Genomic DNA, 72,089 nt, shown 5'->3' on the forward strand with positions numbered 1-72,089 from the left:
TCTAAGTTGATGCAAGTCTATGTCTCCCAATTGAAGGCCTTATATTTCCAAATTGGCAATGTTTTAGAGGTGGAGATGATGGATAAATTCCTATGAGGTTTGAAACATGAGGTCCAATAAGAAGTGAAATTAAGAAATTCACAAATATTTGAAGAGATAATTTTGATTGCAGAGAGGGTTGATGCTATAGATTTCAAAAATTGTAGAGCAAGACCTATAATATGAAGTCTTATGTTGCTACCTAATACTATGGCACAACAATCAATGCCTATAGAGATTAATGTCTTATAAGGATTATTAACACTACAAAGATGATAAATATTAATAAAAAAGGGATTATATTTCTATTATTGGAAGCCAAACCATCAAATTAAAGACTATCCAAAATATCAAAATTCAAGCACCAACAAAATAAGGTAGATTGATAGTCTTAAAATTCACCAAGTTGATAATAAGACAGAAGAAGAAAATAGAACTTCGCAATAAAAGTACCAAAGGCAAGTACTGGGAATAGCTAATGTCTCTCAAAGATAAGTAGCATAGCCTTAGACAACTAAAAAAATATTAGACTACTACATCTAATAGAACTAGTAAGAAGGCAACTATGTCGAGTGCTTGTAGATTGAGGCTCTATAGAAAATTACATCTCAACTAAAATTACCAATCGACTTGGATTTAAAACTAAAGCAATCAAAGGAAGAAGTATATACCTTACAGATGACTAAGAGAATATATTAAGTGAGACATGTGAAGAAGAAACCTTGGAGTTGACTGACACCTATGTCTTAAGAGAGAGATTTAAAGTAATAAAGCTAAGATATGATGTTATCCTTGGTATGCTATGGCTAGAGATGGAAAAGAAGCAAATTAATTGGATATTAAGGATAATCTTTTTTGAAGATAGTAGATGCAAGGTCACTCTTTTCACCTCTACATTAAGTGAAGAAGAAAGACAATCTACAATCAAAGACTTACTTGTAGGAATGATCTTCATGAAGAAAAAAATATAGTATAAGAAATTGGTATATATGGTCATTGCAAATCTTACATCAGTGGTAGAAAAGATAGCCAAAGGAATAGAATGATCAAATCAACTCATACGAAAATATTAAGATGTCTTTCCAATCAACATATCTAGCAGCGTGCATCTTGATCAATATGCCTTCTTTCAAATAGAACTAGTACTTGGAGCCAAACAAATAAGTCAACCAATTTGTTGCCTAGCACCAAAAAAAATTGAAGAATTATCAAAAATATTTAAAAAATTCTTGAAAAAAAGGCCTCATTTGAGAAAGCACATTACCATAGAGAGTACTTATATACTTTGCACTAAAGAAAGATGGTGGACTTTACCTTTTCATTGACTATCGAGGCCTTAATAAGCAGATTATTAAAAATACATATCAACTTACATGCATGGATGATCTTCTTGACCAACTTTGAGGTACAATCATCTCTAATAAATTAGATCTTTGAAGTGGCTATTCGTAGACATCTATTGCAAGAAAAGATGTAGAAAAGATGACATTTTGTTACACTAAGGATATTTCAAATGACTAATTTTACCTTTTGGCCTCACGAATACTCTCACTTCTTTCATGGGCCACATGAATAGATTGTTTTGGAACCTTTTGGACAAGTATGTAGTTGTCTTCATTGATGATATCCTTGTATATAATAAAATCCTTGAAGAGCATGAGCAATACCTATAAGAAGTCCTATACCAATTACAAGATAGTCGTTTCTATTGCAAGCAATCAAAATGTGAACTTTGGAAGTCAAAAGTCACTTTTTTGGAGTATGTGGTGTCCTCCAAAGGCATTGTTGTAGTAAGAGTCCACTTTGGATAGATACAAGGTTCTTCTTTGCATTAAAGTTGAGTCAAATATGCACAAAATCTTCTTAAATTCTCCTTTGAGTATTTATCAAATTATGTTTGTAATAAATCAACAAACTTGAAGCTTGAAAATTCATAAGCCAAGATCTAACCATTCAAATAAGCTTAAAATTTAGAAGTATAGAATATACAATTTTGATCATTATCACACAAATTCTTAGCCACAAATTTGTTACCAATCGTCTGATATCACCAAATCCTTAAAAGGTACTTTTGAAAGTCAAAACCAAATTAGAAGCTTGAAAATTTGTATCCCAAGTTTCACTTGTTCAAATAAGCTCAAAATTTAGAAGTAAAAAAATTATATCTTTGATAATCATTATAAAAATTTTCAGCTACAAATTTATTACTAATTTTTTGATATTACCAAAATCATAGTAGGAACCTTTGAAAGTCCAAACCCTAGATACTTGAGAATAAATTTCACCATTTTTCCTAAGTCAGAGTCTCAATTGATATGAGATTTTAGATATAGGTTTTTTATATCATAAGTAACATGTATACAAAAAATGAATTTCAAATTCGTCTTGAAGCTCAAGTTCTAGCTTAAAATCAAAACCCTCTATTTCTTTAATTTCTTCAAAAACTTAGTTTTAGTTTATTGGTTTTAATCAACTATATCTCACTCATTCAAGACTCAATTCTATTGATTATTGGATGTGAAATATTTAACTTAAAGCCTAGTTTCTAATTTAATTCTTCAATTTCTTTTTAGTATCTTAAAACTCCTAATATACATAAAAAATTGACAATAGATATAAAATTAGTAGCCTAAGTTTAAATAAGCATAACTCTCTCATCCGAGCTCCAATTCATGCATTTTTCTACCTAGACTTATGCCAAGAAGACCCTCTTTCTGAATATTTCTTCTCTACTTGCCAAAAAAGAGCTCTTCCTTGCTTCCGAGCTCGCCAAAGAAGTCGCAGCCAAGGACTTTAAAGTCCAAGTCAAAAAATAATAGTTTAAAGTTAAACAAATACCAAATCTAATCCTCCAAGTCAGCACTATTAATGGCAGCCAACTAATGCTATCCAAACTTCTATTTTTCCTTGATAAAAACCTAAATATAATCTCAAAGTCGAAGTTCTTCTTATATCTACAAATATAACTCTGAATCTACTAAAATCAAGGATTAGAAAGAAAGTAAAAGGAATAAAAGAAGTTTTCAAGGCTAAACCAAAGATAAAGTTAAGATTAAATATATAATAAAATTTAGCCAAAATTTCAAAAAAAAAAAAAAAAAAAAAAAAAGTGGTAATTTTTTTCTAAAACTATAGAAAAACTAGATTGATAAGAAGAAAAAATACTTAATAAAATTTCAAAGAAAAGTAATTCAAGCAAGGTTTCTATATATGAATATATTTATATCATGATAGCATGTGTATGAAGTAAGATAAAATAAAAGTAGTGGAGGATTGACCAATGCTGAAGGATGCTTCTAATATCTGTTCATTTTCAGGCTTTGTTGAATATTATTGCCATTTTTTTGGAAATTTACACACATTGATGTCTCAATAACAAACCTATTAGAGAAGAATGCTCCATTTGAATAGAAATTGGAGGAAAAAAGCACTTATGATTGGTTGAAGGAGGTACTTATTACTACACAAATATTGCAAGTGTATGATCTTAATCTTCTTTGTATACTTGATATTGATGCTTTTAACTTTGCTACTGGAGCAATCTTTCAATAGGACTTTAGTAAGGACCTTCAAATTGTAGCATATGAATCATGTAAGTTCAAAAGGATAGAGCTTAATTAATTTGCATGTGATTGAGAGCAATTAGTGATTATATATGCTACAAAGATGTAGCAACACTATTTATTAGAGAAGCCAGTGGTTGTTTGGATTGACCATTGACTCTTACTATATGATTTACATCTAGAAAATATGAAATCATGACATCATTATTAGGAAGTTCAAGCAATAATTAAATTAGCAATGAGCACAAAAAATTTAAAAAAGATTATATTTACCAAATTTTTCAGACAATCTCATCACAAAAATAACAATAAACTATGAAGTATTCATCTATATATATACTACAAAACTCAAAATAAATCCTCAAATTTATAAAAATATTTTTATTTCTTAAAATCTAAACCTACTAAATACATCATTAACTTTGAAAATCCTTGAAAACCTCAATATTAATCCAAATGATATAAAACCAACTTTCAAAAATCTTTTTTCTAAACTTCTCTCAAATTCTACTTTTTAATTGACAAAAGAATTCTGAAAATAGTGTAGGTACTTGAATTTATGCCTTAGGATTTAGTTTTGACCTTGGTTGGAAATTGGTCCTCTTTGAACAATGATTCTTGTTTTCTTGAAATAAATTTTACTAAAATCAACTCCTAACTTCTTTCTTTATATATCTATATTCTTTATTTTTTTAGTATACCTTATTTTTCTTTATTTATGGACATACAAAGTAAATAGAATCCATTTTCATAAAAAAAATTATAATACTATAATATTTTACTACTTGCTTATCTTTTATTTCTATTTTTTTACTATATATTTTTAATTAGAATTTTTTATAATAAAATATTTATTTTATTTTTTACTTCATGGCCATATTACTACATGATATTGTAAGATAATATATTTTAGAAAGCACTTGGTTCTAACATCTATATTTGAATACTTGTGTTCAAAGTCATGAATTGTTCAACTTATATTTGGTTGTCCAACAACTCTTATCTATGACTAATATTATTTGTAACTTCTAAAACCAAATTAGACATAATATGTAATTCTTAGAGTAAGTGATTTACAATCATATTGCTCTTAGCACTCTCATATCATATAAGATATTATGCAAGGAAAAATAAAATTTATGAATTTATTTAATAATATAATGAAATTAACATATGTAGTATATAAGTAAAATTATTTTTTGGATGTTTAACTTTAAAGCTCAATTTGCACTTATGTGGCAAGTAGATATATAGAGTGACTAAATGATATATCTTGTTAATAGAGCATTGACATGTATAACATCCAATATCTAATATAAAACATCTAACACACACAACAACCTTAAGGTTGCTCTAAGATAATATTTAAAAACTTAGTGTACAAATTCGATAGAGCCATCTATGATCTAAAACAAGCATCATATATTTAGTAATGAAAAATAGATAGATTTTTAAGTAAGTATATGATGAAAAAATCATCATTACATAAAAACTTATATTACAATTTTGAAAGAGGCAAAATAATAGTACTAATACTCTATATTAATGATCTATTTATATTAAACAATGATATTTCTAAAATTTGATAGCAACAAGAAAAACTTTATAAAAGATTTGAAATAACTTATTTTGGTCTTTGTACAAAGTACTTAAGTATTGAATTCAAACAAATCTCATATGACATTTGTCTTTACTCGGTCACTTGTGTTTCTAGCATTATTCAAGAATTTAAGTCACACAATTGTAATCCCTCCAAAAACATCTTTGCTGATTAATCTCAAACTTATCCAAGACATAAAATCTCTATATATCAATTCCCAATACTATGTACATACAATAGGTAATTTTTTTTTCTTAACCAACACTAGGCCAAACATCACTTACTTTGTCAACTTAGTTTCTCATTACATGTCCTCTCCTTAGAGAGTACATCTTAATGCTATCAAATCTATTATTTGCTACATAAGTAGAACCTTTATTTTAGACTTATTTTATCCTAGAATTCCTTAATTGGCTCTTATTGACTTTAATAGTGCCAACTAAAAAAGAGAACCTTGATGAACACATATCAACAAGTGTATTCATATTTACAATAAATTAAATGCCAATCAGATTGTATGCTAAAAAAATAAATTGATATAGCTCTTTCTTTTACTAAATCAAAGTATAAATTCCTTATTGAAGTAACAAAAGAAGTTATTTAGATACAAAAATTCTATGAAAATTTAGGATTCATAAAACAAAACTCAATTCTATTATATTGTGATAATTAGAATATAGTTAATATATTCAAAAATTACTTGTATCACACAAAAATCAAGCATTTCAAAAATATACTTTCACTTTATAAGAGATATGGTAGCTAAAAAGAAAATCAAAGTTTCTTATAAGTGACTAACATATTCACAAATATACAAGGCTTCATAAAATTTAAAAATTATAAAAAACTACTAAAGATATTTGTTGATTCAAAACAATAAACTCAACTTTGCAAACAAAGATAGCTCTCAGTTTCCTACATGCATAGAAAACTCTTGTACTCACAACCTTAATAATCTTTGACTTTTATCTCACAATTCATGTAGGTTACATTAATACTTATATTACGTCCAACTCAAATTGCATTATACCTACAACAACTTGAAAGATAAACTTTAGATCCTAAAATTGACTCATAATTAGAAGGCAAAACTTTATGCTCCTTTGATGTTAGTCAATCTACAATTCTAGTATCAAAATCCATTACGTGACTTACGGAACATAGCAAAAAATCAAATAGCTAATTCAAAAAAATTAAAAAAATTAAAAAATTAAAATTAACCAATCACAAAGTTAAAAGTACTCAACTTGAAGACAAGATGTATTGTATATTACCTTTTTCAATGCACATTGTACTACTAGAAACACAAGCTTTTCCATCAAAATTAAAGATGCAAAAAAAAAGTCAAATTACTAACATTGAATGTTGTTCAACTCTACACTCTAACATATAGCACTCCACACTAAATGTATTCAAGTAACTTCTTGTTGCAGTCACTGAAGTGTACTTTAGATCAGACATTTTGATACATCAAAGAACACCCATAGTAGTAAAAACGTCTTTCAAAGAAGGTGATGGGCATAAATAGATATGAGTTGATTTGCCACTCCAATTGATTAGTATCTCAAGTTGTTTAAATACACTATTGACAATAGGCATCTTTATGCTTCTATTTCTTGAGCTCAAATTTAGTCAAATGTAATTTTGGAGTACTAATATGTATCTACTTGAATTTATTTTTTGTTGTAGGTGGCTACAAGTTGTACTTTTGGCTTAAGAACTAGATACAACAAAGCATAGTACATTGTTGTAGATCAAAACAAAGCTTTAAATATATATCTATATATATATATATATATTACATATTTTTAACAATATAAATGCTAGTTATAAAAAATACAATATTATACATAAAATCAAGATCAAATTTATTATAAACCAAAAGATAAATATCAATTATATTCTTAAGTTTAATGGTTCTTTAATTTTTTTATTTTTCATTATTAGAATTCTTTTATTAAAAAAACATAGTTATTTGATATGAGATTGTAAAATAAGACTTTCTAAGAAAAAAATATATGCAAAACCAACTTACTTACAAAGTAAGATGTTGTCTATATTTATGCATGAGTCTTTAATGAAAAATAAATAAATAAAAGGAAGTACACATACTATATAGGTTTAAAACCAAAAAATAGATGTGTTCTTAAAAAAGGGATTTTATTTTTATTTTATATAGTAAGATTCATATACTAAAATATGTTTGTTCTTGAGATGATTTAATTTTTAATCTTGTTAAAAGAATTAAATTTTTTTATATAAAAAAATATTATTAAATAAAAAATAAATTATTTAATATAATACACAACCTAAAATTTTCTAAATAATAATTATTTATCAAAAAAATTAATTATATAAGAATTTTTTTGAATAGAAGTTGGTATTATTTCTTGCTCAAAAAATACAGATAAAAAATAATAATATGTGATTTAAATATAGATATAAATAAATTAGCTTAAATTGATATTTAAGAAAAAAAAATCTATTCAAGAAATTAACAAAATAGAGATATAGCATGCATAATTAAGCAAAAAAAATTAAAATTAATTTTTTAAATATTATTTATATATATATATGTGTGTGTGTGTGTGTGTGTGTGTGTGTTCAATAGAAAAATTTTAATTTATATAAAAATATTTAAAGAAAAAAATAAAATTATGAAAGATTTATTACAACTAATACAAAAAGAACTCTTAACCAACTATACTTGATCTATCTTAATATATATGGCTAAATACAATTGGCATATTTTATAAATTTATACTTAAAAACTATTTAGTAATTAATTTTAAAAATAAAACCATATATATTTATAATATTAATTGAGGCCAAATGGCAATTATTGAATACAAAGAGATTTTTTTAAAAAAAAAAAAAAAAACAAAACAAATCTTAAAGAGGCTGAAAATGAAATATTAGATTATAAATAATAAATTTCTTATAAAATATTTTTTTTATAGAAATTTATATCAATCCAATAACTTTTCTTTAAACTCATTTTAGAAGATTTTTTTATCAAAAAAGTCTTTTATTTTTTAGTATAATACTTAAGAAAAACCTATTTACTTGCACATGTTGCTAAAAATAAAAAAATAAATAATAAATAAAAAACCTTATTACTTTGTAGCATTGGCAAAAAGATATGGTACTATGTATTAAGTAGTAAATTAAAATTGTGGTTGTATTAGTAGCTATTGTTAGAAAGTTTTTCCACATTGGTTATAAGAATGTTAATAAGTATCTCATTCTACAATATATTGAAATTCTACTAATGAAGCATCAAACTTATAGCAAAATATAATCTATGAATAAACTAAATTTAATACTTATATATAATTTGATATACATATATATAATATAAATAAATAAATAAATAAATATATTGAAAAGTATAAAATGTCACTTAAAAAAGTATTAAAACAGAATAATTAATTACAACAACATATACCAATAACATTGAATCCTACTCAAAAAGTCAATACATTCTAATTACTATATAAATCCTTAGCATGATCTAATTATCTTTAATGCATTTGACACTAGATTAAAAAATAAGTATATAAAACAAAATTGACAAATTAAAACTTATGAACTTAGAAACTATACAGAATAATGTAATATTAAGCTTATGAGTACAAATATAAGTATTAAAAACATGTGACTATTTGTTTATTTTATAAGAAGGAATAGTATGTTGTAATATTTTAAATGCATAGATATATTAGATATAAATTTTCCTAAAAAAAATGTAAAATATATCTTTATAAATAGTCTTAACTTTAATTTAATTTTTAAAAAAACTTTGCTGAAGACAATCTTTATTGTTGGTACTATTAAAGTCAAGATGACCCTTAATATAGCTTATATTACTAAATATATTATCTTTATTGATTAAAAAATATTTTTATTGCAAGACTTTTTTCTATTCTTTATTAAATCTGGATCTACTATAGAGTTCTTTTTATTTTTTTTCTTATTATGAGATTGAATAAAGTTTTGAGGTAATGAATTTTAAAAATAAATTAGACAAGTATTTTTCAATAATTTCTAGTTCTATTAAAAACATTATTTGTTTTCATTGTATTAACCTTTTTAAAAGATTGGTTTAAAAATATATTTTTTATTAGTTTTACCTTATTTGTTGTATGGTACTATTAAATTAATTAATTTTTAATAAAAAAATTAATAGACCTATTTGTTAACAACATAAGTTATAAATTTGCTTTACTTTTTTATTAAACTTACACTTGATATATATATATATATATATATATATATATATATATATATATATATATATATATATATATATATATATATATATATATATATATATATATATATATATATTATAAACCTTCTATAATAATTGAATAAATTTTGGCTTATAGTAATATACTATAGGATATTTAGAAATTTTCTTAATATAAAATAAGATTTTATTACTTTTATTTTTTATACATTATAATTGATTGTTTTCTTTTGGTTTTAAATACTAGATGTATATAATACTAACTTATTTTTTATTGTATCTTTTCATAATATATCACATATTTTTTAAATCTAAATATTTAAAAATATTTTTTTATATGAGTGAAGATTTTGATTTAAAAAAATAAAAATAAAAAACAATAATTAGTGGTTAAATAAAAGAAATTGATATCTAATTCTTATATATTTTATATTAATAAAGATTTAAAACTATCATTTTTCAAATAAATTTTAATTTTAATTACCTCTATGGTTTTATCATAATATTTTCAATCAATAATGTAATGCAATATAATAGTGTAGTATGTAGTGACATTATCTACATTGTTTGTAACTTATGCTTTATATTTTTGGTCTTGTATATTATTTATATTCAAAAAAATTAAAAATATTTGTATTGAATATATATTAATATAGAAAATATTATGTTAAATATAGGATTACTTAAACTTTAACTAAATATTAGTAAAAATTTATAATAGTATTAATTTTTGATATTTTAAATATTCTTTTTTAAATGCTTATTACAATATTTACTTTGTAATTTTACAAAATTATCCAATAAAAATTTAATCAATTATTTAATAATATTATATGATAATATAAAATTTATGCAATTTTATCAATATTATGAATTTATCTAAATTTATTTTATTATATATTTAATTTAGTAAACTTAATTATCTTTATATTTAAAAATAATTATAAATAAATTATGAAATTGATTTAATGAATTTTAACCTAATTATTTCTGATAGAAACAATTTAATTATATATTATAAAAAATAATTTATAAATAAAATAAAAATTTTCTTTAAATTATTGTAAATTATTATTCTAATGGCATCAATATAAATTTACTTAATTCTTTTTATTAATTAATGAACCTTAAAAACTAAATAAAGATTATTTTTTTATTTCCCTCTAAAGAAGAATAGTGAGTACAATCATGTCTTCTATAGGTTTTCTAAATGATGTAATATATGCGTAACTTTGTCACTATGATTGTATCTATGTTTATGTTAATGTTAGTAGAGATTTACCAATATAATTTTTTTATATTTAAGCTAGCTTTGTCACAATTTCTTCAGTTTCACAAAAAAAAATATAGAAAATATTTTGATTTTGGAACTTTTAACCTCACAACTTTGATTCAATAGAGCAATTTATTTTCTTGTTCCTTCTTTAAAAATTAATATAAACCATTTGGGAGTTTATTTTGTTGTATGACCATGTCGTGGGGAAAATATACATTTTGAAATTATTTAATAGGGCATGTAGGATGGTGTGCCGCTAATGAGTGGGGGGTTGCGGTGCTTTGAATCGCATCGCGATTGGAAGAATTTACGTTGCAGGGAGTTTCGTGTCCATGTTCGATTGCTGTTGTCTCATTCACGACGCCCGTGCTTCATAGCCAAGCCTGCATATGGAGGAAACGGATACGGTTGCGAGAGAATTTTCACGCCGGGGAGTTCGATTGTTGTATGTGGCATGATCCCTTCGGCAATGGCTGTGTGAATTTTGTGGCGAAGATTGCGATGTTCCATTACTGGTGAAATTCGAAGCGTGCGTTTATCTTTGACGCGTGTGTTGCCAAGTAATGGACATTCAGCAGATCTATTCTAAGTTGAAAGATGCGGAGGTCCTGTTGTGCATTTAAGTCGTCTTCGTCCTCGTCTGCTATCCGTGAGTTAGATCACACATCCCGCTCGCAGGGACGGTTCTTGGCATCAGGAGAAGGGCCCGGCGTGGAGTGGGATGTTTCATTGGTAAGCGTTAGAATATGCTGTTTAGCTATTTGAACCTCGGTTCAACATGTGAAGACAGTTGTGGAGCTCGACAATGATGTAGAAGCCTTTAGAGGTATACCCTTCTTGATCTATTGTTCCTATCGAAGGAACAGGTGGCATCTCGGGCGTCAGCTGAATACTGGTGAAAAGACAATGAATCATGAGAATGACAATGCTTAAGGAAAGTAGAATCGACCTTGGAGGAATTTATACAGACAGTATACGTATGACATGAGTAAGATTCGACAAAACTGGTACAACAGAAAGAACGATGGATCTAAAATTAGATGTTATGTTGAGATAAATTGGAACATTACCAACATTGGAAACATGTACAAAAAGCATGAAAATTACATGTTAGTAGAGATAAACATTTTCAGCAAGGCATAGAGTACAAATTGCAGATAGCATTTTCTGTGGACTCCATATTTGATCGATGAACTAGAAACGCGAAAAAAGTAGGATTGCTGATGGAGTCAACAGAAAATGAAAACAATAGCAATCTTCGAGATGAAACACGAGAATCGAAGTTGTGAGGATGAGAATTCATGATTTGCGGCTCACAGACACTCTTTCCTGTTGAAAATTTCGTGAGCAGTAGTAAAAAAAAACATTTGAATTCCTAAAATTGAATCCACATTCGAGAAAGCCAATACGTATTCACTTTGAAGAACAAGAAACTCACAGTAATAAGAATGCTTGCGTTTTTCTAATCAAAAGTCACAGCCTTGCTGAGGGATTGCAGAGCAGAAATTTGAACCGCTTGGAAAGGTGTAGTGCTACATAAAGGAAAGCGACACCTAAACTACTGAATGGAGCTTAAGAAGCTTGCATCATGGGTACTTCTCATTCTAGTCGTGAATCCAAGACCGAATCTAATGTAATACGTAGAGGGCTGTCATACGAGCGAGACAAGGAGACATCATGCAGGCTGAAAACCGCTCTTTCACACCTCTCAAACAATGCAAGACTGATGTCCAACGGACACACAGGGTCTGTCATCGGGATATATCGGACACAACACTACCTTTTCAAGATTGAAGAGGAATTAGGCAACTTTGGGTTTCATCAATTGTGTATGTTTTATATTTTGCGTGTGATCTCTTGTCTTGGTTTATGCTGTTGCTAACAAGATTGCATGTGAATTGCTGATTGTATAGTAAATTTGTGGATACCGGAGAAGCCCCAAGGAAATACTTCCAAATGAAAAATTGGGGTAACTTGTATACGTTTCTGGCATATGCTTCATCAAAACTCTTAGTTTGAATAGAACTACATTTAAGCTCTTAGGTTTTCAAGTAGCTCTGCGTCTTCCAGTGTTCAAGGTCACTGTAGATCTACAATTAGATAGACAAGCATTGGCAATTTCAGGTATTTTAAACGTTGAATCCTAGTTAATCCTAATAACGATTGTGTTCTCAGTTTTCTAGCTGGAGTTCTGCTGAAGCTACTGTCTGCCTAGAAAGCTGTTGAGATTATGCACAAAACAGGTTCAAGACGTGTAGTAGTGGCGACCAAGCATCCGAGTCCTCAATTTTCTCCTGCTTTTTTTACATGGAGCGTTTTAGATTACTCCAACGCCCTTCTGTTCTGATATTTTCCTCTAACAATTACAAATGTATGTAGATTGGTTCCAGTCAAGGTCTTGTTAGATAGCATTTGCTTCTATTTACCTTCGGTGCGGTGGAGGCAGTGCTTTCTTCATCCAATTATTTATCGACCCCATAGCACTCCATGATGTGTATGACTGACAGAGTATCCAACTTCAATGCTTCACAGGTCATTGACTGCCATTCAGTATGACATCATCGATTTCAAATAAGTTCAACGCGCTAGGGTTTAGGGCTAGGGGTGTAGACCAAGGGATTAGAGTTTAGGGGACAGTCAACAGCCCTCTGTGCTGCAGATGTCAACGAACCTATGTCAACGGCCATCCCGGGAGGACATCCCTTGCGTAAAAATCGAAAGTTGTCTTGCCCCACCGTGTGAACAATCCTTTTAGAAATGTGGAGAGAGAAGGCGATTGCTTACTTGGCGCCGCTCCACATGTGACCATCTCCAGTTTCGCATGTCTCATCCTCGTGACGGATTCCTCTCAGGATTCTCTTGGTGCAGTTTACACTTGGCTGTTCCAATGAGGAGTATGTCTGGCCACCGGCTCTCAACCTTACACTTGCACCTTACCTTCTCGTAGATAGGTCGGAATAAGGTAGGTGAGTTCGACGCAAAAGCATGCTTTGAACTCCGGCTTAACGTTTGCGAGTTGGTGTCCTTGTCGGTTCTGTTTGCGAGTTGGTTTTTTCGTCAGTTTTGTTTGCTAATTTTGTGAACTGTGGCGTTGAATTCGGCTTTTGAGGTCGTATTGCTGGTTTAGCTTCTTTGGGTTTATCGTGGGTTTCTTTGAGAAAGGTTTCTACAATTTTGGAGCTTCGCTGCTGCTGGCAGGTGTGTAGGGAAAGCCCCAGTAGAATTGGTTCGATTCGAACTTTGGTTTCGGCCTTTTCTTTTTTCAATCGCTGCTTGTTCTCTTATCTTTTCTTCCTCTTTTTCACGTTTTGTGCATTGAAATGCATATAGTGCAGAATTGGAAGAGGAAACTGCTGGAGATTGTCGATTTGAGAGCTTTGACTTAGAAATCACGTAGATCTGTTTTCTCCTCGGAAATGTGATCGATTCGTGTGTGGGTTGCAGTTCGATATCTCTCAACAGGTTTGAGGTCATTATTTTTTAGTCTTTCAGACCGTTAAATAGCTGGAATATTCACTCCGAAGTGTCGCGTTCCACAATGTGATTGGGGAATGGGATTCAACAGTGGTTGTGCAGTCCATATTAGACGAGGGATACATTGTGGCAGCTTGTGAAAATCTTCAATAGAATATCAGGTTGGATGCATGGGTTTGTCTAGAGATTTTCAGCGATAAATTATTGGGGGAAAGATTTTAATTTCTTCCAAGCGCTAAATTCTTCTTCTGCGGACGTTTGTTTCTTTCCAACAGTTGTGCATGGAAAATGTGAGAAGTTTCGCTTTAGCAAGGTTGTGTTGAGGGCGGAATTCAATTGTTGTTTTTTCCAAAACCATCGCGATTACCATTCTCGACAGAACTTGTGAAATGTGGTTACATAAGGTATTTCACACGTTTGGTCAAAGCACAGAGTTCTAAATATTTATTTTCGTTGTCAAATACTGCGCACGTAGACCCACTAGTCTTGATGTTGGACTAAATTTTTTGGGGTGGGTATCGTGCGTTTGATATTGGCTTTTCCTCTCTTTAAAGGCAGGATATGAAGTTGCTTACGCGTGTGATGGTTGAGTCTATTTGTCGAGTTACATGATCGCACAACTGGTGTTTGGAGCTGTGCGTGTAGGTTGAAGGTGGCATTACGAGTCAGGACATTGGTTTTCGAGCTCAGTGTTTAGGGGTTTAAATACCCGTGTGCAGGAATGTCCTGGGAAAACTGCATTAGAGAATTCAACATGTCTTTGTAGCGCTCGTGACCTACTCAATCTGTGTCTTCCAGGTTGACAAACATGAGTACAATAGATCTTTGGGTGGATGGATTGCTATGTGCCTACGAGTTCATTCCTGCTCCTTCGAAAAAAATTAAGGTGGGAGGCGAATTCAACACTCAAGGGGCCGTTCAAGGCCAATTTGAGGCGGAAATATCTTTGAAGCAACCGCATACTTTATCAGACAACTCGAGGGTTGATTTGAACCAGTCAAATAAGTTCATAGCAAACAGCTCTATTTCCAAATCCGATGATCAAAGATCAGACTCTCCAGATTCGTCACCAGATAGTCTAGGAACTGAGATACAAGGGTTTATTGTGCGGGAGAGTTTGAAGGAAGATCATGCCAACGATTTAAATCCATCTAGTCCGAGCCACGATCCCTCACTTGATCATCAATCGAGTATGAAGAAGGGACAGAGTCATTGGATTCCTATCGGTTGGGATCGGCTAACAGGGTTATTTCAATCACTACAGGTGATAATAAAACTTACGTTCTGTATATTTTACGTCGTATTCAAAACTTATTGCTCCTTGGACATGTGGTTTTTCTTTTGGTAACTGAAGGTTTGGTAGGCATTGTGTAGTGTGTTGTTAAATTTTCCATTTCGGAGGTTTGCTTCAGTAAAAAAAGGCTCAAATATCAATTCAATGTTCCTCAAAGTACAGTACTGTAGTAATAAGGGTAAGTTTACATTGTTCCAGTTGTGTGGTGTTCATACGAATTATCTTTCGTTACGATTTATCATCTTTCATTATCTACTGTCTACAGACTGATACGGATTGGGTCGTGGACGAGGAGTTTTCTGACCAAGACGAGACTCTTAGTGTTGCTGACGTAGCCCAACCTTACTGGCAAAAGCGGGCAGGGCCGACATTCTGGTGCCATATTGACGCAAGGCATCCTAGTATCCAACATTTCTTTTCAAACGTTCAGTGGCTGCATCCAGCTGTTAGTGTTGCTCTTCTAGATGAGAAACGACTCATTAGTGACCGTATGAAACATCTGCTCTACGAGGTTCTATTTCTGCTCTTTTTTGTTTTTCTTTTGATATTGCTTACCTCGTCGAGGACATTTTAGAGCATAGCTTCGAACTTTACTAGATCCTCTCACAAAAAGAACTGATTACTTGTCCTCGTTTAGGATCAGGATTATTGACGCCAGGAGAATCGTGTAGGTACCGGTACGCGTAGCAGGAGGCCTGTTGTTTGAGCTGACTGGCCTTTCTGTGGGTGATCCAACTCGCAATGAAGATGATGTTCCTGTGGTCTTTCGTTCATGGCAATCGCAAAATTATCTGATTACATCAATGCATGTGAAGGACATTGTGCACAACCTTAACGTACTCGGTGTTTTGGAAGTCCAAGTACACCCTCTGCACTTTTTGAACTTCAGGCTGCTGATACGTGATGTTGCGTACTTTCATCTAGTTCATGCATGTGTCGAATATGGTCGGAGGTTTATCAGTACAACAGCTTAACTTGATCATTAGTAAGCAGGATTCACTAGGTTGATCAGCGCAGCTTAATATTTTTGCAGGATTTAGTGGGTGCGGGTGGCACTGAGGCCCCCAAGTCTGTACAAGAAGTTATTGCCCAGCTTGCTAGTCGCCTTGCCACATGGGATGATCGGTAAGTGGCAAGCGGACCAATATCCTTCAAATTTGCTGTGTATAAAACCCAATTTTTTTTGTGAACCTTGTGTAAAATGAGGAAGACGGTTGCAACTTGTTATGCTCTTGTTAACTAATCAAGACAATATCCTCTAGGAGGTTCACATTTTCCCTGAGAGATTTAATCTCAAACACTACGATATCGAACTTCATGTTTGCTAAGGTTCCACAATTGTGGTGCCATGAACGAAAGACCACAGTTAAGTTAGTTTGTGGTGCCAACGGCACTTTTGTTACAATGTCCGATCAGTATGTTGATGTCAAGGCCTCACAGTGACCATGCTTCTTCTGACGCTTAGCTAGATTCATATCTGTGATACATTCATATTGCAGATCTTTTGTGAACATTTCTGGATAACTTCTATGTGCAGGATGTCAAGGAAACACTTCTTTGGTGCAGCTGATGAAATTGAGCTGAAGTATGTCAATAGGTATGCGATGGAAGTTTGAAATATCTTGTACTTGTGGAAGCAGACTGACAGGTAGTGGCTAGTCATCTCAGTGATTCTTCTATTGAAATACATAGCATGGAATCTCCAGTATACTCCATTATGTCGTGCAGTAAACCTTAAGCTCCGTGTCTGTATCTATGATCAAGAATTGACATGAGCAATGTCGAACAGGCTGAGAACTATCGTTATATCTCACAATGTGGCACGTCACAAGAGTAACAATAGTGGGTCAATAGTAAGAAGACGTTTTTAAATTAATTTATTCAATCCTTCCCAAATTGAAGTGGTTCTTTTAAATATGATGCAGAGACTGACGTTCTCTTTTCATAGGGGTATGAAAAACTGCTCGTTTCTTTCAAAAATTGTGCAACTTAACCATTTAGGAATTCTCAACAGGAAAACAAACGAAGATTTGGCGTTGCTCAGTACAATATTGAACCAAGAAATTCGCCGACTTGCCACTCAGGTACACCCTATCACACGTGTCTCTGAATATGCATGCTGTGTCTTCTTGATTATTTAATGCAGATAACTGCTGTACTTTCGTTGCGTTCCATACACAGTCAGCGTGCTTTAGATTTGTTGCAATTTCTTCAAGCATCAATGTCGCTTATTTTACAGAAGTGTGTTTTTAAATCAAATATTTAATTTTGTGTGCGTGTACATACATACATACATACATACATATATACAAGTGATCTATTTTGTCACAAATTATATGCATGTATATGCTTGTATTAGTTAAATATTGTGTACTTGTGGAATAGTTTTCTACCATGTGTTCTAATTGCAAATACGAATACACCAGGTTATCAGAATAAAGTGGTCCTTACATGCGCGCGAGGAGATCATTTATGAGCTTATGACTCATTTGAAGATGGAAACTGCGTTGCATATTTTAAAGCGAGTGCACAAGAAAACTCGTGAAATGTTGACTGAGCAGGATGCAGTGAGGGATCGTTTATTCACGGTCCAAGACGTAATGCTGAACAACGTGAGGGAGAAACTGCAAGAGCGGAGTGTGCGTGTAACACACAATTTGTCAGTAATTGGTGGAAGTGGGCTCCTTCTTTCGGTTATTGTTGGACTTTTTGGAATCAACTTAGATGGTATTCCAGGGAACAGCCACTCCCCCTATGCATTTGCCGTATTTTCTGTCATTTTGTTTGCCCTTGGCGCCATCACGTGTCTGATTGGCATCCGGCGCCTCGGTCTCAAGCCTCCGCCTTCTGAAGAAGCTGTCATGTCCCGGAAAATAGAGCTGCAAGACTTCGTTCACAAGTTCCAACGAGCAGCAGAGGCACATGAGAAAGTACACCATATAAATTCTGATTCCTCTCTTAGTGACGGTGCTGAATATACTGGTGCCAAAGCCGACAAACGGAACGATTTTTACGTCCTGTTGGAATAAATGGGCATTCTCCTTTCTTAGTCACTAGTCATATTTACGGTATGTGCTGTTTGAACATCTTCATGAACGATACACACAACACATCTCTTACCATCAGATGTAGGCATGCCGCAATGGACTTTTTATATGCAGTTAGCAGAACCCTCTATTTTCGGTTGATGCCACTTGATATCATCACTCCGGTAAAATCGTAAATAGAACTGCAATTGTGCCGAATTTGCAGAACAGATACCCAACTCGCATTCTCACGATTTTATTTCATCCATGCGTTTGTAAAGACATTGATGTCGGGTCCTCGTAGAACTGTGTCCTTGAAACCTCCCAACTCAATCGACTGCCTCGGCCATCGTGGACGGTCGGATCGCAGCTGCCGCTCGGATTCAGTCTTAATCGCCGATCCAATTTCTGGGAACGGAGGGAGGGAACGTAGGGGAACTAGCTGTATTTGTTGTTGTATCGTATTTCAATTGGATAGGGTTAATGGTTTATTAAAATGTTTTGGTGCAAATAGCCGTTAGGATTATTCTTTCATCCAGTACCACGTACCAGCTGGGTATGTATTCCACTACGGCCAAATTGTGCTATTTTGTTCTATTTTGTGCAATTCGTATGTACTATTTTGTGCAGTGTTACTCTTTGGGGGCCTTTTTTTATTTTATTTTATTTTATTTTTTCCTTCAATTCCACACTCAACAGTACACTCTATTGAATTTCTCTGCTTATGGTCCAAGTTGTTAAACGTCTCAATGTCAACTAAGTTGAATTTTCTCTTGATCTGTGGAATTCATTATTCATTGTCAGCAAAGTAATCAAACTATTTTATTGCACGATGTGCCAAAAGAATGTGAGGCCATGACTGGTGTTGTACAAACAATAAATGTAAAATTCTGAAAACAAACAAACAACAAACCAATTATTTGTATATCTTAAAAATTATAAAAAAATAAACTAAAATAAAATATCTTCATTATTACTATTTACTTAAAAAGATTAGAATTTACAATAGAATATATTAGACCAAACTCAAGTGGACAAAACTTGGTTTATTTGATAGCTATTTTGTTTTTGGTATTCTTTCTTTGTTTCTTTTTTCTTCCTTCAATATCCTTTTAATAGTGCACAAGTTATTTTATAATTTTAGAAATGCTCCTTGGCTAAGAAGGCATAGAAAAAATCATAATATTATTTTTTTGTCATTCAAAATTGAGGAGATTTTAACAAGGCTGTTGTTTTGTAATAAAAATAATCTAAGCAATTTAGATATTAAATATGTCGAAGAAAATAAATTCTATGTGAAAACCAGAAGAAGATATGGTCAATTAATAAATTAACCAATACTATGTAAAAATTCATAACAAAATATTATCAAATAGAGATGTAATCAATGCATGTAGGAGTCCATGACGAAGTGGGGTCAAATAGAAATGTAATCAACACACATAAGAGTATTTAACAAAACACAATTGAACACACAAAATAAAATAAAATGAAATAAAATGAGAATACAATTGTCATCAAGTACAAATCCATGACATGATATGACTAAATGGAAAAAGGAATCAACATCATGTAGGAATTCATAACAAAAAATAAATAAATAAATAAATACTCCTAGAAAGGATTAGAATAGCACAAGAATCACAAAATTGTGAAGAAGAAGATGGAAAAAAAAAAAAAAAAAAAAAAAAACCCTCAAACGAAGGGATTATTGTTTAAACTACACCTACATCAACAATGCATAAAAGTATCAGATTTATTTGTACAAAACGGTCAAACCCAGTCCAATTTTTCACCCCAAACTGTCCCACCAAATGGTAATAAAAAATGAAGATCCATTTACGGTGAGCGTAAGGTACACGAGACGAGTCAGTTCCATTGCCGACAGGTATTGATTCCGATGCTCCCGGCACCGCGTTCCCGTAAACAATTCTTTTGCCGAAGCAGATCTGACACAATGGTCAACACTCCTTCTGACTCACTGCGCGAAGACTTCACAACGATGATCGCTGAATTGCAAGTGGGAAACTAAATACGCGTCGATGAAAGTCTGGCGCGGTGCTAAATTTGATACCACCCACGGCGTGATAGCGGCGATCATGCAGAAGAAGACAATGTATTGATCCCCATTTTCGTGAGCAGCTTCTATCGCTTGTCCGAACTTCCGGGTTGATTTTGATACTAATCCCTGTTTCTGGAGCATATCGGAAGATGCGTGAGCTTTGCGGCTCGTGAGAAACTCGTTCATTGTCGGGATTGTTTTCTCTTTCTGTTACCATATAGTCCCCACTTGCACATTCGTAGAATTGGTAGTTTTTTTTAACTTCTGGTTTGTGCATCCTTCTCTGGTAAGGGGTCTTGAAGTAGTTTGATCGGAATCAGGAAGCTGGGATTTTGTAAACTGGACTGGAGTTGCAGTGATTGCGTGCATTTCTCAGCGGCATTGGACAAAGGTCTTCGACGTTTTTGTAAGATTGCTTCACGTACTTTTTCGCGAGTTTGTCCTTCACTTATGTTCTTGTGTGTCCGAGTTTTGCACTGGCAATAGTCGTCGAAAGTAGCGGGTTATTTCGCTCGGAGTTTGGAGGTTTTGTTGAGCTTATGGGTACTTTATCTAGAGTTGGTTTGCACATACAATCACCGGTGTTGTTTTGCTACTACTCCAGTCTTTCCGGACCTGCTTTATTGCACAGGGTACTTTGCAGGAAGATGTTGCTCTGGGTCATGTCTTGTATTTGTGCAGTTTTTCCCGTGCCTGCTATGTCTTTCTTCTTACTTGTATAACGTTGAACTGAACTCGTGTTTGTGCAGTTTTCCTACTACTGTGAACTGTCTTACTGGTAGTCCCCTGTGCGATACTTCAAAATGGCCTATCCTGCCCCAGCCGGAGGCCACGGCGGAGGGTGCAGCATCCAAAATCAGATGCTAGAAGTCAATGGTTAGAATTCCTTCTCCTTCATTTAGAGTGTTCTTTGAAAGCATTCTCGTTGAACCTACATTTTCTTTCCCATTCTCGATTATTTAATCGATGCCTTTTCAAGAAAGTTTATTTTTTCTAGATGCTAATGAGCGGGTTTGTGGTCAATGTGCAGTTCTTGGCTGTTCTAACCTCAAAGACACGGAATGGTTTTCACAGCAGGACCCATACGTTCACCTCGAGTATGGGTCCACTAAGCACCGCACACGGACTGACACAGGTTTCGCTGCTACATTTGAACCTCCGCTACGCCTCCTCTGTAGCACATTAATTCAATTTACAGAATATCCTCTACCTTGTTGGTTACGTAGGCACAGTTTCTCCGGCTTGTCATGTGCATGCAGGGGCACCACAACTGTCTGAGTCCATGATCTCTGCTTTCATCGATCATTTCTTCTTCTCACTTAGAAAATTCGTTTCGAACTTGCAGACGGAGGCTTAACCCCCTCGTTCAACGAAAAATTTGTGGTAAAACTAATCGAAGGTTTGCGAGAACTTTCTGCTACCGTCTGGAATAGCAATACACTTTCCACCGACGATTTCATTGGCAGTACAAGGTAAAAGGTCATTTTCCAAGATGAGCAGGAACTTCAATCCTTTCAGATCACATAGCAGCCATTTCAGGGTGTGCACTGCTCGAGCTAGCAATCCATATTGCGTGCAAGACTAATCGTTGCTTGTCTCCCATGTAGGATTTCGCTCGAGAAAGCCATATCAGCAGGATACGATGACTCGACTTGGCCATTGAAGTCTCATAGTGGGAAGTATGCAGGAGAGTTAAGGTTGATCCTGCACTTTCACAGCCCAGGCGCGAGCGCAAAGGTACACTCCTAACTTCCTTCAACTTTACTTCCTCTCCCTCCTATGATTGTTATTTCATATGATGAAACTCCTCAATTCGTTCATTAGCATTGTAGCTCCTTTTCAAACTAATGCATCAGTTATCAATCTTCCAAAGGAAGCATTTTCTCATGTGGATCATCGCTTGTTCTGAGCTACAGCCGGGCAAACATGGAGCTGGTCACGCGCAAGGGGCGAGTGCATATCCTGTAGCACAGTATCCTGCCCAACCCGCATATGGAACTGCTGCTTATCCTGCCAATCCAGCTTACCCTGCCGCTCCACCTTATCCTGCCGCTCCTGGAGGTTTTCCTGTCGCTCCAGGAGGTTATCCGCCACATGCAGGAGGTTACCCACCGAGTGGACAGCACGCTGTTTATGCTCAAGCAACACCATCTGGCTACCCTCCCGCTGGTTATCCTCCCTCTGGCTATGCCGCAGACACTGGCGCACCTTGTCATGCTACCGCTCCGAGCTACATTCAGCCCGGCGCTCCTATCCATGCTCCAAATCCACATGGTTACCCTGGTCACGGTATTGCTCCTCCTTGTCTTGAAGGCGATAATTATATTCTTCATCTCCTTAAACAGTGGGCAGTGAAGTGAAAAGAACGATCTATGCATAATGTCTGACTGGTTTTCCTGGTTTACTGCAGCTGTACCGTATGCTGTTGCTGGTGTTGCTGGTGTTGCCGCAATTGGTGCAGCAGCAATGGGAGCTTATGGCATGTACTCTCAAGGCCATGCCGGCAAACATGGCGAAGGAAAAATGAAAGTAAAGGATAAGAAGGATAAGAAGGATAAGAAAGACAAATCTGGGAAGGGCAAATGGAAATAGGTGGGTTGAAGGCTTCGATATGTTGACTAGGTCTGGTTTCATTTCATCGCACCTTGTATTTTTCTACACATATTATGTTCGGGTTTGTATGTTTGCCGACCATGAAATCGATTTCATTTGTTCAATCCACGCAATGCTGATATATAAGTGTCTTCTACCACCGGGGCAGCCTTCTGACGCATGAAATGAACTCTGCGTTCTGTGACAGGTTCCACACGACAAGCCGTATCCATTGCATGGATTTCCAACTCCCTCACTTGAATTTATAGATCAACTGAACACCCAGCTGTGAATTCTAGTAGATGATCTTTATGTGATATCGTAACGATGTAGACATCGTTGAACTAAAACGCGATTGCAAGAGTGAACCTAAATCTCTGTTTCAGACATTTTCTGAGCCATCTGAAAGCTAGTACAGTGTAGACAAGCAGTGCAGATCTGTCATGCTGTAGAGGCTGCTATTACGACGGTGTTCATTGTACACATCACTTCCACTTACGGAAACTTTATTCGTAATTCATGTCCGCCGCTGGGCACTTAGCAATCTCCAACCGTGAAGGATTAAACTAAAATAATCGCTGCACTTTCGTTTTCTCTGTGGATTGAGTTGCTTTGGTACAATGAAAGATCTTCACACTCCATTGAAATCAAACTTTGTCTGTGATGCGTATCTCCAAAATATTGTGGGAACAAACTTAAGTGATTTGAAGTTCGTGAGAACAGGGATGGAATAAACCTAGTTTTTAAAAAATGAAATTTATGTTTAAAAATATACACTATAACACCTGAATTAAGCCTATAAATAACAAGGCTCTATTTGAATGAATCCCATTAATGAATGGCAAAAAGACAACAATCTTCCTTCTTGGTCAAGGGTAAATTTAAGGTGAGAACAGGGAAAGTCTTGATTTTGAATCCATTTTGTATGATTGAAGCAAGACCAGGGGAAGTGTCGGCCTCTGCCTCCAGTCATTGATGTCTTATTCCACTGCGTTGGATGCTTTGAGCTGCTTTGCATTCTCTTCAATTCGTCATTTTTTGCATGTAACGACAAGTAGTCGTTGTGGTCGACCAAACTCTCAGTGTCCGAGGAGTCGTTTGTCTCAATGTAGACAAGCTTGTGCACTTTTTCAGCACTCAACAAGTTTTCAAATTTGAGTGGATGAAGCCAAATATTGAGAAGATTCTTTCGGAGAATGCTCTAGATGTAGCTATCGTACACAACTTGATTGCAATGTATTGCAGGAATGACCATTCAACTCCATCGGCTTGCCAATATTACTACTAAATCTTTTGTTTATCGTTCAACATTTTAAACCGAAACAAATTCTCAAGCTTAAATGGTTGAGTTGAGATGACGTGAAAGGCAAATAGAGTTTCTCTTGCCAAATATCATTTACAAGAATAGTATCATCAACAAGAATTTCAAGAGCGTTTTTGAGTTGTTTTCTATTTTCTTTAATAAAATAGGGTCCAATAAATATGAGAAGCAATCAGCCTGATTGTTTATAAACTAAAATCTTTCACAAGTTGTATTTATTACATAAATCAATTCATTTATAATTAGAGTTTTTTCTTTAAACAACCTACCAAAATCTCTTAATAGTTGATGGAAATCAAAAAAAGTTTTTAGAAATAAAACATAAATCGCATTAATATTTGACAATAATTTGGTCAATTGGTCAAAAGATTTTTAGATTCAAGATGAACTTTGAAATCCTTTTTAGAAATTATATTTTTAATTATATTTTACTTATTATTTTATAGTATATTACAAATTATGAATTTTCATTTACATACAAGACTATGCAAAATAGATTTAGAGTTGATAATTGTAACTATGCACTTTTATAATGATTATCATTTAGTTGGCATATGCTATATAAAAATATAAAGTTTGCAAGACTTCTAAAACAAAGATATTCTATCTTTTACGCTATTATATAAATTAATTTTTTTTTAAAACTTTTCAAAGATTAAAAGTAATTTATTACAAATAGTCAAATGAATATTCAAAAGATAGCTAAGTTCTATATCTCCTTGTTTTTTAGTCTTTGCTACTGTAAAGATGTTTTTGACTAAAAATTAGAAATAATGTAATATACATCTTGGAAAAAATAAAAAAGATAACTTTATAAATAAGATTTTTTATATTTTCTTATTTTTTGTTTTATTATTTGTTACTACTTTATAATATTTAATATTTTTATTCTTTGTGACTCTTTTAATATTCTTTGTAATCAATTTAGAAATATGAACTTATTGTCTTATTGAAATAGATTCCATAAAAAGCTTCATTTGCAATAGAATTATTGCCATATGTCAAGGATAAGAAATTGATAAATACAAATAAATAAGTAAGAATTCTCTCAAATAAAAATGATAATATATATATATATATATATATATATATAGATCTAGATTGAAAGGATGAAAGTGACTCTAGATGAAGTCTATGTATTTGGGATGTAAATTCCATCTATAAGTAAAAGGTGATAGAAATAAGAGATATCTTTCTCCACACTTCTCTTTGAATACAATCTTTGTTGATGCTAAGTATTTGTAGCTTTTAGAATTTTTTTCTTCAATAGGTTATTGGCCCACTCACATTTGTTTGAGTATTTTTTGAAGTTCTTTAAAGTGGTTTTGTAAGTGTAGAATAGATCAAGTTGTTGTTGCTGATGTTTGGCTTTAGAAGTACCTAACTTTCAGATTCAGATCTAGATGTAGATCTTGGTTTACTCTTATTTGTGGTTAAGTGCATTTTGGTGTTGGTGTTTGGTTTTTTCACCTAAAGGCAAAGTTTGCATTGTACTATTGCTGAGATAGATCCTTGGTGATCTAACTTTATAATTTCATGTCCTAAACTTGTTGATTGTGCTTAAAAGGCCTCTTATGGTGTATATAGGTGATTTATGAGCATAAGAGTGATATTAGAGTGCAAAATCAGATTTAAGACACTTAGATAGGTCATCAGACTTGTGACAGTCTTAGAAGTGAAGTTGAAAGTATTTTTGAGAGTAAAAATATTAGTTTGTTCACAAAGAAGGATTCTGTGATTCTAAGATAGCAAAACTTTTTTACTGATTTTGAGAGCATTATGACTTCTTCTTACAATCTTTTTTGATAAAACTCTTCCTTAGATATCGCTTCAAGTGAGGGTGAAGGATTGAGAGTTATTGAGAAGTTTAGAGATGAGAATTTCTACCATTGGAAGGTAAAAATGGAGCTTTTATTGGCATCTCTGGATCTTTGGGATATTGTAGATGAAAGTGAAGAGGCTCCAAGCAAAGATGTTGATATGAAGGAGAAGAAAGAGTTCAAACGTCGCGGAAAGAAGGCTTTTGGATTAATTGCAGCCAATATGGATGAAGCCAATTTCTCCCACATTATCTCTTGCAAAGGATCAGCAGAAGTATGGAAGACTCTTTATAATATCTATGAGAGTAAAAACTTATCCAACATCATTTATACAAGCAGAAAGTGCTTTACTTATAAGATTGAAGAAGGTGAAGACCTCATGGCTCATGTCAATAACGTAAAGGCTCTTGCAAATCAACTAGCAATTATTGACAAAGCTTTAGAAGAAAGTGATATTGTCATGACCTTACTAATAAGCCTTTCCGAATCCTACAACTACCTTATTGTGGCATTGGAGTCCATCAAGCTAAAGGAGCTTATAATTGACTATGTGACTGCAAGACTTGTCCATGAAGTAACCAAGAAGAAAGAAAAGGAGCCCCAAAGTGAAGATTCAGCACTCTACTCATGTCAAGGCAAGGGCAACTATCCAAATTAACGAGGTAATGTCAAAACTTGCTTCATTTGTGGCAAAGTAGGCCATTTTGCTCAAAATTACTACAAAGGCAAAAAGATGAAGAAGGAGAATACAAATAATGTGCAAGATGAGTTTGGAGGATAAGATTATGCATTCACAGCAACAAATGGAACCTCTATGGCTGCCATGTTAAGATGGATTGTAGATTTAGGTTTTTCTAAGCGTATGACACCTTATAAGTGTTCATTTGATACTTATGAGGCTATTCTAGCATCAAACGTGGTGTTGGCGGATAGTGGCATATGTGAAGCTATTGGAATTGGCTCTATTATGGTGGAGGTGGTTGTGAATGGACAAACCAATAGGATTAGACTCAAAAACGTCCTTCATGTACCTAAGATGAAGCAAAACCTACTTTTGGTGAATAAACTTATAATAGAAGATTTTAAAGTTAAATTCGACATGAATGGATGTTTTGTAAGAACATTGAGTGGAGACAAGGTCTTCAAAGGCTTGAAAGAGAGAAATTTGTACTACCTCATTTGTAAGAAGGTGAATGGAGTGGAAGTAGGTGCATTTGCTGAGTTTACATCAAACCAAGATAAGTTAAATATATGGCATCATCGCCTTGGCCATTTGAATGTGAAGAGGATGAGAGAGTTCAAGACTATGTTAAGTGACTTAGATCTTAGCAATACAAGCCAAAATGCAAAACAACTTATATGCAAAGGATGCATACAAGGCAAACAACAAAAGGCCTCATTTCCAAGGAGTGTAGCAACATGTGCTACCAAGTTACTAGAGATTGTCCATTTGGATGTATGTGGACCTATGAAGAACACAAGTATTGGAGGATCAAGGTATTTTCTCACTTTCATTGATGGTTATTTAAGAAAGCTTTGGATCTACATTCTTAAAGCTAAGAGTGAATGCTTTTGGAAATTTAAGGAATTTAAACACTTATTGAGAAAGAAAGTGAATGCAAGATCAAGGTACTGTGTACGGACAATGGAGGTGAGTACATGTCTAAGTAATTTGATGTTTATTTGAAGAATGAAGGAATTGTTAGACAAACCACAACTCCATACACTCCACAATAAAATGGTGTTGCTAAAAGAGCAAATTGAACCATTGTAGAGATAGCAAGAAGCATGCTTCATTCTCAAAACCTTAGCTATGAGTTTTGAGTGGAAGTTGTGGTGAATGTAGTGTATACAAGAAATAGGTGTTCAACAAGTGCTCTTGCATCAATGACACCACAAGAAGCTTGGAATGGGAGACAACCTTGTATTTTGTATATGATGACCTTTATTTGCATTGCATATGCAAAAACACTAGATTGTATAAGGTCCAAACTTGATGCAAAAGGTACAAAGAGTGTATTTCTTAGTAAAAAGTATTGGAAGTAAAAGATATCTTTCTCCACACTTCTCTTAGAGTACAATCTTTGCTCATGATAAGTGTTTGTAGCTTTTAGATTTCTTTTCTTCAATAACTATCAATATAAAATTGAGGTTGTTTTTTACAATATGCATTCATATTGAAATTTTGTTATTCTTAAGTTTTTTTTTTAATTTTGCCTTCATTGTTGTATGTAGCACAAATAAATAATTTTATAAATCTTTTGCCTTAAGATTATAAACTTTTAAAAATTCAAATATAATAAATTGTAGATAATAATTATAATTAGTTAAGAAATATATTTTTTAAATAGAAGAATGTATCATGTTATTATAAGAAAACTTTACCAATAATAAAAGAATTGTTCAATCATCTTATTTGTAGTTGATGGTAAATTTCAAATACTACTCTAAAACTTAATTTATATGTTTTTTTTGTCCATCAATTTGATGATAAAAAAATCAAAGATAATTTCATGTCTATCTTTAAAATCTTAAAAATAAAAAATCAAAATCTTGGTACAAATGGACTCTTCTTATTTGATATAATATTTTTGAACAATCCATGATAATAATAGATATTATCAAAGAAAAATTTAATTATTTTTTTATTTGTAATAAATTTTATACATAATATAAAATATGCTATCTTGATAAAATAATGTAATATCACAAATAAAAAATCATAAGAACTTAAGTCTAAAAGTTTTTAAAAAAAACCCATAGAAACAAAAGACTATAAATATTTTGAAATAGATAATAGCTCAAGGAGTCCATAAAATCAATGATGAAGAATTTTTGACCTAGAACAAAAGTTATATGATAGTACAAAGTCTTTGATTTCCTTTTATATTTGAAGCCACAAAAAATCTTTAAATTCTAGCTCCAAAGTATTAAGGATATGAATTTCAAAGAAAAAAAAATAATATATACTTGTATCACTTAAAAAGATTAGAAAATCACTCAAAGATGGTAATATATTGAACTAGAATGGCTATTATTAAAAATAAAAATATTAAAAAGTTTTGAAACAAGACTAAGGATTAGAAAGATATTAATAAGAATGAAGAAGGCTTCACTCTTGCCTCCATATATACTATCTAATTAGAAGTTACGTAGCAATGTTTTATAGGACTTCTAACATGTGTTGACTTTGTAAGTCATATGTTTTAACTTGCAAGACAAGTTTTCTATATGTGCGTCATATAATTAGCTTATTCTACAAGTCAACAACATGTATAATACGTGATTAACTTGTTGACCAAGTTTCTAACCTATTAATCAAGTACAAACACATGTAAAATCAAAGCCATATCTATGAAATTTCTAAGAAGTTTTTTTAGAATAAATTATGAAATTAATCTACTTTTATTTATTTCTATCTAATTATATAGATAATTATTGAGATAAATATATATATATATATATATATATATAACACAAATTTTTCTTATATCCAAAATGCCATAGTATTGAAAACTTATGATAATCTTGAAAAACATGTAATTGTGCTTCACCTTCTAAAACATATAATCATCTTTTGAAATAAAATAGATTATTTTTTAACTTAAACTTAGAAGTATCATAAGATTTAAATTAATTATTTTTAATATCATAAATAAAAATATTAAAGAATATATTCAATTAAACTTATTTAAAAAGGATTGGATCAATAATTAATGCTAATTTTGTTGCTCAAAGATGAAAATGTTCTAGCTTTAAGAGAATTTTCATCTAAATACAAATAATCATCCATCAATGAGTTTTCATTTGTAAATGAATTTTCACTTACAATTAAGAATTCATCCACACCTTTTGTTTATTTAAAATAAAAATCATCCAATTCAACCTTTTCCATTCATGCATATATTAAAATGTCTAAGGATAAATTTAAATAAAAATAAAAAGATTGATTTTTTATTGATTAAATTAAATATTATTACTTTAATAGATTCAATACTAAGGATATTTGATAATTCATCAATTATATGGATCTCTAAGGTGATATTTGAGTATTAAAATTTTAAATGACCAAGTTGTAGTTAAACTCTGACTTGTCGCTTTAGTAGGCTAATTTATTCTTCTATCAAGTATAGACATGATTCTTGAGAGAATCTAAAATTAAATCTAATCAATACACAAGGGACAATTGCATTACATAGAAACACAATATAATGAAGAAAAAACTTGGAAAACTTGTTTTGTTGAATTCTAATCCTAAATTCATCTTATGGACTTATATTCACTTTACAATTCTCCTTGGAATGTGATATCCGAAAATGTAAGAACTTTCATTGCCTAGTTAGTTTCTTATTATTATGTCAACACTAGACAATATGCTTTTGTCAATTCTAAGTTGACATAATGACTACTTTGCTTGTGAATCTCTCGTCACATAATTTAGTAAAAAGTGATGATAAAATAAAATATTTTTTAGAATTTATTTAATATTTATTTAATATTTAATTATAATTTAATTATAATTTAATTAATATTTTGATTAAGATTTTATTAAGATCTTATTTAGAATTTAAGATTTGATTAAGATTGAGGATTTTATTAAGATTTGATTCAGATTTAATTAGAATATAGAATTTTATTAGGATTTAATTAGATTTAAGATTTGATAAAGCTTTGATTAGGATTTGATTAGGATTTGTTTAAAATTTGATACACAACGATAATCAAAATATTGATGATGTTGATATGATCCACGACTATTGAGGGTAGAAATCTAGATCTCAAAGCAGCTAGAGACAATGTAGTAACACAACAACCATGCTGCACCATAACACCGTCGTCGCCAATCCAACTCCTCAATGAACAAAACGTAACATAACATTGAGTGAATAGATCTGCTATTTCAAGCTTATATTCAGTTGTGCCTCACTTCCTGGCTTGAACTTGCTTATAATAAATAATATACAGAAGTTGAATTAGGAAACCGTCATGGAAGAAAAAACTAACCGTTGAATAAGCTTCAAATATATCTCAGTGATAGGGTATAATCAAAATATATGAACCAAAATAAGTGCATATACTAAAACAACAAATTATTAACATTAATCTAATTGTATACTTAAAGTAGATACAATATACATGAGTGCCTATTATTTAAGTAATAAACAATCCATATTACAACAATGTAATTGTATTTTATCTTTTAAAATATATAAATATCTTTTAAAATAAAATAGATTATTTTAAAACTCAAACTTAGAAGTATCATAAGACTTAAAAGAATTATTGTTAATATCATAAACAAGGAGATCAAAGGTCATATTTGATTGAACATACTCGAAAAAAAATTAAATCAATAGCTAATATTGATTTTATTGCTTGAAGATAAAAATGCTCTAACTTTAAAAAAAATATTTTTTATTGATCAAAAGCTATATCTTTTTTTTTTAGTACAAGATAAGTATGTCTAATAAGAACATTTGACAAACCTTATTTTTTTGGTCAATAAGAAATCTTAAAATCAAATCTTAATAAAGCCATCTTTTAATGGACTTAGAAACATTTCAAAACATGTATTGATATGAAATACTCAATTAAAAGCACCTTCTAGGTAATGACTCTATTCTTGAAATGAATCCACAATTGCAAGAAGTCATTTGTTGTAAATCTTGTAATTGATCTTGCCTTCTCAAAATTTCTTGGAATGTAAAGATATCAAGTGAAGTTTGTTATGTGCTCCCATTTGGAATAATACGACATCTAATACAAAGTTTGATATCTTTATTTTTACAAAGAATTTCTTAAAAAGTTGATATAATACAAGATTAGTATAAAAATAAATGATGTGTTTAAAGCTTCAAAAGAAGTTTTGGCTTCTTTACTTCACTTAAATTTGTTTTTATATGTCAAATGTGTAAATGGAGCTACAACTTGAAGGAAGTTCTTAATAAAGATCTAATGATAATTGACAAATTCCAAAAAACATTAAACATCTCTTATTATTTTTAGAACCTTTCAATCCATGATAGTTTGAACTTTCTTACAATCTATCATAAGACCATTATTTGAAATGATGTATCCTTAGAAGTCAATTAAATAGTATGAAATATATATATATTTTTTTATTTTAGTATATAATCTTATATCTCTAAGTTTTTGTAACATATAAAAAATTTGAAGTTTATACTCTTTTGTGTTTTTAGAATAAATTAAAATATCATCTAAATAACAAATGATAAGATCATCTAAAAATCCTTGAGAGATATAATTTATAAGATATTGAAAAGTAGCTTGGATATTTGTAAGTTCAAAAGGCATGACATTGTATTCGAAATTTCTATATCTAGTTTGAAATATAATCTTTCATTAATCACTTTCTTTAATGTATACTACATTATATATTCTTTATAGATTTATTTCAGTATAAATCTTACTTTAATTCAATTGATCAAAAATTCATGATATTAAAGGTACATATTCTTGGTGGTAATCTTATTGAATCCTTATTAATCCATATGCATTTGCAATAATCAATCCTTTTTTTTTTATAAATAAGTTAGGTGTTTTTGTTAGAAATTTTGAATGGCTTATGAAATTCTTAGCTAATTTCTTATCAATATATATCTTAAGTTCAATCAATTTATTTTATAATAAACTATAGATTTATCCAAATGGTAATTGACCTCCTTCTTGAAGATCAATTAAGCAATGATAAGAACAATGCTTTAGAAGAATATCCACATTTTTCTTTTCAAAAATATTTTGATAATCTTAAAAATAACTTAAAATATTCTTTGAAGTCTTTCTACCATTAAAAATAAGTGTGGCATAAATAACACAATAAGTTCATACTTTTGTAGCATTAATTTTGATAACTTACGAATGATAATATTATCAATTGATTGTCTTGTTATAAGGTACAAATCTTATTAGTTGCAATACAAATTGTATGATGTTTTCCATATATGGATCAATATTCTATCAAAAAAATCCTCAAATTTATTCAATATTGAATCATATTGTTTTAAAAAAGATAAAATCTATGATAATACAAAACTTGAAAGAAGTATATTAATAAATCTAACTTATGATTATAAAATTGGATAGCTTTGGGATTGAAGTTCAATCTTCAATTATACTTGATTGATAAATCCTTAAAATTTTAATCTTATGCAATCAAAATTCTTGCATAATCCAACTGTTGGTTTTCTAATACCTAAAAGATATTTGGCTATAAGAGAAGTAACCTGATTTTATATAGATATTATCTCTAGATCTTTGCTTCTTACCAATCTTATTATTCTTTATGATGGTAAATTGAATTGATGCATTGTAAGCATTAACTTCTTCAATTGCTCTTGCATGTGTGCTATTGTACTCTTTATTTCAACAAGCTCTGCCATGATAATACTAGAAAAAAGAAAATGTCTAATATTACTCAAAACAAATAAAAAAGAAGACTTGAGAAAAAAAATGCTAAAAATAATATCAATTTAAAAGAAGGTAATCTGAAACTTCTAATATACTTATGTCTTATTAAGAAAAAAAAAAATCCATTCTTAATTTAAAAAAATATAAAGATATAATATTATAAGTATATTCTTATTAATTTATCAAAGACAAGTATTTAATAAATATAAATAAATAAGTAAGACTTTTTGAAAGAAAAATGATAAAAAAAAATCAATGAACATATATATTCAAAAGAATTTGGAATGGCTATTTCTACAAGGATAAAAAAAAAAAAAAAAAAAAAAAAAAAAAAAAAATGACAAGAGTAAGATAGTATATATAGAGGCAAGAATTTTATATATGTGTGCCACATAATGAGCTTGAACTACAAGTTGCCAACACGTGCGACATATGGATAACTTGTTAGCTAAGTATTCAACCTATTAATCACCTATAGATATATATAAAGGTGAAATTACAACTATAAAGCTTTTAGGAAGCTTTTCTATAAGATATTATTAAATTGATCTATTTTTACTTAATTTTATTTATTTATATTACATAAGTAATTATTGAAGTAAATATTTATGTTTATAATATCATATAATAAATAATTGGCTTATTATAGATAATAGATTATACATTAAAAATAAAGAAAACCACAAAAGATGTTGATTGCAAGAACTAATTGTATTTATCTTTGATCTCCTTTTAACATTATTCAACAAGTATATTACTCATTTTTTGTGATTAAAAAAAGATTGTTATCAAGTTTAATCACTTCAATTATTACTTTGAGGTTTTTGTCCTTAATTCTTTGGAATGCTTCTTCTTAGCATAGGATACATATTATTTAAAAAGATCCTCTTCAATATTTAATTTCTTAAATTATTTTATCAAAAAATTGTAAGCTTAATACTCTCTAATAAGATTTGCTATTGCATATTCAAACTCCTTATAAATGACAAGAATTTTCTTACAATATTTGTAAATAGTAAACTTAAATATATATAGATGATAAACATCCAGAAAATCTAACCAAAAAGCATTTGATTAGTGATAATACCTTTTCTTTCCTAACTTAATGACAAAAAATTTGTGACTAACTTCCACATTCTGCTCTTTTATAAATAATACCACCTTGCCAACTTCATCTTTCATCCAAATTTGCCTTATATATAATACCAAATCTATCAAGTTTGCATATGCCATTGCTTTAAGTTAAACAAAAGAATCCAAGAAGCCAAATTAGGCATTAAGTAATATGCAATATTACATTCTTGTAAAGATGACAAGCAATACAATGCTATTGTGTTGTATGCTTATTATCCTCAAGATTTAACACCTTGGTAGATAATGATTAATAATTATTCAAACATTGCTTCTAATAAGACTTATATAAATTATTTATTATTTGTTTATTTATTTATTTTTTAAAACATGACTTTTAGATTTATTATTAAATCTTATTAAAGCTTAAGCTAAAAAATCCACTTTTTCTACTTAAGCATGAAAGTAGATTCTTATATAGAATCATATTTATTAAAATTTGGTTCACTGATATTTACTACTTTTGTTAAGAATTTTATTCTATGTTTTATAATTGTAAAACCTAAAATTGATAATATGTAAAAGATAGGATTTACTATAAAAATTTGTATTATTATAAAAATATAAAAGTTTAAAAAATTGATGACTTAATTACTATTTAATTTATAAAATATTTGTTTAAGCATGATCTTTAGATTATAATTCTACTATTTTTCAATAATGTTAAGATTTTAATTTTTTATAAATCTATGGTATTTTAATAATTATATTATAAACTCTAATTATTATATTATAACAATAAAAATTTAAAAAATATTTTTTAAACACTTATAATAAAATAAATAAATAAATGTAAACTATTATTGATAAAGAAACCAAAATAATAAATGTATTAATATATTTAATTATTCAATTATTAAATTAAACATAATTTATTATAGTATTAGATTAAATACCATATATTTATTTATTTACTCATCTTTTTAATACAAAAATTCTGATTCTCAAATCTTTCAAATTTTACTTTTTAATAATTTTGATTGAAATTGATAGTCAAGTATTATCTAAATTTCAAATTACATTAAGTCCATAAATAAATCACATTTAAAATTTAAAACTAATTTTTATCTAGAATGAAAGTGATCTTGCATGAACAAAAAATATGGATAAAATTGCACCTGAAATTCACGCAATAACTCCTATCAACGAGGTGAATAAAGAAATATTTTCTTTATTTTATACTTGCAAATATTAAACATGATTGCTTTAAAAATCATGTAAATATTACCCCTCCAAAATACATGCAATGAGCAGCTTCAAGCGTCCACTCCATGAACATCAGATTCATCCATGAGTTCTCGTGGATGAACTCCGGATTTCATCCACTTTCCTGGTCCGTGAACGCTTGAAGCTCTGATTCTGTGTTGAACGTGGTGTCGTGGCGGGTCCATAGGATCATGAGTGCTACAGTGACACCATCGATGATCAGCGTTCATGGGCTTCTTCTCTATTCTCTTTCAAATTTTCCTTTCGCACAAGGTGTTCCAGAGGAGCGGGACCGCTGCGAACTGCCCTTGAAAACTTGAGTTTCTTGCGCAACCTGTCGTCAAGAAAGGTAGAATTGCTTTGATATTGCTGATAGTTCCACAGATACGATTCGAAACCGTTTGATCACATTTGAGGTGGAGAATTAGGATTTGGATCCTCATAGTCTCTTTCAGTAAAAAAAATTTCGCTGTCATTTTCTTGTTGATCAGTACTTATGTGAAGTTCTTTCAATGGATCCGTCGCCGAGAAGACAACTGTGTATTTAGAAAGGCGACGTAAGATTCAGTGACGATCCGCTCGAGAAGTTGAACAATGTATACCGGTCAGGAGTAGGATGTCAGTGCAGTCATGCAAAGTTTAAATGAAATACTGCTGTAGCAATATCTAATGAGTTTTGTTATTGGATCATGAATTGGTGCTTGAAAGAACAAATACTGTCTACCTCGCGAAGGCAAAAACTTCATAAAAACTAATTAGATGTCTTCTGCTGGTATTAGAAGTTCTACTGCCTTCAGCGGCGAAGGTCTTCACATAAACTTGTGTACATAAACTTGTCTACAAGTTTTATCAGACGGAATCACTAACTGTCCACTATACTGTTCCTACCATTTTTAATTCATAAGGTCAGCGGGTGGAAACTGATCGAGAAGTAGAAGACATGGCCACCGGCATTAGATTGAGGATTATGCGCCTGCTGGTGGCGATTAATTTGGTAATCTTGTCAAGATTGTCTCAGTACTCGGCAAACGCTGCTGGTCAGTCCAGTTTCCTCAACCTACACTGTAAACCTCAAAATTTTAGTTCGACATACTGCTTAGTTTTGTAAGAGATGGCTAATGTATGCAAGTGCATTGGTGCAAGGTTTAACTGCACTTGAATTGTCACAAATGCCACCTCGCCATCAATTAGAAATATGCAACCTAAGAGAAAATTTACATTATATCACGATCATCAGCTAACTGGTCCCAGCAGTCAGTATTCGTTTAGCAGGTGGCGATTATCCATTTTTGAAGAATGCTTCCGCTGCGCCGCCTGTTGCCACCGATTTCGACTACATCATTGTGGGCGGCGGCACTGCGGGTTGTCCTCTCGCGGCCACCTTGTCGCTTAACTATTCTGTTCTGTTGCTCGAAAGAGGAAACACGCCTTACGGCAACCCTGACATCGAGAGTGCCGCCAACTTCGGAAAACTCATCTCCAACATCCAGGGCAACACCTGGTTCTCGCCCGTACAGAGTTTCCAGTCCCAGGATGGCGTGTTCAACCGGCGCGCTCGGGTGCTTGGAGGAGGCAGCTCCATCAACGCGGGGTTCTACAGCCGAGCCAGCGACGATTACGTGAGCAGAGCCGGCTGGGACGCGGGGATGGTGGCGTCCGCTTATGAGTGGGTTGAGAGCGTCGTGGCATTCTTTCCTCGATTGCAACAGTGGCAAACAGCAGTGCGAGACGCATTGTTGGAGGTAGGTGTTGGTCCGGACAATGGGAGGACTTACAAGCATGCCAGCGGCACGAAAGTTGGGGGTTCAATTTTCGACGAGGCTGGGAAGCGTCACACAGCCGCTGACCTGCTTCAGTTCGCGAACCCGAATAACATCACGGTTCTACTCTTCGCAAACGTGCACAGGATCCTCTTCGCTCCCCCAGGTATCCGCGAAATACCCCCTTATCCAGTATTTGGTATTGTTTCATCATTTTCCAAAACCTTCAGCTGTAAGGTGTATTTTCCGTCGTGTACACAACATCTTCATTTGTTACTCACAACGGAAGGTATTATGTTTGACTAATCATTAGTCAAGTGGACGAAAATCAAGACCATTATGCAAGGTGATGTTGGTTGAAGATTAAAAAGCCTGGAAGTAAAGCAGATCAGTCTCTCATTCTAATCTGCATGAAATGACTCACAAGTATTCGAATTTGACGTCCAGTACCAGGGAGTCCACCCAGAGCTATTGGAGTTGTATTTTCGGATGTTTTGGGATTTCAACACCAGGCCTCTCTTCGTCAAGTAGAAGGCAGCGAAGTTATTCTGGCCGCTGGGGCGATCGGAAGTCCGCACCTGCTCATGACAAGCGGGATTGGGGATGCGGACGTTCTTGGACCACTTGGCATACCTATTGTCGTGAATCTGACAGGGGTTGGGAAGGACATGGCTGACAATCCAGCAAATGCAATTTACGTGCCGTCTCCAAATCCAGTCGAAGTTTCCTTGATCGAGACAGTCGGTATTACCAACTTCGGAAGCTTCATTGAGACTGCGAGTGGCAGCCAGGCAAGTTTATCGCAAGTAGGATCTCTAGGTATAATGGCACCCTGGTTTAGAAGCGAGGAACTTGTTGTCAAGTATGCAGAGGCACTCAACAATTTGCCGGTGAGAACGCAACAGATTCTAGGACAAGCTGGTGTCATCTTGCAGAAGGTAGATGGCCCATCTTCGAAAGGAAATCTAACTCTTAACCAATCCAATATTGAAGACAACCCCCTTGTTCAGTTTAATTACTTCTCAGAACCTGAAGATCTGTACACTTGCATCGAGAGCACGCGAATGGTGAAACAAATCCTTGAAACGGAAGCCATGAGAAACTATACTTACACAACCTTGCCCGAAACGATTCTTAACAACGCGGAATTAGTGGGCAACTTGATACCAACCAGGCTGGACGTGGATACACTCTCAGAATGGTGCCGCAATACAGTTATTACGATCTGGCATTATCACGGAGGCTGTGGAGTTGGAACTGTCGTGGACAATGAGCATAGGATCATTGGGGCTGTCGGTATAAGAGTTATAGACGGGTCAACGTTTAATTCCTCGCCAGGAACGAATCCCCAGGCAACTGTGATGATGCTAGGCAGGTATGAAATCACTAAATTAAGCGACATCAGTAAATGTTACAACTACCAAAAACATTGCATCATTTGCTGATATTCTATTGTACTCATCATTTCACTTTGTTGTATTGACTTGGTATCTCGCTTCCGTTACTGGGAAAAAATTACGTATGTATACACCCTACGAAACTGACGAATGTAATAACCTTTGTATTTTGATTCAGATACATGGGGTTGAAGATACATCAGGATCGACAAAGAGCGGTAAGATGAGCAGTAAAAAAATCTGATATTGTTTTTTACTTTTAAGCTCTTGGAATATTTCGATTAGTGCTTGCTTAGGGTAGTGTGCTTTAAAGTATGTCCAGGTGTGACTATCTTTTTTGGCACAGTCCAACTTCAGCACAAAAACTCCATGTCACATATTAAGGTTAAGATAGTAGAATAAGCAGTTCAAGGACACTTCTGCCAAGCTAGTCTCTCCAAATCGCGAAAGGCAGGTCTATACTGATATTAGATTACCATTAGTTCTCAAAATTCTGTACAGGGGGGAGTTTGACTAGCTCAATACACTCCTGGAAATTGGTTCTGTGACACTGTAGATATATGCAGCACAATAAGTCAACTGAATGCTGGTGCTTGACTTTTCTGACAAGCCAAAGTCTGTCTCATCATTTACTCAGAAACATATAGGCCTGCTCGGCAATTCAGTAGGCCGAAATGAGTAGAGGATGGAGATGTTTGACTGAGGAAGTCTGGATTAACGAACTTGAGGTTGAGACAAATTTCTCTTTAGAGTTACTGACGTGCGAGTGCAGTCAATCCTATTCAATTAATTGCCATGGAAATTGTAGCAGTATCTCAGAGTAGGAAGGATAAGATTTGAGTTAGCTCTATCATCTTTTTGTTGTGGAATTCATATGAAGACGCTACGTAAACCTAATAGTTCGCGACGCGATCATTGCTACAGCGATAGATTACTTCCAGAACACTCCGAGCAGCATAGCTCGTGAGGTGAATACTCCTACAATCTCCTGACATATTTGAACTCATGGTGCTATATGAACTTCAAGCGCCATTTCCTTTCAACCGCAGTTTCAATAAATGAGAGTGGAGAACCCTAAGTTTCGTAATTATAAATCGTGAACCTGCATCTCGAATAACTGAATGATGCAACATCAATGTATTGAAGGACAAGTCTAGCCACATCTTCAAATGTTGCAGCGACCAAGGGAATTGTCTCGTGGTCATTCTTGAGTTCCACCGCCGATGCTGTCTGCATTTGTCCCAACAAAGTGACATGCTGTCCGACTAAGACAGAAGCCTCGATTCCGATCCGTTCTTTAAAGATGGTAAAACATCTCTTCGGACATGAACATAAAAAGTATTTGATGTTCGAGAATTTCGATCCGCGAGCACTTCAACTGCACAGCCCACCTCATCCAGATGAAAAGAGTACACTCCTGATTACGGGATTATTCCACATTGTGAAACTTCTCAACGGCCAATGAACAATTTAGTTTACATCACTTTTTGTAATATTCAACCGTACACATCAACATAATAGTTATTAAGTTGATGGTCATTAGCTATTACATAATTTATAAACATACTAAGTATAAGAATCTAAAAAGATAAAATTATACATTTGAGATTTTTTTTAAAACAACTTTATTCATATTGACTATAATACCCTAATGAAGATTTTTTAAATTATTTATATTCAAGGATAAAGAAACCTGAATTGTATATTCTTGAATGTTAAGCATTCATAATAAAATTATTGGATTTCTTAAATCAATTCAAAATCTTTTATTAGCTTTCAAAAAGTACATAAACATAAACTTAAAAACATGTCTATTTAAGACATTTAATTAAGAGATAAAATATGTAGGTAAAATATCTTGTTCTTGTCTTTTTAGTTTTTAAATAAAAGTTTCAAGAGATCATATATTATATATTTAATAAATTTTCTTTAAAAAATTACATGATTCTAATCAATAATTTATTAAAAAATACTATTATATGCCAAAAAGCTATTTAAAATAGCACAGTTCTAAGGAATAGAGTAAATTTAAGAGCTTTATGGCTTGAACAATTTAATATACTTTTAAAGTGCTAAAGCATTTCAATATCCTTATAAAGGATGATAAATTTTATTTTTAATGAGTATGTCAGATAAATTTATTATTTTTTTAATATAGGATTTATTTTTTTATTTTTTTAATATAGAATTTATAAAATTTTAATTTTAATTTAATAAATTCTTATTCCATTCAATTTGAATAGCATTTGGTATTAAATTTAATTAGAAATTTAATAATTAAATAACCAAATCATTTGATGACATTTTCATATGATCTCATGTTTTGTATTTGATCTTAAGGAAAAAAAATCTTGCTTAAATAAAATAAATTATTTTTTTATAGCTGTATCAATTTCTTAAATAAATTAAAATTTAATACGTGATAATTTTTTAAACATTATAAAGTGTTTTTTTTTAAATAATGTGAAGTATCACTGTTTAGTTTAGTTCACAAAAGAAACGTAGATAAATATGTATGACTTTTGCTACTACTTTGGTTTCATAATATTAATAATAGATTTTTATATCATTATCTTGTTTTCTAAAAAAAAAAAGTTAAAAATATTACTTGTTATTAATTAGTAAAGATTTTTATTTTATTTTTAAGTTTATGTATAATCAACTTCATTCAATAAGATTTAAATATCTTAAGTATATCAATTATTTTATTTATATCATATTTGATTTTTTAAAATACAATTTTTCTTTTTTTTCTTTTTTTTTTAATATTTTTGGGCGCCAAATTAGAAGATTTATGTGAATAATCTTTTACGACAATTTGTATAAATCAATAGTTGAAAAGTAAATTCACAATTTTTTGACATCTCCTATTAGTCCTTATATAAAAATAAAAAAGACTTTCTTTAATTCTAATACATGTCTTTATGGTTTTTTATTATATTTAAAATAAAATTTTCTTCTACTGCAACGATAAGAAAAAAAAATTAGAAAAAAACTTCAAATAGAATCTATGACTTTTAAATTATTTAAATATTAAAAATAATTTCTATAAAGTCCTAAAAATGTCAATTACATTAAACAAATGTTTACATATTTTTATACATCTTTGTAACTAATTTCTGATAGCTAAACTTTATAAGTGGTTTTTATCTTTCTTTTTTTCTTATTTGAGCAAATCAATAAAAGAAGTGCATGTTCACTATAAAATCAATTGTAGTAGTAGTATCATCAATTTTACAATAAATGTTAGATTTCTATCTTCTTATACATAAATTTAGAAGAATGATAAATAGACCCAAGTTTTTACTCAATCAACCCATTCATCCTAACCATCAAAATAAAAAAAACAATGATCTCTAGATTCATTTATCCACTATTGGATTTGCAACCAATAAAAACCAACCACATTCATTATGATAATCATATTCTTCATTAAAGGTGGATCTATTTAGTAAAAACATGTATCTATTTAACATTCTCCTAAATTTATTGTTACAATGTAGATTTATTGCTTGGGTCTCAAACATATATTTGCTTATGAAATCTTTATATGTGGTACTATTTGTTAAAAAAGAAACAAAAGTATTTAAGAAAATTTAAACATCATAATTATAATCAAAGGCCTTCAATTATATCAAAATACTTATTATCAGATCAATGACACATATAGGTGGGCATTTTATTTAGGTTGTGTGTTTGTACATGTTTATATAGTTAAATCTACTATATACATATAATAGCATGAAAATTTGTCTTTTTAAGCTAAAAATAATAATAATTTAAAATATTGATTAAGCAACACGATTTATTTGTAAATGATACACTTGAACAGAAAATAGATTTCTTACTAAAAAAATAAATTTAACTTAAAAGAATTGATCAATGTATTGGAAAACTCTAATTACCAATATATATATATATATATATATATATAATGTAATATTTGCTTACTTGTAAAATTAAATAAAATATACTTTCCATCATTGACCATGACATAGAAGTATAATAAATGGTAGTCAAAATTCAACATGGCAATGAAATATACAAATCTCAAATGAAATTCTTAGAGACAAAGACTAAAAAATTATCAATGAAGTAATTTGTCATTGAAAAGGTAACACCAACAATTAGTAAATAATTTTTAAAAAGAAAAAGGAGAAGTGCCACGTAGGCTGATCCAGTTTCCGGGCTTAGCAGAGTGAGGGTTTCAAACGCAACGTTTCACAATCACGAAAAGAGCGGGCAATGGCGCGCTCGACGTCGGTATCAGTGGAATGGCGGGAGGAAGAGGTGAGTGGCGCCGGAATTTAATTTCCTGGCCACGTTTTTCAAACTCTCGCCTCATCCCTCAGTGGTGCCTACTTGAGCATGCATGCTGCTTGAGTCGGATCCCACCAGGGCTCTTCTCCATTATTGTTTCCCATGTTCATGTCGACCTCGTCCGGTGTGTGACGAGCTCTTTACAGTGACGAAGACCATTTTCAGTGGCGCCTATCACTTCTGGATTAGCCTGATGTGAAGTCCAACATGTCCGTGCACTGAAATCTGAACTGGAACAACTTTTTTTTGAGTATTTTGTTGATGAAGGTAATTTTATAAGTTTGTCTAATAGGATTGCTCGGGATTCGTGTTGTCGGGTACGATGGCGCATCCGAGCGGAGCCTTTGTTGCGCTTTTCAGGTGCTTCAGAACAGTTGTGGGAAATATAACGCAGTGTTGTCTGGATACGATGTTCATGTGTACTTTAGGAAGCAGGTACGAATCAGATGATGATCATACACAGCTCCTTGATTCCAGTGACGATAATACCAGTCTAGATGAGACTGAAGCTTCAGAGGATCAGGTGTTAGACAAGTGGAATTTATATTACACATGACGGAACAAGGTTCGGAAATTTCTGATAAGAAGGATAAGATTAGGAGTTTGGTGTGCGTAGAACAGGAATAGGCGTCGTGACAGGCGTATGACGGTGAAGGTGATGTTGGTTATTGGTGGAAGCAGTTGAAGTGTTAGTAATATACATGCGAATAACATTTGAACCAGGAAGAAACTAGAGGTATTCTGAAAAAAGTTCTAAATGGACTAGACTAGAGCCAGTGAATGACGTATGTGTTGCTGCTTACGCAATAATTCTGACAAAACAACTCCTATAAGAAGGTCAAGAAAATGCTAAGTGTTTAGATTTCCTACTGTATGTTGGATCATACTTCGAATTCAACAGTAAAATTTCAAAGCTCTTATTCGCAACATCTCTTTTGCCATTGTATTACCGGAGTAAACAATTACGGAGACTCATTTGCTCATTTTTCACTGTCATGTTTGTGAAGGGGGACAACTGCGCTTTCGAAGATACACAAAAGTGTACTAATGAGCCTCGCTAAATGGAAGGCTGTTTGCGTACTGGTGATCGTGATTGTTTTCATACTCTTGTTTCTGCCACTGGCTAACGCTGCCGGTTTGTAAATATACTACCCTACAAACTAGCGCTGAATATTAGATTCTCAGGACCCTGTTAAGGAACTCTATAAACAATTGAAGTTACTAGAATTAACTCACATATATTTTAAGACGATGCTCATATCTTCTAGGTGCACAGAATGCGTGTGCATGTCATCCATCCACAGTTATTGCAAGAATGTTTACAAGAAATTCTGTAGATCAAGATTGAAACCACTTCATGATAAACCAATACAACAATACTTTCTGAAGAATACAAATTGAATAGCAGCAGGCATTGTGGGATAAGCAGGTGGCGATTATCCATTTTTGAAGAATGCTTCCGCTGCGCCGCCTGTTGCCACCGATTTCGACTACATCATTGTGGGCGGCGGCACTGCGGGTTGTCCTCTCGCGGCCACCTTGTCGCTTAACTATTCTGTTCTGTTGCTCGAAAGAGGAAACACGCCTTACGGCAACCCTGACATCGAGAGTGCCGCCAACTTCGGAAAACTCATCTCCAACATCCAGGGCAACACCTGGTTCTCGCCCGTACAGAGTTTCCAGTCCCAGGATGGCGTGTTCAACCGGCGCGCTCGGGTGCTTGGAGGAGGCAGCTCCATCAACGCGGGGTTCTACAGCCGAGCCAGCGACGATTACGTGAGCAGAGCCGGCTGGGACGCGGGGATGGTGGCGTCCGCTTATGAGTGGGTTGAGAGCGTCGTGGCATTCTTTCCTCGATTGCAACAGTGGCAAACAGCAGTGCGAGACGCATTGTTGGAGGTAGGTGTTGGTCCGGACAATGGGAGGACTTACAAGCATGCCAGCGGCACGAAAGTTGGGGGTTCAATTTTCGACGAGGCTGGGAAGCGTCACACAGCCGCTGACCTGCTTCAGTTCGCGAACCCGAATAACATCACGGTTCTACTCTTCGCAAACGTGCACAGGATCCTCTTCGCTCCCCCAGGTATTTACAATTGAAGTGCGTTATTCCCTGAAATAGTCAAAGTAGACATTCCATCTGTACGATGGCATTGGTGCGCCGCCAATTTGCAAGAACAACTTTGTTTATGCATCTACAGCTCAAACTACTATTCGACACGAATTATTACAAGCTTTGGTTAACCCATGTATAGCCATATGTAATGATAATCATGAATACATTGTTGATACGGTCAAAACATTTGTTATGCATCCGCTACTCGCAAGTTGGATATTTGTTCTTTGATGTCAGTATTTCACTTTCAGTGCCAAGGAGTCCCCCCCGAGCTATTGGAACCGTGTTCTCTGACAGCCTAGGCATTCGGCATCTAGCAATGCTTCGTGAACCCTTGAAGAGCCAAATTCTACTGGCAGCTGGTGCAATTGGAAGCCCACACTTTCTTATGTTGAGCGGGGTTGGGGATGTGGACATACTCGAACCATATCGAGTACCTGTAGTTTTGAACTCGTCAAGCGTTGGGAAGGGCATGACTGATAACCCAGCGAATTCCATGTATGTTCCGTCTCGAATTCCTGTGGAGATTTCGCTGATGCAGACAGTCGGGATTACTGATTTTGGAGGCTTCATTGAAACATCTAGCGGCATCCGAGCTGTATTGTTCCAATTGGAATCGCTAGTTACAACGCCTCCGAGTTTAAGAAGCAAAAACCTATTGTTAAAGAATATAGAAGAGCTCAGAAATCTGCCTCTTGAAACTCAAAGAATGCTTGGACAAGCTGGCGTTATTTTTCAGAAAGTGGACGTGCCCGCCTCGACAGGGACTCTGAAGATCTGTATACATGCACCGAAACTGCACGAGTGGTACAACAAATTCTTAAATCAGAAGCTATGAAGGATTTTACATACACAAGTTTCCCGTATTCTGCACTCAACAATACGAAGCTGATAGGGAATGTAATGCCATCTGAGCAGGATGTGAAAACACTCTCAGAATGGTGCCGTAATACAGTGACTACCATCTGGCAATACCACGGAGGCTGCCAAGTTGGGAGAGTCGTTGATGCGGAGTACCGTGTCATTGGAGCCCACGGACTTAGAGTAATTGACGGATCCACTTTTAATTCTTCACCTGGCACAAATCCGCAAGCAACAGTAATGATGCTTGGCAGGTAGGCTTTCATCTGCAGGACAGATTCTCTACTTAGTGGAGCTGCGCTTTCGAAAGTTCACAGTTCTTATTCACATGTTACCGAATTGTTATTAATTCTGTGAAGTGCTCTAGATTGACTTCAGTTTGGTAGATATGTACACTCAACCGTCCTTCGTACCCAGGTACTTATGAACTTGTATTTGTATTCAGATACATGGGTGTGAAGATTCTTCAAGAACGACAGCTAGCGGCTTGAACAAGTAGTTCAATCTGGTGCAGGATCTGTACTATCATGTTCGTTCCTGCATCACCTAATCCGGCTCCTTCAATCGGTGAGTGATGATCAGCTGCATTTGCTGTAGCAAACCCGATGCAAGTTACGGTTAAAGCAAAACCAAATGATAGGATTTTTTGACACTACTAAAATATACTGCTGGGAACTTTCTTCAAAATTCTAAGATAGTTTGGATCCAAGGAAAGGTCTACAACATAAGAACCTTTCCCAGAATTATATTGTAGCTCCCCTAATAAATTGAACATAGGATCATATACTAGTATTTTTTAAAATCTTGGCTTTGTGATGTGATTTTTTTTTTCCATTCTCACTTTTAGAATAAATAGGGAAATCTTATTGGTTGAAACATGGTAACACAATTTACACACAAGAAAATATGTTACTGCCCCAATGAAGTGTTAAATTAGAAGTTAATGTTATGGTGGTATGTATTCTTTCATATTAATTTTATAGATGACTAGTGCCAATTTATTTTGAAAACTATTTTTATATTAAAATAGAACACATTTTCAATATTCTAAGTTTTCTTAAATGTGAAAATATTTAAATTTTGTTTTATCTTAATCATAAGTATGTCATTAAGCATAAAAAATCATTACTTTTTAGATGCAATAGCATAATTTTTTTTTTAATATTACAAAGTTCAATAAAAGACTATGATACTTATTTTTAATTATAGTATATATAATATTATATTATACATGATTTGTTGTAAATAAAAATTAAAGAAATACATTAAAATATTTTGAAATAAAATAATAAGATATATATACATGGTGTTACTAATTCCACCATAGTTTTTGTTATTGCCACCACAACTTACCATCTATTACATGCTATCAAAAGTTTTTTCAATGCCACCACAAACTAATGTAAACTTATGTTATACACTATAATACACTTTATAGAATATTGCTAATGCACACTATAATAGATAAAGTTTATAATCTTTGTAGATGTACATTTTAGTGTTCCATATAATGCATAGTGTGTATTATAAGTTTACGACAACTTGTGCTAGCATTAGCAAAAATTGAGATGGCATGTGATGGATGGTAAATTGTGGTGGTAGTAGCAAAAAATATGGTGGCATTAGCAATAATTAATATATATATATATATATATATATATATAAATAGTTAAATTTTATTTATAAAATATCTTTAAATCTTTTCTTATTAATTATTAAAAAATTTAATTATAACTATTTGGTGTTATTTAACTAAGAATAAATTTATTTCTTTTGAAATAGATATCTTAATTCATATATCCAACAAGTTAAGATTTTATAACTTTGAAATTTTATTATACCATTAAAGGATCAAATCACACTTAATATTAATATGATAAATCAAAAGACTCTAATTAAATTAGATTTAGTATTATAAAAAGTTAGTCAATTCTTAAAAATCAAAATTATAAGCAAAAGAAATATAATTAAATAAAATATAATCATTACCAAGGTCATTTAAATACATAAATTAATAAATAAATTTATATTTAATATAATTGAATTCTTGTTTTAATAGGTAGTAGAAGTTATATTGTGATATAATTGTAATTTACTTATAGAAGCACTTCACTTATAATACAAAAGCAATAAGGACATGATGCAAGTTGTAGAATAGTAATTAGAAGAATTGTTAAAATAAATAAATAAATTATGTGGCCTAAACCAAAATTTAACAAAAATTTGAAAAGAGAAGATGGATCAGCAACATAAAGGAGGTGCTAAGCACATAAAAGAAAAAAAAAAAGAACTAATAGTATAAAGATGGTCATAAGCACATAAAGAAATGAACAATCAAAAGTACAAAGAGGGGTTGCAAAGCACATTAGTTGAAGAAAGTACATAAATAAAGACATAATTTGTATAAAAATTGTAAATTATATAGCTTTAAGTTTAGCACCTTTGCAAAAAAAATTATACTAATGAAATATATAAGGTTTAACTAATGAACTTATTACTTCAATTGAATAAATTTTGCAACAAGCCAAATTTTTTATTATAAGTGATGTATTGACAATTTAAAGCAATACATGATTTTTTAGACCTTCAATGTATGGCTTTTAATGACTGGACATGATTTTTAGACAACTGCATATACACTTTGCAATGAACTTATATTGCTTACAAGACTAGATATTAAAAGGATTATCTATTTTGAAGTTTTGTCATCAATGCTAAATAATTTTTATTTCCTTTTGAAAAAAGTAGAGAGTTATGGAAATCATAATAAGATTTGGGCTACAAAATTTTAGCTATTTAGTATGATTGAGATGTTGAATCATAGTCACTATAAAAAGCATAGGAAGTTGTTCTAGTGTATCTCACAAAAACCAATAGATCTTATTCTAAGGCAATAACTTACTTACTTAATTGTAGTTTATAATAAGAATGTAAAAGTATATATTATAGTTATATCAATTTATTTTTTAAAACTAAAACTTAATAATAATAATAATAATAATAATAATAATAATAATAATAATGATAATAAGTAATTAAATCTAAAAAATTAAAATCCGAATTTAGATATGTACAAAAAAAATAAAAAATTGATAAAATTTAAAGAAAATAAAATAGTAAATAAAATAACTATATAAGTATAATTTATTTTATTGTATAAAAATATTAATATTTTAACATGTAATAGAGAAGAATATTAAAAATAATTACAAGAATTTAATTTTAAAAATAAAAAATTTAATATCTTTTAAATCTAAAAGATTTAAAAGGGTATAACTTAAAATATAAAAAAATTGTAAGATTGGTAGAATAACTATATTTAGACTTAAGATATATAGTATGCTAATTTATAAAATAACTTTAAATAGGATAAAACCAAAAAAAATAAAAATAAACATACAAATGAATCACATTGGTTTCTACTTCAATATAATAAAAAATAATAGACAAACATCTCTTTCTAAAATTAAAATTTTAAATAAAAATTTATTTTCATTAATAATTATAATAATAAATTACATTAAAAATTTAAATATCTTTAAATTTTAATGAAAAAGTTAATATAAGAAGAAAATAATATTTAATAATATTCTTAATTGAAAAAAATAGAATGATAAATAAAGAAGGAAATAATGAAAAAAATATGTACTTTATTTTTTATAATTTTTACAGAGCTACAATAATAAGTACAGTAATTAATGAAATCTTTAAAAAAAAATCCTCTCAATAATTAATTTTTTTGTTATTTTAGAAAAAATACTTTTAATATTATAATAAAATTTATGAGAAAATACTTTTTAATATTATAATACTTCATAAAATAACTATGTATATTAGCAAGAAAAAAAAATAAAAAGTATTTATTATGTTTATTACTTTGTATATTTTCTATTTAAAATTACATCTTCTAAGAAATATTGTCAATTACTTGATAGAATACATTGATGATGTGTTTAAATTTTATTTAATAAAATATATCTAAAAATTAAAGAAATCAATACATATTTATTTATCATTATACAATTCAAAAATTAAAAAAATATTTTTCTATTTATGCCTTACTTTCTTTAAAAAAAACATCTAAAACTATGTAAAATCCTACTATTGCATCTCTATTTGTAGATTCATCAAACACAACATTTAAACGTTGTTAAGATAAAATCATTATTAAGTTATATAATTTATTTGATTTTAAAATTATTGATTAAAATTTAGAAGGTTGTAGAAGTAAAAAGAGTCATGTTAAGTTAAAATCATAAAATTAAAGTTTAAATAAGTCGTCGAAGTAATTATCCTAATTCATGTAATATATATATATATATATATATATATATATATATACATATATGTGTGTATGTGTGTGTATATGTGTATGTATGTGTATTTAATTTTTAAGTCTAATATTTTAAATTTTAAATTATTTATATCTATTATAAAATATGAAATTATATATAATATCTATTAGATATAAAAAATATAAAAAATAAATAATAAAATTTTAGTTCTTTATTAAAAAACAAAGAATTCGACTTAAATTGATTTGGTTGCTCAAAAATTTTTTCTAGATATATTTAAATAGTTTCAATTAAATATTGATAACATAGAAATATTAAAAAAATATTTCTAAATATTTTATAATTTTTAAAATATTTTTAGAATATATTTTTAGATTTTTTAAAATAATATATATTACTTACAGAGATTATTGTAAAGAATTAGAATAAGATTCTAAAGCCATGTAAGGTTTTTATATTCTTGGATATTTTATATAAAAAAATTAAATTATCATTAAAGTAAAAAAAAAACTTACAAAGAAAAACTTTAAAAACTACATTGATTATTATAATTAGTGTAAATCATATTATTTATGAATATTTTTTTCTACCAAAGTGTCATGGACATACTCATGTAAGCTAGTAATTACATATACAAATAGGTAGAAGTAAGTAAAAGTAAGTTAATTCTATAGTATTTAATATGGAAGCTTCCTAAAAGCTTCATAGACACTGCTTTGACTTCATAGGTGTCTTTAATTGACTTTTTGGATTAGAAACGTGGTCAACAAGTTGGACTATCGAAGGCTGAGACCAGTTTCTATTTCTACAGAAATCAATCCAGTTGCATATCGTTTAGATCTACCAAAGTCAATGAAAATCCATCTAGTATACCACGTGTCTCTTCTTGAACCATACAAGACAATGGACATACTAAGAAGACGACAAGCTCCACCTCCTCCTATAGAAGTAGACAATAATGAAGAGTTTGAAGTAGAAGAAATCTTAGATTCAAGGTGGCGCCGAAATAAATTAGAATATCTTCTCCATTGGCATGGATATGGTATTAGTGAACGCACATAGGAGCCAATAAAGAATCTTGCAAATGCAGCAAAGGCGGTGGAGGCTTTTCATCGACGACATCCATCAAAAACAAGATGAAAACCTTCTTTATAAAAGAAACAACATCTAGGCAAGATAACATTCTACTTTCAATTCTTGTTCGTATTTTCGTTGTAGTAGTGGCGCTCAAGAGATGGAGAACCAAGAAGCAGCGGATTCAATCCATGAACCTGCATTTGCTGACCTGCCTCACGAGACATTACGATTGTCACAACCTTCAAGATAATGCAATCGAGATGAAGATCTTCAAAAACGACATATTCTTCCTCGAATAGGTGGTGAGATACAACGCGTTTGATATCACGATTTAGGAAGAGACTGTCACGGACCAAAAATACAAACAAGAAATCTAAACAAGAAGTTCAAGAAGAAATGACAAGAACTAGATTATCAGATGAGTACAAGAACAACGCCAAGAGAATTGAGCTAGAGCTTCAAGAGATGTGTTGTCGAGACTGAAGAACTCTTCAGCCTCGATTCCTATATATACTACTGGCCTATGGTTCTAAGGAAGCGCATCAAGAAGCTTCCCAAGAACTATGAAGCTTCTCGAGCAACTACCCAAGAGCTAGGAAGCTTCTCAAGTAACTTCCTAGAATCTACTAGAATATTCTAAGAATCTTCTAGAGCCTTCTAAGAGAATCTTTAGGGAATCTTTGAAGAATATTTTAAGAGAATATTCAAGGAATCTTCTGGAAGTTTCTAGAGACTTCTTTCTAGAAGGTTCTAGAAACTTGTCTCTAGAAAGGTCTAAGGACTATGTCCCTAACATCACCTCCTCCTTTAGCTTCGAGGTCTCCGAGAAGCAATGTTATCGTCAGTCAATACCAACGCAAGAAAATGAAGATCTGTCGCATAACCTCTGCTATGAACTTCAATTGTTGTTCACGAGGCAAGTGATTCAATGGTCATTGAAGCCAACGGTAGTGGCCCACGCCTTCAACTTCTGACCAAGCATGAACCTCCGTGTCTTCATTGTGAAATTGTCCTGCAAACACTCCTTCTTGCTGACCATTGTAGGCAGGCTCGACCTCAAATACAATCACTAGCGATCTGTTGCTCGGAATCCTTCGACGTCGTCGTGGTGCAAGCAATTCTTCATCTCGCGGTCGTCTTCGTGAGTTAGTTGCTTGAGATGACATGAAAAGTGTAGTATCTTGGCTATCCATATTCAAAGGCTAAAACAATAAGAACAAACTTGGGCTACTAACAAAGTTCTACGCTATCTTGGAAAGAATGACTACATCAACTATGGATTTTGGTAGTGCTCTCTCCTCTTCTCTGTTTTCTGGATGAGCAAGCTTCAGTAAGAAGCTATCGTCGAATCGGCTTGGGTTTCTCAGGATATCGTCGATGAAACACCTGTACCTTTTGCGGCGCATTCGCGAGATTTTTGGCCGGCTCCCATGTTCGTTCATTAATATCGTAACCGCTCCAATGCACAAAGTATTCTAATTTACCCCGTCTTTGCCGTGAATCCAGGACCTTTTTCACCTCGTATTCTTCGTGGTTCTCTATTTCTATGCTAGGTGGTGGACATTGTACTCTTCCAGGAAAAGACGATTCTCGATAAGGCTCCAACAAAGAAACATGAAAGACAGGATGTACCTTCATAGTAGCTGGTAACTCCAGACGATACGCTACAGGATTGATCTACTTCTGGATAACAAATGGTCCCAATCTCTGATAGTCCAATTTGTCACATGGCCGCTTGGTCTTAATATTTCGTCGAAGCAGCCAAACTTTGTCTCCAATCGTGAATTTAGGTGCCTGATTCTGAAATTTGTCCACGGACGCCTTGTAAGATTCTTGGGCAGTTTGCAATTGAAGCTTCAATGTAGTTTGAAGCTGCGAAAGCTCCTTCACCAATCCTTCAGCTGCCGGATTGTTAATCGTTGACGAACTCCATAAGTCAAGCTTCGGATGGTATCCATAATTGGAAAAGAATGGCATTTGTTGAGTTGACGCATGAAGGGTGTTGTTATATGCGAACTCGGCTAGCGGTAGATATGCGGCCCAATCATCTTGTTGATAGTTGATGGTGCAACGTAAATATTGCTCTAAAACTTGATTCACTTGTTCTGTTTGGCCGTCCGTTTGAGGATGAAATGCCGAAGAAAGCTTGATATCCACCTTCAATATCTCAAAAAGAGATTTCCAAAACTTTGACACAAACTGGGTTCCTCGATCCGATACGATATCATCTGGTAGACCATGATATCGATACACATTATCAAGAAAGAGTCTTGTTGTGTCTTCGCTTGACGATGTCTTCTTGCAAGGGATAAGATGCGCCATCTTTGTAAGCCGGTCTACGACAACAAAAATGCTGTCAAATGAATTCGATGGTGGTAGATCCATAATAAAGTCCATGGAAACCGAGACCATGGTCGGCGCGGAATAGGCAATGGCTGTAGAAGTCCATAAGGCCGATGTCGAGGATTTTTGGATCTTGAACAAATGTCACAAGATACAACAAAATCTTTCACATCCTTCCACATTTGAGGCCACCAAAAATCGCGGGAAATAAGTTCCAAGGTCTTATTGAATCCAAAATGTCCCGCAGCTGGAAAGTCATGACGAGATTGAAGAACTCGCAGTCGTGTTGGCCCTCTTGGAATATACAATCGCTCTTCGAAATATACTAGATCTCCTTCCATCTTGAATTTATCATCACTAGCATATTGCTTGATATCAAGGGCTAGAGAATCTTCAATGGTTGCGGCCCGTACCTGGTCGAGGAAGTCAGCATCAATTGGTACAATAGCTGCGTTGAGCCGAAATTTCTCTGGCTTCAACAATGTCGTGCACTATTGATCAAATGCTGCATCTCCAGCCTTTGGCGCGAGATATGATCTCCTTGATAATGCATCGGACAACCTTTGTTGCTTCCCAGGCCGATAAGTAATAATAAAGTCGAACCTGGATAGCGACATACTCCATCGAGCTTGATGCCGATTCAAAACCCGAGCCGACATAAAATACTCCAAATTCTTGTGATCCGTATATACGGTCACTGGATGTGTAGTTCCTTCGAGAAAGTGGCACCACTCTTGGAAAGAATCTACTATAGCAAGGAGTTCCTTATCGTGGATCTCATAGTTGATCTCAGCAGCAGAGAATTTTCGAGAATAGAACGCAACTGGATGGAGCTTCTCATCTACGCCCATCTGTGAAAGTACAGCTCCCAAAGCAAAATCCAAAGCATCTGTCTCCAAATAAAAGGCTTTTGTAAAGTCCGGATGTACCAAGATTGGAGCTGTAGTAAATACCATCTTCAAATCTTGAAATACTTTTTCTGTGATAGGTCCCCATTCGAGCTTGTCCTTACACGTTAACCGAGTGAGAGGGGCAGCAACTTGAGGATAATTCTTGATGAAGATCCGATAGTAGTTAGCAAATCCAAGAAAATATTGTACGTCCCTAACCGTCTTCGGAACTTCCCAAGACATGATTGCTTCCACCTTCTTTGGATCCATCTTCAATCCTTCCGTAGTCGCGATGAATCCCAAAAACTCCATCTCAGTTTGGTGAAATAAGCACTTCTCCAATTTGGCATAGAGTCCTCGCTCCCGTAGTTTTTTGAGTACCAGACGAACGTGCTTCTCATGTTCTTCCTCGTTCTTAGAAAATATCAAAATATCATCTAGATAGATGACAACAAAATCGTCTAGATGCTCTCGAAAGATGTCATTCATCATGTGTTGAAAGACCGCTGGAGCATTAGTAAGACCAAATGGCATGACATTGTATTCAAAATGGCCATACCTTGTTCGGAAAGTTGTCTTCCATTCATCTCCTTCCTTAATTCGCACAAGGTTGTAAGGTCCCCTTAGGTCAATCTTTGTAAAGATCCTTGCATGCCCAAGTTGTTCTAGAAGACCAGAGATCAAAGGCAGTGGGTAGCGATTCTTTTTTGTCACCTTGTTGAGACCTCGATAGTCCACGCACATCCGTAGTGAGCCATCCTTCTTCTTCACAAATAAGATTGGTGCCCCAGCTGGCGACTTCGAATGACGGATGAAGTTCTTGGCTAGATTCTCGTCAATGTACTTCCGCAACTCAATCAACTCCGTCTGCGACAAATTGTAGATTGGTCCAAAAGGTGGTTGTGCTCCTTCTTGCAATTCCATGGCACAGTCATAGGGTCGATGCTCTGGCAGCATATTAGCATTCTTCTTTTCAAAGACATCTTTGAATTCTTCATATTGCTTTGGAATAACCAAAGTCGGAGTTGCATCTTCTCGAGTCGGAGTTGCGAAGATGACAAGAGGTGTATTTTGCTTGGCTTCCTTCATGAAAGCCCTTGCACCTATAAACAAGGATTTGTTTCTAGACATTGTCTTGGCAGATTCCACCTTCAAGGAGTTTGTTGGAAATGTCACTTTCTGCAACTTCAAATCTATCTATGGATTATATCTATCAAGCCAAGATAGTCCCAAAATGATACGACATGAAGGAGTCTTGATAACATTAAACACAATATTGCTCTCATGGTTTTCAAGACGTACCTTCAATGGTTTAGTTTCAAAGATAACATTGCCCGAAGACAATGGTCGTCCGTCTATGACTTCTACATGGACAGGCTTAAGTTTCTTTACAAGAGAAATATTATGAAGCTTGGCAAACTCTTCATCTATAAAGCAAGCGGATGCACCCGAGTTTAATAAAGCATCGACTTGTAGTTCTTGAATATCCAGATGTAAAGGTACCATAAAACAATCTGAAGGTTGAGCTGAGAGAAAGGAACCTTGATTAATTTTGGATGTTGAGATGTCCAGCCGCACGGTCCCTATTGTGGCTGGGCGTCCTTGTTTTCCTGCATGCTTGTACTCCTGAGTCTTGTTGTTTGAGGCTTCTGTTTCTTCCGACAATCTACAGCTTTATGGCCCACTTCTCCGCAATATAAACACAAGTTTTGTTCAAACCGTCGCTTTCTTTCCTCAGCTGTGAGGGGTTTGAAACGTACCGCATCAATTTGCATGGGTTCAGGATCTGTGGAGTGATTCTCTGGACCTTTTGAAAATGTAGCAAATGCTCCATCATTTCTCCAGCCTGATCGTCTTTCTTGTCGTAATTCAAAGAGGCGGTTGTCACAAATAATTGCCTGAGATATAAGTTCTTCTAAAGTATCCGCCTTAGGCATGGTGATCAATAAGTTCTTGACATCATCTCTCAGTCCATATCGAAATCGTGTCATGAATGCCTTATCATTCCAATCAAGATCACATGTAAGCTGTTGAAATTCTGCAGCATAGATTGCAGCAGAACGTGATCCTTCTCGCAAATTTTGTATCTTTCTTTCAGCCACTCTTTCTTGATCGCTATCTCCAAACGCAGCAGTAAGTCTCTCTATGAAAGCCTCTAGGTCGTACAATATTGGAGAATCCTTCTCCAATAGTGGAGCAAGCCAAGAGCGAGCATTTCCTGATAGAAGAGTACCTATGAAAGCAACCTGGGTAAATCCATTCGGATAACGAGAAGGGTATAGGCGTAGGTAAAGCCGTACTTGTTGCACAAAACCTCGGAAGTTGGCTCTTGTTCCGTCAAACTTGTCTGGCATACTCGCTTTTGGTTCTTTCGTACTAATCCTTGAAGTATCTATAGGGGTCGTATGTGACACATGTCTTGCTTCTCTCAGTCGAATAATCTCTTGTTGTAGGCTATGAATTTTGCGTCTAGCTTCTTCGGTCACTAGATCAATTTGAGGTTCTTTACTTGGATTGCAAAGAAATGTAATCTCCTTTCGTACACTACTCATAAGAGCTTGAAGATCTGCAAGAGTTGCCACTCTATTGTCTACTTGTGGAGATGCATTGTCTATGACCTAGTCTACTTCCATATTTAGAAAATAGATGGATTAAAATTTTGAAAGAAGAAGAAATTGCTAAGTCTCTTGGAAAAAATTGTAGCACTACCTGTCACTAAAACCTACTCGGAGAAGAGAAAAGAAAAAAAATACTAAACGATTTCAGTTTTAGAGGAGGGTAATCTGCAACCTCTAAAAATGCCTCAATGCTTTCGAGAAGAGGGGTAATCTGCACCTTATCAAGAAGGCAAAGCTCTGAAATCGATGTTAACAGTCTTTTCTACTAGCTATGCTAAACAAAAAGAAGGAATTAATATCAGTCCAAGAGAGGGTAATCCGCAACCCTTAGAATGCTCAAGTATCTCCAAGGAAAGGGGTAGTCCACTCTCTGCCTCAAAGAACTAAGCTCTGATATTGTGATTGAGAAAATATCAGTTTAGAGGAAGGTAATCCGCAACCCCTAAAGCGCTAGAATACCTTCAAGAAGATGGGTAATCCGCTCTCAAACAAGAAGGATTCAGCTCTGATATTAAGATAAAGGTAGTCTCGACAAACTGTCACGGACCAAAAATACAAACAAGAAATCTAAACAAGAAGTTCAAGAAGAAATGACAAGAACTAGATTATCAGATGAGTACAAGCGTAACGCCAAGAGAATTGAGCTAGAGCTTCAAGAGATGCGGTGTCGAGACTGAAGAACTCTTCAGCCTCGACCCCTATATATACTACTGGCCTATGGTTCTAAGGAAGCGCATCAAGAAGCTTCCCAAGAACTATGAAGCTTCTCGAGCAACTACCCAAGAGCTAGGAAGCTTCTCAAGTAACTTCATAGAATCTACTAGAATATTCTAAGAATCTTCTAGAGCCTTCTAAGGGAATCTTCAAAGAATCTTTAGGGAATCTTTGAAGAATATTCTAAGAGAATATTCAAGGAATCTTCTGGAAGTTTCTAGAGACTTCTTTCTAGAAGGTTCTAGAAACTTATCTCTAGAAAGGTCTAAGGACTATGTCCCTAACAGGGACTCCCAATGTTTGGTGATTTTGCTAGAGGTAGGAACAACTCCTGATGGTGTTCCAAATATTCTATTCGATGGAAGTTACGAAGGCCTGAACAATGATCAAATAATTGGGTGGTCTTCCCGCCCTGGTATGGGACACTACCGATGGTTGAGAGGACCTATCAATCATCTTCGAAGAGAACAGAGATCATAGTATGTGGCGAATACAATTTGTCGCATCATAGATTTTCTCAACATATGATGACCACTCCTCGTGGAACTCGTCCCTAGAAGGGGGGGTAATGTTACGGCCATAATCATGTAAGCTAATAATTACATATAGAAATAGGTAGAAGTAAGTAAAAGTAGGTAAAAGTAAGTTAATTCTACAATATTTAATATAGAAGCTTCATAGAACTTTCTAGACATTGCTTTGACTTCATAGGTGTCTTTAATTGACTTTTTGGATTAGAAACGTGGTCAACAAGTTGGCCATGTGCCACACATGTTGTTAGCTTGAAGATCCAGCTAGTTATGTGGCCCACACGTAGAAAAACTTGTCTTGAAAGTCAAGGCATATGCCCTACAAAGTCAACACATATTGGAGGTCCTATAGACCGTCGCCATGTAGCCCCTAGTTAGAGAGTATATATAGAGACAAGAGTGAAGGCTTCTTCACTCTTGTCAACTCCTTTCTTGCTTCTAGTCTAGTTTCAAGGGTCTCTAGTTTTCTTGTCTTTTGGCAATAGCCATTCCAGTTCCTCTTTCAATATATATACTTATTTATATATATTTTGTTACCTCTCTTTGAGTGAATTCTCACTTGTCTGAATTGTTTTTTATCGAGTTCTTCTCCTTAACAAGCAGTTAAAGATTTTATACAATCATGTGATATTTGTTCAAGATCAAAAACTCCTCATCATCGACCTTTTCGACTTCTTCAGCCATTACCCATTCCAGAACAATCATGGTCTTCTATTTCTATGGACTTCATCACAGATCTTTTAATCTCTGATTCTTATGACTCTATATTGAAGATAGTAGATTGTTTTACCAAGATGGCACATTTTGTACCATGTACAAAATCTATCACAGGTGAAGAAACAGCTAAGCTCTTTCTTGACAATATTTATCGCTATCATGGATTACCCAAGGATATTATATCAGATATGGGAACTCAATTTGTATCAAGATTTTGGCGGACTCTTTTCAAGATTCTTAAAGTGGATATAAAACTATCTTCGGCATTCCATCCTCAAACTGATGGACAAACGGAGCGTGTTAATCAAGTTTTAGAGAAATATTTAAGATGTACCATTAACTACCAATAAGATGATTGGACAACTCTTTTGCCATTGGCAGAGTTTGCTTACAATAACACGGTACATTCTTCTATAAAACAAACACCTTTCTTTGATAATTATAGTTATCATCCACGACTTGATACTTTTGACTTTTCAAAAGTTGATAATCCTGCTGCGAAAGATTTGGCAATTCATTTATCAGAGCTACATGCAATGATGAAGGCGCAGTTAAAAGAGGCTCAAGAACAACAAAAGGCCAATGCAGATGTCTATCGAAAGGAACAACCATCATTCATCTTGGGTGATAAAATATGGCTACTTCGTCGCAATATCAAGACCACTCGTCCTTGTGACAAGTTGGACTATCGAAGGCTGGGACCATTTTCTATTTCTGCACAAATCAATCCAGTTGCATATCGTTTAGATCTACCAGAGTCAATGAAAATCCATCCAATATTCCATGTGTCTCTTCTTGAACCATACAAGACAGTAGACATACCAAGAAGACGACAAACTCCACCTCCTCCTATAGAAGTGGACAATAATAAAAAGTTTGAAGTAAAAGAAGTGTTAGATTCAAGGCGGTGCAGAAATAAATTGGAATATCTTGTCCATTGGCACGGATATGGTATTAGTGAACGCACATGGGAGCCAATAAAGAATCTTGCAAATGCAGCAAAGACGGTGGAGGCTTTTCATCGATGACATCCATCAAAAACAAGATGAAAATCTTTTTTATAAAAGAAACAACATCTAGGCAAGATAACATTGTACTATCAATCCTTGTTCTTATCTTCTTTGTAGTTGTGACGTTCAGAAGATGGAGAACCAACAACCAGTGGATTCGACTCAAGAACCTTCATTTGTTGATCTGTCGGACGAGATATTACGATTGTCACAACCTTCAAGATGACGTAATCGAGATGAAGATCTTCAAGAACGACATGTTCTTCCTCGAATAGATGGTGAGATACAACACGTTTGGTATCACGATTTAAGAAGGGATTCTCGATGTTTGGTGATTTTGCTAGAGGTAGGAACAACTCGTGATGATGTTCCAAATGTTCTATTTGAAGGAAGTTATGAAGGCCACAACAATAATCAAATAAATGGGTGGTCTTCCCGCCCTTGTATGGGACACTACTGATAGTTGAGAGGCCCTATCAATCATCTTCGAAGAGAACAAAGATCAAAGGATGTGGCAAATACAATTTGTCGCATCATAGATTTCCTCAACATATAATGATCGCTCCTCGTCGAACTCGTCCCTAGAAGGGAGGATAATGTCACGGACATAATCTAGTAATTACATATATAAATAGGTAGAAGTAAGTAAAAGTAAATAAAAGTAAATTAATTCTATAGTATTTAATATGGAAGCTTCCTAGAAGCTTTATAGATGCTACTTTGACTTCATAGGTGTCTTTAATTGACTTTTTGGATCAGAAACGTGGTCAACAAGTTGACCATGTGCTACACATGTTGTTAGCTTGAAGATCAAGCTAACTATGTGGCCCACACATAGAAGAACTTGCCTTGTAAGTTAAGGCATGTGTCCTACAAAGTCAACACATATCGGAGGTCCTATAGAACGTCGCCACGTAGCCCCTAGTTAGATAGTATATATAGAGACAAGAGTGAAGTCTTCTTCACTTTTGTCAACTCCTTTCTTGCTTCTAGTCTAGTTTCAAGGGTCTCTAGTTTTCTTGTCTTTGGGCAATAGCCATTCTAGTTTCTCTTTCAATATACATACTTATTTATTTATATTTTGTTACCTTTCTTTGAGTGAAGGCTCACTTGACTGGATTGTTTTTTCATCGAGTTCTTGTCCTTGATACAAAGCCTATAGGTATTTGGGTGGACCACAATATTTATTAATTCTTATTATTTATGAGTTAGCATAAATAGTATAGACCACATTATTTACAAATATTCTCAAGTTATATGGATTGAGAGTATATTATTTAAGTCAATTACAACAAAGAGATATATTGAGTATTTAACAAAAATAAACTTGAAATGTCCTCAATATGCAGACTTTTGAAATGTTAAATGTTAATCTTTGCAACTAATTACAATGCAATGTACATATTGCAATAGTAATTGTTGTAAACACATCTATCCATCACACATTGCAACTAATTGATCTAACTACACATGAATTAGTATAGACCATGCTATTAAAGAATCCAAACTATTTTCTAATATATACTAATTATTATATTTAGCTTAGTAGTTAGTTAAAAATTAGATGCATATATCTCTTGTAAGTTGTAGTATGTTAATTTTAAATATTACATCAACCAAAAAGACATTTTGTGAAGAAAATCAATTGGGTTAAAAAAAAAAAAAAAAAAAAAAAAAAAAAAAAAAACTTAAGAAGGAAGTATATAAAAGCTTATTGTTTACAATTTGAATTTTTAACCTCTTCATATTAAACCTTTTGTCTAAACTTTGACATTGTGGATTTCTATTAGTTTGTAATTTGGAAGTTTAGAACTCAACTAAATTCTATTGCAAATTAAGACTCAATGATCACTTTGATTGTTATCAGATTATGCTACTTTATATCAAATATTATTTTGCAATACTACTTAATACCATTTTCTACCAAAATAAATAAGTTAAACGTAAAATCCATATTAAGAAGGATTATATACTAATTATAGTTTTAAACTAAATAACATGCATTTTAAGGTCAATAAAAACATAGAAGAAAAAAAATAAGTTATAATTATATATATATATATATATATATATATATATATATTATTTGAAAACTAATTTGGAAATGCTTTGGACATCTAGTTATAGAAGAAAAATTATATATGCAAAAAACAAAGAATCTAACAATCTAAATTAGATTTTAAATAAATCTTCTTTAAACCTCAAAAATTATAATTGAATATTAATCAAATTTTAAGGAATTTTGAAGGAATCCTAAAAAGAACCATTAGATAGTTCATAAAAATATCAAAAAAATCTTTAAAAAATATTAAAAGTCATCATAAAGAAATAATAAAGAAATTCTAAACAAATTCTAAACAAAATCCTAAAGAATTTATGAAAAAAAAAACTTTAAAGGGCCTCTAAGTAAATCCTTAAAATATCCTAATTAAAACATAAATAAATATATTAAAATTAGCTCACAATTAAATAATTTTAGAATTACTTTATTTTTACTATGGATTAAAAATATTTTTTTATAATGTACTTTAATCTTATAATTAAATGCAATTAGAATCTAATCTAAATACAACTTCTTCAGTTTAATTCACGATTGTATTAGACTTTCTATCCAATCAAAATTAATAGAAGGTGTAATAGATTCAAAGTCTATAAAAAAAAATATAAATAAAATTTTTAATTTCCAATTTTTTATTTCAATTTTTTATATTACTTAAGTGAATCAAAATAAGTACGAGTAGACAAAATCAAGTCATGTAAATAACATCTTTTATAAAAGACTTAAAACATTCTTTCAAGACATGGTTAGATCTTTAGATTTCTACAAATATGCCTCATGGATATTAAAACTTGTCCTATATATTTTTTATTTTTAAAAATCAATATTCTGAGCAGTATATATCTTAATACTTGGGCCACAAGTCTTGTCATCCTTATGAAACTTTGACAAGATCTTCTTGGTAGCTAAAATGTGCATATGGACAAAAGATTAGAGCCATCTTTATTTCTTTTAATGCCTTTTTTATACTCTAATCTTGCTTCAAGACTCTCTACTTTCTTTGTATTTGGTAATAGCCATTTTAGTTCTTTTTCTATTTTCTATCTATCTCTTCTTTTATTACTTTCTTCTTTTTAGTGACATAAGGGTATAAAGTCTTTTTAAATTTTTGACTAAATTTATATTATTAAAAAATTATATTTAATATGTATCAATTAATTTCTTATTGTAATTCAAGGTTATTATATCTTCTCATAAATTATTCTAGAAGTTTTTTTCATCTTTACTATATTTACAACAACCTTTTACAGTTAAATTGTTTCTTCTCCTACCTTCATTCTAAGACATCTTCTTGTCCCTTTTTATCATATAATCTCCCATCTTAACTCCTTACTTGACTTGATGTTTTGTTTAGATTTGTTCTTTTAAGTTTTTATGTATTTTTTGTATTTGAAAAATCATTTTTTAAAATCTACTCCTAAGAGATGATATCTACTCTAAAATCATTTCTACATACAAAAAACAAACAAAAAAATTCTACCATGTTTTTTTCAATTATATCAAGTCAACCAAGTCAATTTGGAACAAAATTTATGATAAGTATTAAATTTTTGACTCTTGATGAACTCTAGAATTCCATACCCTCCTTTGCAAACAGTAAATGGCAAAAAGTGGCCTAGGTCTGTTTCTAGAGATCCATGGGGTACTCTAAATTAAAATTAGTCTTCCACATGAAGAAGAGGCAGATGATTCATAAAGTAAATAGACGAGTAAGCATCTAAATGCACAGCAAGGTGGTTGGTGATTACAATTCACACCTGCAATATTGACATATAACTATTGTGCTCAGAGCAATCAACAAATTATATTGCATGATTTAGAAGTCCAAGGTTACAACAAATGGTTACTATCCTACAAAATCACAATTGTGTGTGTGGTTTCTAATTGATTGAGATTGCATTATACTTCTCCAACATTGAATTGGATGTTGCTGGTGACAAAGTTGGCCCACTTTATTACGTGTCCAAAAAGTAGACCCCCATCATGAGTGGTTTTTGTTGGATGTAATATAAAGTCTTCAACCTGGATTCCAACTGTAATAAATAAACAAACAAATAAATAAATAAATAAGTAAAGAAATAAATGTGTTGACTTGCTGCTCCTCTGAGTTGGTCAAGCCAGTAGCTCCATGAACTTGCACGAATTCCACAAGCATGAGATTGTGTGTGTGGAATTGCTCCTGCTAGAATTTATGTGTAAGTTTGGCTCACAATGTTTCCTGCACTTGAACTTTTCCTACATTTTGCATGGGTGCAAAAACTAGCTCTGTTGCATGAAAACAAAACCTCCTACACTTGATTGAGATAAAAAAAACTATTGCAATACTATGTGCTCATGGGTGCAGCAAGAGCAGCACCTCCACATGCAGCATGCACAAGATCCATCAGCATCATTATATTAAACAAACAAACAAATAAATAAATAAAACTAAAAAAATGCCTCTATATACATCTGTATAAAGATATGAGAGGGTGTGTGTGTGCGGAATGTGCATGCAACCTTGCTACTTTGTTTCTATTGAGGTGTCTTCAAGGTTCCACGTAGGTCAAAGAGTGTGATAAATGCAGACAACCTGAAGGATGATGCAATTGGAAACTTTGGCCAGTCTAGCCATAGTGGATGATCAAGTGGACTTGGACAAACAAGTCAACGAAGACATGGGACCTGCCCACAAAAAAAAATTCTACAACCCATAGATGATGATAAGTACCTACCCAGTTCAAGGCAACTTTACATGCCTGCTACAGCGTTGAAAATAAGTATGAAAAGAATTAACAAAATATTGGTGTTGATAACAAGTGACAACATATATAATGATGGAAAACGCCAAAATATGGTGGCAAGTTGTGGTACCCAAAGCATATCCTGTGTTGATGTGAACCATGGTTCAGGATTTTCATATCTTCATGAGAAGTCTGTGCAAGTATGGAATCAAAACTTTTTGATGGTGGTTTGAATACAGTTTGCTTGAAGAAAATAGAAGTAGAATTTGAACATAAAAAAATAAAAGCATAGGAATTGGTGGGGTTTGATTACATGTTTTCAGCATATATGCTGAATTTGTTGAAAACATATTATTCTCCTTTAAAAATAAATCCTTTTAATTTAGAATTTTATTTACAAAAATTAATGAGAAAATATTTATAAATGGAATTCTAAACGTCAGGTTTGGTTCTTAAAACCCCAAATAATGAATTAATTCATTTTTTGATGTGCACTTTATGTGGATTGTACATGGCTTATTCAACCATGTCTTTACTCTTGTTTTTATAGTAACTTTCAAAATAATTTGGAATTTTTAAGAATATTGTGTTGGTTTCAAAAGGACAAATAATGGATTGTTACTATGATTATGCTGTTTTCTTTGTTAACAGTCTATTTTTTAAAAACAAATTGACATATACATAGGTCAAGTTAATGGGTTTATATATATATATATATATATATAGATTTAAAATGAATCACTATCACCATTTTTTTTTTTTTTTTTTTTTTTTTTCTTTAAGAACTACCACAAATAATTTGATAACAAGTTTTCATACTCATCTTAAAATATATATGTAAGATTTTAAAAAATAAAATTTTAAAGTAACAAATTATTCTTTAATCATCACCTTCATTCAAAATTTAATTTCATTGTAGAACATAAAATTGAAATGTTTTTTTTTACAAATGACTAAAGACGATTGAATTTTTTAGTAAAATGCATGGTTATGAGTTCAACATAACCAAACAATATTTCAATTTATTTTTTTATTTAATACTTTTCAAAAAAATTACATAAAAAATACAGTCAAGAGTTTTGCCAATAAAAGCTCCAAATCTTATCTTTTTCTTTTCATTAATAGACTGTTACAAAGCATGCTCCAATGATTAAATAAAAATCATTTTTCCATTATATGACATTGTAGTTGAAAGGTTTTTAAATGATTAATGGAAGCAGATATCCCGTGTATCCAATTATTTTGCAAGCATTGTTTTCAATTATAATACTTAAAATTGTTTTTGGTGTTATATTCTATGAGAGAATATTCTATAGTTACTCCTATATTGTTGTGTACAACTTAGTTTGAAAATCGTTTGAGAAAATAAATTAATTAATAATCAGTTCAATATTTTCAACCTTCAACTTTGTACAAGCACTTAACAGATAAAAGAAGGTGTTTTCTAACAACAAATATGATCATGCTTGAATATTTCTTTCTAACAATTATAGGATAATAGTTTTGAGCCTGTAAAGTCAAACCTAGTTACAATTAGTGTAATTTGGCACTGAAGTCAAAGGAGCTTTGAGTTTTAGGCTTGACAATGTTTTGATGATTTGGATTATGATATAAATAGAAATGAATCATTGATGTATATTGTTAACAGTGGTTACTGTTTAAAGAGATGTATGGAATATATATAAGTATAAATAGATGACTTCATAATTTAACAGTTATTTTCATAATCTATATCATTCAGTTGTGTAAACATGAAAAAAACTAAAATACACATATTTCTATTTATTTGAAATTGTCGCCAAGAGAAGACGTAGAGTCCAAAGATTACAGAACACTTTAAGTGACTTAATAGAAATCAGTAAACTGAAAATTTGAAATTTTCTATTACCATCGAATGTTTTCCAAAAAATATATTTTATGCCAAAAATATTAAGTAACAGCCCAAACATGTTTTTTAAAATAAGAATCTGATAATTGTATTTATGATTATGAAAGGATTATTTGTTTTGAAATCCTTCATGGAATCATTTTATCTTTAGATGTATTCATTCTCAGAGCTTCCAATAATATATATATACACTCACACATTCATATATAAAATTATATGAAGAAACTGTGTATTTTTACATGGTACTAAAAAGTAAACTGAAACCATCTATATTTCTATTAAAAGCCACCAAGATTCTTGTGATCTTAGACTTTTTAGATCTCAAAATTACTTGTATAATTGATTTTAGTATATCATACTTGATTCTGGGATGTTTAAGTTTAATTGTTCTTTTCGGGGTTCTTAAAAGTAACTTGCATATAGAAGCTTTGAGTCATTTTTTTAGAACATTATCAATTTTGCTTACACATTTGATTGAGGTTCATATTTAATATATTGGTTTCAAATTAAAATGTCATGAAAATTTTAAATTTTAAGTAAACCGAAATTATTGAATGTGTTTTGGAATTTATATGTTTAATAATTGTCAAGCAATTGTACTAACGCATCTACTTTTACTAAGAAGACATTTATTAAGAAAGCATGTTGATAATAGCAAAATTCACATCGTATAGGCATTCTCGAATAATTGAATATTATCAAAACTAAACAGGAATTTTTTTCCTTTCAGATAATTTGGCGAAATTATTTTAATGTCTTTACAATTTTAGTTTCCACATACCTTTACTTTTACATTTTTGTTTTTATTGCAATGTTTTTATGCACCATCACACTGGCTTGTTCCTAACGAATTTAGATACATTTGCATACAAACAAAAGTATTAAGATTAAGAAAACATTTCACAAATACTTCTAACATACCAAACATAGTTTTTTAAATTAGTGTAAATTTGCTATTTTTTATTCTTATTCTTAATCTACATATCAATTAAAAAATTATAATATGAATTTTTGTTGGTTTCAATAAATATAATTTTACACGCATATATATACGCATATATATATATATATATATATATATTGTTTGATTGAAGAATTACTTACAACCAACATTTATATATTTCGCTTGAAAAACAACTTGAAAAGGAGTAGCTCACAAAGGACATTTAGTTTAGGCCCATAAAAGTGAAGAAATCACGCCCTTAACCGCGGACACATCGAGGAGCCATCACTAGGGACAGAAAAAACAGTTCTAACCCCGCCCACTGAAGCATCTTCATTCTCGACGATGGCGACAAGGAAATCAACTCCATCGAATCACCGCCTTTCAACGTCGGACTAAATTTCCACACCCCCCACGCTTCGAGTGAAACGCATTGTCAAGTTTTCTTTTTATAATTAATGACAAGCGGGAAAGCATGTGGAGTGATGGGCCGCGCCATTGCACTGTAGTCCTGCCAGGTTCAACCGCCCTTCCCCAGCCCCTAGATTCGCAAAGCAGGCTTCGAATCTCCACCGGGTAATGCGATTCAAAGTGATGGATAGACCGGCAATGGCGGAATCGATGGCCTCACTCACATCCATTTTCAAGTCGCTGCGCTCGTCAAGGAAATTTTCAAAGGAGACGAACTTCGGTGAGAGTTTTCATCCTTTGCGATTTTTTATTTTATTTCCCTGAAAATCAGTCTTGGCCTTTGTTTGTGGAGTTTCACAGGAAAGTGCTGCAGTCATTAATTCGAGTATTCTAGAACCGTCGCCCCTGGCAGCCCTCACCTGCACTCATTCCAGAGCTGTCGCCCCTGGCTGCCCAGATCAGGTTGAAAAAGTTGCCAATAGTCGGCATCCTTCACTATGTGGTGTTGTAACTTTTTTTTCTGAGTCAGCTCGTACGCTGATGCTGCCCCCCAGAATTCGAGATCTGTTGGAAGCACGTGTTTAATTCGCAAGATGGGCGGGGTGTAGAATCCCGGCACAGGAATTGTCAGGTCGAGTTGTTGCTGTGTGGGGGCAGCGGTGACCGGAACCTGCCTGGCGAGTGGGGCATGACCTATTTCCTGACACACGCAGTGATCGTCTTCATTGGAATTACATGCATCGGAAGCGCGGATCGTTGACAATGGAGGCCCTTCGTGGAGGCCCTTCGGTGTCTGCTTAGGAATCTGTGTGCTCTTTTATAGACCTTCGTTGGACTCCTCTCAACCACATATATTCAAAAAACGGATGCCGGCGAGGGATAAGTGCTTACTATCAAGGATTGAATTGCGTCGAGCGACGTTGTGGAGATTGGAGCTTGTTTGGTTTTGAGTCTTGTGAAAGCGATCTGGCAAGAAGTTGACATGGATTGGTGAGGTATGGATGGTGTCAAGCAGTGGAAGGCAGGTCACACCCAGCGTCTTCGAGGATATCTGTAACGGCGGACAGAGGTGGAAGGTCGGATTTGGAACAAGGGGACAAGAAGCAGTAGCTTGACGACAGTTTAGCATATCGTGGTGAAACGAAAGTGAGTGTCGGGGTTTCGAGGTAGCGAAGAAAGTCTTTAGGATGGCACAACTTGCGCTTATGCAGATAAACAAGAAGAGGCGTATGGTGCTAGCGTTGCCTCCCCCTCCAACTCCTTCTGCCAAGACCTTGGTGAAAGCACTGCTCAGCCTAACGAAGGCTGTGGCATCTTGTGGAAAGCCAAAATTCTCCCAGCATAAGAACGCCACCAACTTCATCCGCAGAATTGAGCTTTTGACGACCCTTTTCGAGGAACTTAGGGAGTCTACCCGTCCTATCCCTCCATCTGTTGTGATTGTTTTCCGTGATTTGCACAGTTTGATGCAGAAGGGGTACATGCTGCTCGAAGAGTGCAGAGAAAGCAGTACTTTTTGGTTGCTCATGGAACAAGAGACATATGGGCAGTACTTTCATGAGCTCTCGCAAAGTTTGGGAAAAGCACTTAGTGCCTTACCTTTCGATCTTCTGGATCTGTCGGAGGAAGACTTAGAGCAAATCGCCATGGTGCGTAAGCAAGTGCTTCGGTCTCGCCTCTCTCTGAATCCAGTTGAACTTCAACTGCGTGAAGACCTCATTAGCACGCTGAAACTGATGGAGCTTAAAGTAGCCCCGAATCCGTCTGATCTCATGCAATTCTTCAGCACGATTCAGCTGTTAAACGCCCGGGACTGTGAAACGGAGATCCACAGATTGGAGGAGTTAAAGATGGAAGAAGGAAGGAAGGAAGACTTGAAGACACAGCAAGGGCTTGCTAACTTAGTTGGCTTCGTGCGCTATGGGAAATATGTGCTTTACTCATCCGAATTCGAAGGATTAGATGAAGAAGTTTCTCAAGTTCTCTCAAGAAATTCTGAGGGATCAATTGAGGATTCTACAGATGTTTCGATGGTGACTCCTCCAGCTGAGTTTCTATGTCCTATCACCCTTGACCTCATGCGCGATCCTGTGATCGTTGCAACAGGCCAGACTTATGACAAGACATCCATCACTAGGTGGATTGGGGCAGGAAACTCAACATGTCCCAAGACGGGTCAGAAGCTTGCTCATCAAAATATGATCTGCAATTTTGCCCTCAAAAGTTTGATTTCACTGTGGTGTGAGGAGAACAACGTCCCGTTTGAGATGGACGGAGTCCACAGATCTATTAAGAAAGGTGCTGGTATCCAACATATTGCGCAGGGTGAAGGTGCAGCCCTTGAGGCCATGCAGCTCACTGCCAAGTTCTTGATTCAGAAACTGCACACCGGAAACCAGCACGTGCAAAAGCTAGTTGCCCGCGAGCTTCGACTGCTTTCTAAATCTGGACCTGAGAACAGGATTTGCATCGCAGAAGCTGGAGGCATTTCCATTCTTCTTCCTCTTTTATCATCTTCTGACGCCAAAATTCAAGAGCACGCCGTCACAACTCTCTTGAACATTTCCATCCAGGAGGATATCAAAAAGCAAATCCTTGCGGCCGGTGCGTTGGACGTGATTGTTGATGTGCTGATATCGGGTCACACCATGGAAGCCCGGGAAAATGCCGCTGCAGCATTGTTTTCTCTGTCGGGTAATGACGAGGTGAAGGTTCTGATCGGAGGTAAGTTGGGTGCAATTCCGGCTCTGGTAACCCTCCTTCGTGAAGGGAGCGGACAAAGAGGAAAGAGGGACGCCGCTACCGCGTTGTTCAACTTGGCCGTCTACCACGGCAACAAGGCAAAGATCGTTGAAGCTGGTGCGGTGCCCGCGCTAGTCGTTCTGCTGTCAGATGAATCACCCCTTATGGTAGACGCGTGCGCGGCAGTCCTAGCGCTGCTCGCGACTTTCCCAGAAGGCGTTAATGCCATCCGCGACGCGTCTGCCATCTCTGTGATAGCTCCTCGTCTGCGACATGGGTCACCGAAAGGGCGAGAATATGCCACATCTGTGCTCCTAGCCATGTGCAAAACTCGTGACCGAGTCATCCTCGACGACGTCAGTCAGCATGTGAATACCATCGTCCCAGATCTCTACAACTTGCTCACCACTGGCACGCTGCGGGCTAAGCGCAAAGCTGGCGCTCTTCTCAAGCTCCTTCGATCCTTGGAGGCTTCTGTCTAGGGCAGTCACCCTACTTTTAGAACACGACAGGTTTCTTGTTGGGCCACACAGTGACCAGGGAGTATTCAGAATGTCGTGTTCCTGAGATCCAAGATGTACCAGGGTTCGAACC

General features: G+C 33.1%; 5 protein-coding genes across 14 annotated transcripts in view; all 5 read left to right on the forward strand.

Moving 5' to 3' along the window:
• Window positions 1–12,608: 12,608 nt before the first annotated feature.
• LOC112286214 (uncharacterized) lies at window positions 12,609–18,547 on the forward strand. 5 transcript variants are annotated; one of them, XM_090253163.1, is made up of 8 exons: window positions 12,609–13,696; window positions 15,003–15,468; window positions 15,764–16,009; window positions 16,170–16,358; window positions 16,532–16,623; window positions 17,036–17,095; window positions 17,513–17,582; window positions 17,925–18,547. In XM_090253163.1, the coding sequence occupies exons 2-8, from the start codon at window positions 15,013–15,015 to the stop codon at window positions 18,525–18,527; spliced, it is 1,716 nt and encodes a 571-aa protein (XP_090109289.1). In that variant the 5' UTR covers window positions 12,609–13,696; window positions 15,003–15,012; the 3' UTR covers window positions 18,528–18,547. The 5 variants fall into 5 exon arrangements, with proteins under 5 accessions (XP_090109289.1, XP_090109292.1, XP_090109288.1 ...); XM_090253166.1 differs by having other exon boundaries at window positions 12,609–13,624; XM_090253162.1 differs by having other exon boundaries at window positions 12,610–13,692.
• A 2,297-nt stretch (window positions 18,548–20,844) lies between these two features.
• LOC112286353 (uncharacterized) lies at window positions 20,845–23,729 on the forward strand. Of its 2 annotated transcripts, none has more exons than XM_024528156.3 (8): window positions 20,845–20,992; window positions 21,336–21,462; window positions 21,617–21,721; window positions 21,932–22,058; window positions 22,194–22,323; window positions 22,503–22,875; window positions 22,997–23,208; window positions 23,387–23,729. In XM_024528156.3, the coding sequence occupies exons 2-7, from the start codon at window positions 21,390–21,392 to the stop codon at window positions 23,176–23,178; spliced, it is 990 nt and encodes a 329-aa protein (XP_024383924.1). In that variant the 5' UTR covers window positions 20,845–20,992; window positions 21,336–21,389; the 3' UTR covers window positions 23,179–23,208; window positions 23,387–23,729. The 2 variants fall into 2 exon arrangements, with proteins under 2 accessions (XP_024383924.1, XP_024383923.1); XM_024528155.3 differs by having other exon boundaries at window positions 22,997–23,178.
• A 12,527-nt stretch (window positions 23,730–36,256) lies between these two features.
• Window positions 36,257–39,980, forward strand: LOC112286513 (protein HOTHEAD). 5 transcript variants are annotated; one of them, XM_024528449.3, is made up of 5 exons: window positions 36,257–36,433; window positions 36,990–37,121; window positions 37,339–38,010; window positions 38,292–39,219; window positions 39,420–39,980. In XM_024528449.3, the coding sequence occupies exons 2-5, from the start codon at window positions 37,025–37,027 to the stop codon at window positions 39,466–39,468; spliced, it is 1,746 nt and encodes a 581-aa protein (XP_024384217.1). In that variant the 5' UTR covers window positions 36,257–36,433; window positions 36,990–37,024; the 3' UTR covers window positions 39,469–39,980. The 5 variants fall into 5 exon arrangements, with proteins under 5 accessions (XP_024384217.1, XP_024384220.1, XP_090109293.1 ...); XM_024528452.3 differs by having other exon boundaries at window positions 37,354–38,010; XM_090253167.1 differs by having other exon boundaries at window positions 37,357–38,010.
• Window positions 39,981–43,566: 3,586 nt separating this feature from the next.
• Window positions 43,567–47,337, forward strand: LOC112286514 (protein HOTHEAD). Its single transcript, XM_090253168.1, is given in 6 exon segments — window positions 43,567–43,996; window positions 44,569–44,696; window positions 44,991–45,644; window positions 45,926–46,507; window positions 46,510–46,789; window positions 46,981–47,337. Coding segments are annotated over 6 exon segments (1,803 nt in total). The 5' UTR covers window positions 43,567–43,883; the 3' UTR covers window positions 47,027–47,337.
• Window positions 47,338–69,194: 21,857 nt separating this feature from the next.
• LOC112287153 (U-box domain-containing protein 1) overlaps window positions 69,195–72,089 on the forward strand; it is a 3,194-nt gene continuing 299 nt past the window's right edge. Inside the window, exon 1 of the mRNA XM_024529908.3 lies at window positions 69,195–72,089. This exon is cut by the window's right edge and continues 299 nt beyond it. Coding sequence (XP_024385676.1) covers window positions 69,941–71,977 — 2,037 coding nt within the window. The 5' untranslated portion in view covers window positions 69,195–69,940 and the 3' untranslated portion in view covers window positions 71,978–72,089.

Source organism: Physcomitrium patens, chromosome 9, assembly GCF_059467195.1.
Source record: "Physcomitrium patens ecotype Gransden chromosome 9, ASM5946719v1, whole genome shotgun sequence".
Taxonomy (NCBI): domain Eukaryota; kingdom Viridiplantae; phylum Streptophyta; class Bryopsida; order Funariales; family Funariaceae; genus Physcomitrium; species Physcomitrium patens.

Coding starts and splice junctions, on each gene's coding strand:
- LOC112286214 (XM_090253163.1), top strand. CDS start 15,013: ATGAGTACAATAGATCTTTGGGTGGATGGATTGCTATGTGCCTACGAG. Junction 17,096..17,512: donor GAGCTGAAGTATGTCAATAG/GTATGCGATGGA, acceptor AATTCTCAACAG/GAAAACAAACGAAGATTTGG. Junction 17,583..17,924: donor TTCGCCGACTTGCCACTCAG/GTACACCCTATC, acceptor CGAATACACCAG/GTTATCAGAATAAAGTGGTC.
- LOC112286353 (XM_024528156.3), top strand. CDS start 21,390: ATGGCCTATCCTGCCCCAGCCGGAGGCCACGGCGGAGGGTGCAGCATC. Junction 21,463..21,616: donor TCAGATGCTAGAAGTCAATG/GTTAGAATTCCT, acceptor GTCAATGTGCAG/TTCTTGGCTGTTCTAACCTC. Junction 22,059..22,193: donor GATTTCATTGGCAGTACAAG/GTAAAAGGTCAT, acceptor TCTCCCATGTAG/GATTTCGCTCGAGAAAGCCA.
- LOC112286513 (XM_024528449.3), top strand. CDS start 37,025: ATGGCCACCGGCATTAGATTGAGGATTATGCGCCTGCTGGTGGCGATT. Junction 38,011..38,291: donor GATCCTCTTCGCTCCCCCAG/GTATCCGCGAAA, acceptor TTTGACGTCCAG/TACCAGGGAGTCCACCCAGA. Junction 39,220..39,419: donor ACTGTGATGATGCTAGGCAG/GTATGAAATCAC, acceptor ATTTTGATTCAG/ATACATGGGGTTGAAGATAC.